At 33.9% G+C, this 69,387-nt stretch overlaps 4 protein-coding genes across 6 annotated transcripts; 1 reads left to right on the top strand and 3 right to left on the bottom strand.

Moving 5' to 3' along the window:
- Window positions 1-4,474: 4,474 nt before the first annotated feature.
- Window positions 4,475-7,544, bottom strand: LOC126768626 (uncharacterized). Its single transcript, XM_050486826.1, has 2 exons — window positions 5,786-7,544; window positions 4,475-5,416 (listed from the first exon to the last, which is right to left on the bottom strand). Exons 1-2 carry the CDS (start codon window positions 7,434-7,436, stop codon window positions 4,488-4,490), a joined length of 2,580 nt encoding a protein of 859 aa, XP_050342783.1. The 5' UTR covers window positions 7,437-7,544; the 3' UTR covers window positions 4,475-4,487.
- A 1,881-nt stretch (window positions 7,545-9,425) lies between these two features.
- Window positions 9,426-40,141, top strand: LOC126768697 (27 kDa hemolymph protein-like). Its single transcript, XM_050486961.1, has 7 exons — window positions 9,426-9,680; window positions 10,157-10,332; window positions 30,093-30,205; window positions 30,673-30,836; window positions 33,274-33,416; window positions 35,747-35,887; window positions 38,626-40,141. The coding sequence occupies exons 1-7, from the start codon at window positions 9,644-9,646 to the stop codon at window positions 38,716-38,718; spliced, it is 867 nt and encodes a 288-aa protein (XP_050342918.1). The 5' UTR covers window positions 9,426-9,643; the 3' UTR covers window positions 38,719-40,141.
- A 529-nt stretch (window positions 40,142-40,670) lies between these two features.
- Window positions 40,671-46,927, bottom strand: LOC126768710 (27 kDa hemolymph protein-like). Its single transcript, XM_050486981.1, has 7 exons — window positions 46,793-46,927; window positions 43,650-43,759; window positions 43,097-43,209; window positions 42,782-42,945; window positions 41,655-41,776; window positions 40,979-41,127; window positions 40,671-40,771 (listed from the first exon to the last, which is right to left on the bottom strand). The coding sequence occupies exons 1-6, from the start codon at window positions 46,830-46,832 to the stop codon at window positions 40,984-40,986; spliced, it is 693 nt and encodes a 230-aa protein (XP_050342938.1). The 5' UTR covers window positions 46,833-46,927; the 3' UTR covers window positions 40,671-40,771; window positions 40,979-40,983.
- A 10,638-nt stretch (window positions 46,928-57,565) lies between these two features.
- LOC126768654 (protein FAM13A-like) lies at window positions 57,566-68,385 on the bottom strand. 3 transcript variants are annotated; one of them, XM_050486882.1, is made up of 10 exons: window positions 67,873-68,385; window positions 67,555-67,653; window positions 66,789-67,055; window positions 66,504-66,687; window positions 63,673-63,803; window positions 62,390-62,671; window positions 61,985-62,212; window positions 61,726-61,842; window positions 61,393-61,578; window positions 57,566-61,261 (listed from the first exon to the last, which is right to left on the bottom strand). In XM_050486882.1, the coding sequence occupies exons 2-10, from the start codon at window positions 67,576-67,578 to the stop codon at window positions 61,082-61,084; spliced, it is 1,599 nt and encodes a 532-aa protein (XP_050342839.1). In that variant the 5' UTR covers window positions 67,579-67,653; window positions 67,873-68,385; the 3' UTR covers window positions 57,566-61,081. The 3 variants fall into 3 exon arrangements, with proteins under 3 accessions (XP_050342839.1, XP_050342840.1, XP_050342841.1); XM_050486883.1 differs by lacking the exon at window positions 67,555-67,653; XM_050486884.1 differs by lacking the exon at window positions 67,555-67,653 and having other exon boundaries at window positions 66,789-66,983.
- Window positions 68,386-69,387: the final 1,002 nt, after the last annotated feature.

Raw genomic sequence — 69,387 nt, 5'->3', positions numbered from 1 at the left:
ATTTTTAAACAATGTTTTTATTATACAAGTTAGGTTTTGCCGATTATGTAAAAAGTACAGACGAGCTCAGCGAAAACTGCTTACGATTTTCGATGACGAAATGGCATATGAGCTAGTGCCTCGTGATATCGTATATCATGAGTATGTAAGAAGAACTTAAGTACCTAATTTCCTTGACCCAGTTTCAAGGGACCATTTATAAATTTGACATAATACAATAAGATAATTAGGTACTAATATACATATAATAATAAAAACGAAGACAGAATGGAATAAGGAATGTCTGTTTTTATTTATTTTTCTGTCTGCAGAATGAAAAATATATTTACTATTTTGTGGCTTTCTCAAAAATACCTTTGCCGTTTTTTTTTTTTAATAAAAGATTGACCATAGTTAAAATTCTTGATGACATTTTATTACTTTTAAAAGTAACTATTGAATATTATTATTTTATAAATAAATTAAGAGTGTCTATCTTTAAGCAGTTATATAAACTGCTAAAAATAATCATTCAAGATGTGTCGAACATTACATGCTGTGCTTCAAACCGCAATATGTGGTGTACAAATGTTAGTAAGAGTGTTTATGACAGTCATTCTTATGATAGAAAACCTTATTCGAATGATACTTCAAACGCTATACAATTTTATATCATTTATGTTACAAATGTTATCATTAATACCGATATGTTTAGTATTTCTATTAACGGCAAGGCTGAAATGCTTTATGTGTGGTGGTGGCGGACCCTGTCCCGTCAACAGAGGAGGGGCCTGTGACTGTATCATGTCTGCTTTAGCTATCATCATATTGTTCTTCATATTCCGAGCAACTGGCGTCCTAGACAAGATCTTCTACAATCTCGGTTACATTAAGGCTAAAGCGCCAACGTACAGATTCGTTCCAACGCCTGGCGATATAACAGAATGTTCTAGAAACGACACGGATTACACAGATATTATATCTACCACTTTTTATGAGACTGAGCGAACAACTCCCATTCGCTCATTTACCGACCAAGGCTCGACTGTGCTACGATTGGTGGACACTTTCAACGAAACCACTTCTGATACAACTACTACTACCAAACAAATTACTACTTCTCCAAACACACAAACTCCTACAGGACCTCCGCAATTATTACGTGACATGCTTTGGAACAATAAAAAATGGTCAACCTTTTTATCTTATTAACAAATTTCTGTTATAAAAAAATCGACTTCTAAAATATTATAATAAACATTTTTGTAACGTTATACATTTTTTTCTGTCTTTTGAATAATTTTACGAGATCACTATGATAAGTTATCTATTCTATTACTGGGGTCCTTTATCAACGCCATAGAACCCAAAATTGTTAGAATTTTTGTTTGTTTGTCTGTGCATTTGTGCGCGCTAATCTTAGAAACGGCTTAACAGATTTGGGTGCGGTTTTCAGTAATGTATTGGGGCTTCACTTAAAATTTAGCGTTTGTTTTACTTCAATCGGTTCGTAAATAAAAAATTTATGTCAATTTAAAGAATCATGTCGAACTTGCAATTTTTAACGAAAATTCGTTAAAAATTGCTATAAAATAACTGTTCAGTTGAATTGGTTTTAGCTACCTATAAATAATAGTTTCTAAAATAATGGTGATTGAAAGTTTATAGAAACAAAAAAAAGTTAAAAATGGACATTTATATAGATATCCAATGTAAGTTGACCCCAGATTTATATAATCAATTATAATAAGTAGGGTTCAGGTTATGCTGGACATAATTCTAAACTACCTATTTATAAATATTGTATTTAAAGCGCTTTTATGTTTGCTTTTGTATAATTATTAACAAATTATAAATATTTCATATTAATAGTATATTTAATTTATGTTTTTTGTTTTCTCATATTTCATTTATTTTGTTTTTATAATTTATGAATAAGTATGTCTTTTTAATACTTTTATGGTTTTTTTATGTTCTGAAGTCTGTGATTTTAAAGTAAAAAGCATGAAATGTCATTCTAGTTAGAAAAAAGTACTTTACGGCGTTTTTTTTTCACCAGTGAACTTACAGTAATGCCTGAAGTTTGACTCAATATATTTTATGGTGACATGGGAAGCGTATCACGAGGTTAAAGTGAAGATGGGCTGGACACTTGGCCAGCCGGGAAGACGGAAGATGGACTAAAGTCGTCACGGAGTTGTAGCTTAAGCGAAAAGGCCAGTGGGCAAACCACCCGCCCAATGGTCAAACGAGTTTGGAAAAATAGCAAGTCAATGGATGCGATTATCATAGGACTGGGAGAATTGGCGTGCCGGTGAGGAGCCCTATGTCCAGAAGTGGATTAATGCGGGCTGAATATGACGATGATGGTGATGTTGACCTAAATGGGTTGAACCAAAATTTATTTTATACAGTTTTTCCGATCTACGATGCTGTAGCTCAGATGCCCCCGACATCCACGTCGTTGTTGACCAAGTGTACAAATATTTTTTTTATTCCAAAATATTAATTAAATAAAACTATTATATTTAAGTCACTGAAAACTTTATTTATCTATAATTAATATTATGAAGCTAAAGTGTTGAAAAAATGTTGGATAGCCCATTTATCGAATAAAGCTATAGAATAAAGCACAGGGAAAGACACTCAAGTATGTCGGAAAAGATTTAAGGGAATGCTGTTTTTATTACGGCCAATTGTATATTGCCCTATCTACTTCAGAGTGCGGTAAAAACCAATAAATACTAATATCCCACGAAAATAAAAGTAAAAATGTTGTATATTCTGAAATATTAGTCTGCTCTTAGTGATTTCTTTCAGTTATACGCAGGTGAGTTATACGGGGGGTCAATCATTAAATCTGATCCTATAGTACTTCGTGTGCAAATAGATCACTAAGGATATGGTGTTACTGCCACCCATTGACAATTAGGATTTTAAGGAAAAAACAACTAGATACTTCTTACACCGTTTATCTTCAGCCATCCTTTAGTTAAATGATACTGTTGGTGTTAGTGGCAAGCGGTAGCGTATTATTTGCGACGGTCCGTGTGGAAAAGCCTTATATCGAAAATAAATAAGCAAAGAGTTATATCTATATCCATTTAAATATTTTTGACATTCAATGTCGGATTAACGTTGTTATTTTAAAATAAAATCAAAATCATAAAAAGAGTAACATTTTATAAAATGAAAATAAAAACAATCAAAATATAAGAAATTATAAATAAAACTAAACCAAAAATGAGTATATGTTATTCATTATATACGCCGATAATATGCACCCTTCAGACAATTTCGAGAGTGATCATCATGATATTACTTGCTATTGAAGATCTCATACGTCTTCTTGTGCAGACAGTACATAACTATATTTCTATAATTTTTCAATGCATCGCTTTGTTGCCAATGTGTTTTGCTTTTTATTGTATAAAACAATGCTATCAGAAGAATATTTGTAGTACTGGCTGTTATCCACAAAGGTGTCATAACACTTGTAGCTGTTCATTCATACTTATAGCAATTATTATTTTGTTCGCGATTCTTTTGTATATTGTTTGGATTGAAGATTTGTTACAAAGTATAGGCATCAAATATCCTTGCAGTATTTATAGTAATTTCAAAAATGCGCTTTATATATTACATAAAAAAATTGAAAACAGCACATGTAATTCAAATTACAACGAAAGTGAAAAAACAGTTACAAATAAAGATATAATTTTGAAAGTTTTGAATCACACGGATGAAAATATTAATTATAACAATAGTGACGAGAAAAGACAAGACGATGATTGCTATTTTTACATCGAAAACATAAAAAGTAAAGCTAATGTCGATGACCATATTAACACTTCAGATCCTCAGGTATTAAATGAAATTATAGAAAGACGAGATGAAAATAAAAAGTTATAATTTTAACATTAACTTTAATTTTATTTATTCGAATAGACAGTTTTTGAAAAAAGATACAATTGTGCTACATATAATATTGTAGTAGAAGTTGTTACGATAGCCGCTGTACGTCTTTTTCGGTATGCGTCAGAAGCTCTTGTGATATTGTAATTAACGCTAATATACTAAATATACCAAAAAACCGTCTCGTTTGTATAGTGACTAGATAAAAGACTGTAGATCCTGAAGTCCAAACCCTAGGTCTGGCCGATAAAAAGTTATTGGGATTTAAAAAAAAATCTGAATAGCATCTAGTCTGGAAGTTGGAAATGTGTGTATCTCCAGTGCCCCGGAAAACACATAAAGCCTTGCGCCTAATCTTTTTCCGGTAGTGGCAGATTTAATTGAAAATGAGGGAATAGAGAGTGCATCTCTGTTTGCGCATTCACTTGTGCACTATTACATGTCCTGCGTAGTTGATTAATCTTTCGTGAGATTAGTCACCGTGGCCGAAATCGGTCAAGAAAATATAGATTAATTAAAAAATAAACCATAAATAACACCATAACTTTATTTAATTATTGGACATTTTCGTTACCTTTGATTACTTACAAAAACTAATTCGTACAAAATAAACAACACAAACATGCTCGACAACCTTCAAAACAAATGATACAAGGAGTCCAACAAATCAACGCAAGAAGATATATAATTAAATGACAGAAATTTGTCATGAAAGTAACTAAGTTAAGGTATTGTGGATATAAATCTGGGCAAATATAATATAACCACAAACAGGGTGTCTTTCGCAAGGTGGTTAAAAGCATGTGGCGGCATCCATACAGAGCTTGATCATGTCGTTTTTGTATTCTTCGTTTTCTTAACTTACGTTTTCTTTCATACAATGACTTTTGAGCTCCAGTCTTGCCTTTATTCGCAAAAAGTGCGTCATAGATAGCTGTGTCTTCTATTTGATCGGCAATTACATTCATAGTATTCGATTGCTTTATAGTTTCTGACATCCTCGAATTTTTGTTTGACCATGTCCTGGTTAACCAACCTTTTATTCTTTTTATTGTGCCAGGGGGATCCTTTGCTCTTTCCCTAACATACACAAAGCTTCCAATGGGATTTAGCAGCATAGAGAAAGTCATTGAAAATATTTTAATTATCAAATTAACTCCAATATTTATAATACCAATTACAAAATTCGTCATGCAATTCCAAGCAAGTTCCTCGTCATTTTTATTTTTTTTTATAATTTTTTCTACTTTTAAGTTTTCCTTGTCGGCCATCTTTTCACTTTCCTTGAACTCTTTTTCCTTTTGTTTTAATTTATTTTCGCAACGTACCCGTTTTCTTTGTAAGCATTTTATAATATGTCGTGACAAATTTTGTAACTTTGTTTGATGAGTAAAAGACGTCTGTGTTTTAAGCGATTTAAATACCTTTAGTCTTTTTCTTTTTTTCCTCTTGACACTTTTAACCTTGTTCTTTATAACTTCAGCTTCTTTTAAATTGCACTCACAAACATTTGCATATGATCCTTGTACATATTATTTCATTGAATTTTCATAATCATGTAATAAAAAAAATCATGTAAGTTAATATTTTAGTATTACTATTAAATTAAAAAAAAAACTGAGATTTTCTATATTTTTGAACTAGGAATTATTGTAAAGCAATATTCGGACCTTATATATAATATCATATTTTAATTTAATATGTTATACCCATGTACATCAGCGAATTTACACATTTTCATACGTTATATTACAACTACTGCTTAAACATCGTTCCTTATCATTTGTCTTACTTGGATATTTGCTCGCTTGTATATGTTAAGAACATGGTAAAAGCTTATTTTTCTTAAACATTATTAATATTTAAAAGAATAAAAACACTTAATTTATACCTATATTTCTCTTGAGCTGTAGTGCTATTGGAACTGAGACACGTCTTGTATTCTTTAATTCACCAGATTTCTTTTGTGGTTTTTCATAATATTGTTGGTTTGCAACATGATATCGTTGTTTATGACCACGAACCTTACTTATTTCGAAACCTGGAGTGATTTCGAAATTCTCGCATTTACTAAACACTCGAGACCATATTTTCGATAATTTACACTTTTTTACTGTTCTAACACACGTTTCATCTGTGCATTCTTTTATCATGGGTGAATTTTTTTTGCCTATACATTTACAAATTAGTTCAATATCTGGATCTTTGCTAGCCTCTTTGCAAATACCGGTAGGGCAAATTTCGTATTGAGGTGCCTTCTTAAACATTTTACCAATTTCTTTTGAATTTAATATTGTCATACTATTACGATTCAGTACGACTTCGACCACCGGTTTTCTTTGTTTTTCTTTATTTTTTATTTTTTTATTTTTATAGTATTTGGAAATTTTTTTAGAATCACAATTTGTATCGTTGCATACGATTAAATTTTTTTTTCTTTTACATTTGCAATCGAAACCAGGTTGTCCTTTAAATAATGCATGTTCGCATATACCTTTCTTACACACATTATGCCCTCCAGTTTTTAACGATTTTTCTCGCGAATCGCAAATACAAGAAGGTCTTCGTTTAATTTTTCCAAGAGTTTTTAATTTGGAATTAATTTCTGAAGAATTTACAACCCGCATATTAACAGAGTCAACCTTCATTTCAAACAATGGTTCTCCCTTTAAATCATGTACTATATTTTGTGATTTACTTGTATGTGGATTGACAAACATTTTAACCAAGTTACACTTACTCCATATTCCCATAATTTTCTCTGAACTGTCTTTTAAGAAAGTATTTTTGTGTCTTGTTTTCCTTTTACCGTTGCTTAAATTTTCCTTTTCATTTGAAATGACCAATTCCTTATCGAGTATATTTTTATCTTCAGCAGCAGGATTTTCTTTTCGCTGCTTATGATAATTTGAATAGAGTCCACCGAAAAAAGCGTCTCCGGTTCCTTTATGATTGATATGGTTCCGAAATAATTCTGATTTGATTATCGGTTTTCGTTTAAAAAAATCGAAACCTATTGGAGATTCAACTTTGTTCTTCTTATCTTTTATGTTAGAATCGAATTCTTGTTGTTTATTTGTTTTGAGATTTTGTCGATTTAAAACGCGTTTGCGTTTATTTCTTTTGCGATATAAACTTATTCGAGATTTCTTGACTAATGTTTTGGGATATTTGGATTTTACATTACTTTTGTCATTTATAAAATCGTTATTTGGTTCAGCTATTTGTTTTGCTTTACGTTTATCCTTGTTTGATTTTTTTGGTTTTAAAATCCGTTCCGGATTTTTACCTTGCCTATTCCAAGCCTCTGTTGTTTCTGCATCACCATACATATTCATAATAGATTGCCATGTTTTTGGTATATATGAGTTCATTTTATTTTCACATCCACAAATTTTTAAATCGTTGATATTTTTTTTATTTCTAATACTATATTTTGTATTAGATTTTTTTGACACAGTTTTATAAACTGGAGTGATATTGCTAGTTTCAATAAATTTTACAACCTTCTGCGTAGTCCTATTTTGCCTTTTCTTTGCCATTATAATTCTTAGTCAAGTGATATTGTTAATTATTTAATTATTATATTTATCGCTATCGCGATATATTTTTAATTACTTACGATTAATTTCTAGCTTATTTCAATTTGGTTCAATAAAAATAATTTTCTCTATTTAATCAGACACTTGTAATTTATAATAATCACTGTCACTATATTATGATACGTAAACCAAAGAGTATAAATTAATTTGGGTGTACTGCATAATATGCATTTATTTATATTATAAATCTTTGAATATAAACGAATATTAAATAAGTTATACAATCAGAAGAATAATGTTTTAATAAAATATATAATCAAATTGCATCCATATTGATTTAGAAATTCATACGAAAATTTTAACAAAAAATATTACAATTTATGTAAGCTGTAATATTTTTCTTACACTAAAACTCATAAAACACTAAATAAATGACGTTTACCTACGTGAAAAGTTTTAGTTTAAAAAATATATAAAATTAGCAAAAATAGTATTGATACTGGTATTACACCTATTTTTTTTAAAGTCAACTTAGCAAACATAAGTTACAATTTTAATCCTGTTTTATTGACATCTAAAAAATATTGTCAGACATCGGACTTGGGAACACCGAATCAACCAAGTCCGATATCTAGTAGAGACACCAACTAACCTCTTTTTATTCCTTTTCTGATATTTTTTTAAAGAAGTTCTCTTTAAAAAAATGACATTTTTAAAACCTGCCATAATTTTGTAATATTGACCGTAGACAGAGAAATATATAGACCAAGGGGCCGTGAAACCGTTAATCGCAAACAGAGATATTTTGTCAATGTGTGCGTATAATGTTGCCATAGTAATTGCATTCCCTATTTTGGGAGATAAATAATATTCAGGATTTAATTAAAATAAAAAGAGGTTATTAAATTTTACTTTTTAATATTTATTATTACTTTTTAATATTTTTTTTAATTAAAATATTTTTTTGCTTATTAATAAAGAATAGTTGCCACATATATGTTTATGTTAACCTCTTGACTCGGAATCTAATAATGTTATAAATTTATAAAGAGTGTTAAATTATATTGTCGTTAGGAAATTATAAATAGGAGAACGAATAAATTAAAATAACATATTTACATATAACGAAGCACTAGGTTATTATTGGACTCCGTATTTATTTGTTTACATTGTCGACGAGTCGATATTTTTTATCGAAAATCGGGACATTTTTTTTTAACTGACGCTGGCAGCGCTTACATGATAAATAATTATAGGTTATGAATGATAAAAACTGGAAAATCCTATTAACTTCAGGATTTTAATGCAATATAAGGTTCCGTCATGCTATGGCATAAATAAACATCACTGAGAAACTATATTTAGGGACAAAATAGTCGTACTTACGCGTTAATACACACGCCGGAAATTTTCTTGCTATCGCTTTAACATGAAATAATACGACAATATACTATTGTATAACCTTCAATATGATATAAGGATTGTGTCTCGGCCTTTTCACTGAATTAGAATCGTTTTCTAACATAAAAATAAGCTAAAATTGAACAAAAAACACAATGGACGCACCAACTGTCAAGTTTGTTTCGCTACTTGAGTAGCGTAGTACAAAAACAGATTAAAAACGGAAACTAAAACCAACATTTTCTGCTTTTTGCCTAAGTTATCACAATTATTTATTTTTAGATTTTTTTTCTCGTATACTCTATATGTATATTTACAAATATACAATAATGTGGATAAAATATATTTTGATAATAATAATTAAGAACATCTGATTTTCAACATTGTATCAACATAATAAAGGTTGATAAAATTAATGTTTTTGCAAATAATATAATATATTATATGTAGATAGTAGTAAGCAATAAAAAAACAGCAGGCTTTAAGAGCTATATTTTTTAATTGCTATTTTAGTCGGCAACATAACGAGTTAACGACTAACGAGAGCCATGAATAGTATGACATAATATCAGAGACTTGAGTGTAGGTAGAGGACAGCGGACCGAGGTACTTTACTTACTGTCTTTGGTCTTTGGATCAGTTTAGTTTAAAGTTCGGAAGGAGTAGTACGTGTGACGTGTTCATTATTTATTATTGTGGTTTACAAAAATTGATTCAACGAAACCGGTTTGATTTCACATTAGATTAACGATATTGGGCTTTTCCGTTTCATTGAATTTTATTTTAAGTAAATTGCAGTTGTTGAAATGGCTTTGAAATATATAATAATCGTACTTTGCATAGGTAAGTTTTTTTATATTAATGAATGTGACTTTACTACCAAATGCTTTTTTTTTTTTGTTATTTGGACAAAATATTCAAACATCGTGTATAAATGAATAGGAAATGGAAATTTTCTATATACGTACTGTGTACTATAGCAATTTTCGATTAAGTTTTATCATAGGTTCATAGTTCATAAAATAACATTATTACTTTATAATAATTAAACAGAAAGGGTAATTAATGTATCGTCTGCTATTTTAAAATTAGTTTGACGTATTAAACCGCACGTATATTGCTTAACCTATTAAAATAAATTAAATCAAAGTGTACCTTCAACATTTTAAACAAAAAGCCTATTACATAGCAAGATTATAGACTCATTTCACTGTTATTTTTAAATTTCGGAATATTGAATTTTTTCCATAGTCCAAATAATGTAAAAATCTACCTATATTCTAATAGTTATGTTACTTTTAAATATTTTTTTATTTAAGGCATGACATGGGCCCAGTCAGAACCATCCATCTCTGATGCTATCAACAACCTACCTCCTGAACTACAAGGAAAGGTAGATGAACAGCAAGTTACCGAACTGAAAAACAAATCTATGCAAGTTTTTAAGAAGAAATGTGAAGAAAATGGCGGAACAGAAGCATATCCACAAAGTGAGGTAAGATTGATTGAAAAAATAAAACCTGTAATTATCAACTTATAAAAAACTTGAAAGTACTCTTAATGTGGTTCGGATGAGAACAAAATAATAATTTATTATAGAGTATTTAAGAGTACAAGTACTCTCTCAAATAATTATAATAATCGCAAGATATTGTATTTCTAACATATTTTTATATGTTTACTATTTACAAATATACATATATTATTAGTAATGGATAAAATTTAATTTTATATATTGTTATTGAAACCTCCATATTTTAAAGTTAAATAAAAATTAAAAAATCAATTGAAATAACTTACATAAATATATATAGTATTGTTAGATATTTTTGAAAGGTCTAAGTTTAAAAACTTGTTTCATTGTACAAGGTTGTGTCAATGATATATTTGTAAAATGATAACAAGTTTATATTCTTCCATATAAATCAATATTATTTAAAAAAAATTGTTATTTTAACAACTATTAACCAAATAATTTGCATTTATTTAATATGTTGTTCATAAGTGCATTGTCTCCAAAAGGTCTCGAACAAAATAAATATGATAAGGTTTTATCTACAAAAGATACATACTCGAAGTAGTATAAGTTTTCTTGGTCTTTAAGTTTGGGTTCGGTGGTAGTTAGACTATGTGTTAAGTCAGGATATAAGCAATCTCTATTCCAATAATCAACATTTAAATCTGTCCATCTGTTTTGAGTAAAAAACATCCAAACAAACAAACTTTTACATTTATAATGGGATATTTCAATCAAAATTCAAATAATATTATCAATGAAATAATATTTTGTTCTTTGTTCTTACTACTGAGGCACAAACAAAATATTACTTAATAAATTTGTGTGTCCTTGCATAAACTACAAACTAGTATTTATTATTCAACAAGGTGATGTGCAAAGGTTGACATATTATTTAAAATAGTACTGAAATTACACAAGTGATATTTGCAAAAGAAGTATAAGATGCCTATATGAATTGTTGTCATTAACTGTGTGGGATATTCACCTTTTTTATATCCATTAATATTATCAAATGAACTGCTAATTAATGTTATCGATAAAATAGATAAAATATACATTCTTATATTAATGATTTATGCTGTTTTGTAATAGGTGTTATTTTTCAGTTATTGAAATATTCATTATATTTTTTTATAATTACATGGGTTATTATAATGAAATGAAATAAAAATGTTACATATTGAATTAAATTATTGAAATCTAAACTGAACTTGCTTTTCTAAAATGATATCACTAATGTTATTTTCCACAGCTATCAGAGAGACAGAGAATTGAAATTATGACTTTAGGATTTGTTTAATTTATTATAGGTTTGCATTGAATTTGACTACCAAAATTTAACTATATTTACTTACCTCTCCAGTCTCTACCATTTCTTTATGCACAATTAATAAAAATTCTACTACTACAACTAATATTTTATAATTGTTAGATGACTATAGAGATTAGAGGTACCAGACTATCAAGCGGTAGAGTAACGCTTGCCAGAAACTCTTTGTTATTTGTTTAATACCAATTATGAGAAAATGTTTTTTAGGTTTCTATATATATATATATGTACATTAATTTATTTCAAAGTCATTTTAACGCGAAAATAAATATTGTTTTTTAATCACAAGTTGCAAATTAACTGCTTCTTATTTAATTAACTAAGCTGCTGCAGATATACATGATTTTTATAGTAATTAAGGTTTTTTTTAATTACTTTTAAATTACTAACTTATAAATTGAAATATCGAGTTTTCTTAATGATTGTAGGTATTTTGGTAACATTTTAGGAATTTTGCTGAAGGGATAAGTACTGAGCCGCGGCTAAGCACCCGGTTACGCCCTATCTTTTAAGCATCGAGCGTCAGGCCTATGTGAGAGCCCCGCCAACGCTGACATCGTCTCCGCCGACCGTGATCAGCTCTTATCTGTTTCCGCTCCGTCGTCTTCTTGACCGTAACGCCCTTCCCCGCCGATTTCTGTTCGCAACATTTCTGTTGGCTATGCTCGTAGGGAATCTGCGTGAAGAGGTCTTATCCGAAGTCTTGTCGCCGACGTCGTCCGACGCTCCACGCGGGGCACGTATCTAACATATTATACTGAGCATGCGCTGGTGGAACATCGTCGTTGCTTCGCTTTCGATCTTACACAGGTATTCATCACCTGCATAAGTCAAAAGTTGACCTATCGCTTTCGTCTCAAACAGGCTTCGAAGGCCGGCGGGATCGCTCCAAAGACGCGTTTGCGCACGTACTGTTCCTCGCGGAGACGGTCGCGCCACGTCACTAAAGCCCTCCAGTGTTTCCGCCGCTTCAATGCTGCATAAAGGGCGATTGATCCTATGACAACGGCATAGAGACCGCGAACTTCCTCCTTCGGTCCCCCGAGATTAGGTAGCAGTCTGTGCATGGCACCCGCTATCTTCTTGATCCTGGAGCGCTTGAAGTGCTTTTCGAAACCCAGGCTTCGAGGCCCAGGTATTTCATGTATCTGGCCACCTGAGCGTTCGAGTTACCAATGCGTACGTGGCGGTTCCCTGCTCCTCAGCAGTTTGTGAAACTATAGCGCCTCCGTGTTATGAGACTATCCGACGGCCCAACTAGCATATCTTACCGATGACGGTATTTACCTCGAGTTCGGCGAGCTCTTTTGTTCACTCGAAATAATCGTTGCCAGCACCAACATGACGTTTAATAGGAATATAGGAATTAATACGAACGTTAATTTAACTGAAGATAAATTAAGCCTAAGGAGTTATTATATTTCATTTAAAAAGTGCCTCTCGAGGTTCGAGGTAAGAAGCTCAAGATGTAACAAGATAATTATAATTGTTTATGAAATAAAAGGGGAGTCCCCGTTTAGTAAAAGTATGTTCCATAACAAAATATTGTTTGAATTTTCAAACAATATATTGTTATTGAAAGAGAGATAATGATCCTGGAGATTACAACATGAATCATTACAATTATTCTCTGACATAATTATATATACTAATTAGCTCAAAGACTAACCGTCTTAGTCTATTCCAATCGGTGGTAATTTATAACCATCATAAGTAAATGTAACGCTTCTATATTGAATAAAGTTTTTTGATATTAACGGAGTAAAACTAAACAAACCTTAGATTGACATATTTCATAGGTTTTCCTAATAGCTCTGTTATAGTATCAACTACAAACAGTTCTTGATTAGCGTATCTTTATTTATTATAGAACACTATTACACGTAAGTACATCACTATCCACTTTAATTTTATTTCAAAACTTCCGATAACAGCTTCGCCAATATTCAAAACGCAATTACGAATACATAATATCATAGACTGTCACAGTTATTTGTCTTTACTTCTCTTGTGGTTAGTTGGCTTTACAACTAATAATTACGAAATTTCTACCATCTTTAACCTACTGTTCCATTTTCTTAACTTTTGACGAATTAAATATTTAATTAAACTGATAATTTGATTCTCTGTATTCATAAATACATATAAAATTATAACTTGTTTTTGAATACAGTTTTAAATAAATTTATTAAAAAGCCAATTTGTTACATATTGGCTAATAATTTATCACCCTTATTTATGCACCTCGAACTTTTTGCCAACGTTGCTCAAAGGCTTTGGTTACAGTCACGTAGGTCGTTGGACTGGTTTCAATGAACCTTTGTATTTTGCGGCCATATGTTCAATGTGCAACAAAAGCAAGCGTGTAATTATACCTAGGGTTTTGATCAGGATATGGTAATTTAATATTTTAAAAGAGCATAAAGCTGTTAACAATATTTTGTCAACTGCAAAATGACTTTTTGCTTGGTTTTTTTATTGCTTTTGATTTTATTAAATAGATTAAAATTATTTTTCGCAATCGAGTTTGTTCCTAAAGCGTGACCTGTGTTACTCTCCAGATTTATTGCTGCCTCAAAAAAGGACAAACCGACCAACACATTTCGCGTGATCGTAATTAGTATGTATTGTCGACATATAACCGGTCATAAAAAACCAAAAAAAAAAACAATTATACATAAACAACACACCGGTAACAAATCTGAAATTTGAAAATATCTCCATATTATAATTCCATAATTATTATAATAATATATTTATTATAAATTTTTTGAATTATCAAGTTAAAATTGTATGTAATTGGATATTTAATTGCTTTGTTTTTAATATGCACATACGTAAGTATCATTTAAACTTGACCTTGTATATGAGACCAAGTTACAGGATTGAACGTGTGTATTTCAAAGACTATCATGTAAATAGTCATTGTACATTAACTTTTTTAATTGTATAAAAATAATTATAAAGTTTTTTTTATACGTATAATACGCGGCTTAAATACATGAAAAGCTAATTGTCTTTTCACTAATTAACAAATTTTATCTCACTATTTTATTAAATAATTTATTAGTTTCATATTTATCATTGATATATATATGTACAAATCTATTTAAAGGGCAACAAAAACAAAAAGTTGGGTCAATCATCGGTCAGCGACCATAATGTTAGTTTAAATAATGAGTTCATTTGTGGATTTTTTTTAATTAATAATATTTTAATTTATAAAAAATATCAAGTGTTAATTAATCGTATTTACACAAATGCAAAATATATTCGTATCAGTATATAGAAATATTTAATATTGTCCAATCTAATCATAGCTTTTCTTTGCGTAACACATGAGTTGCATTTACATAACATATATTTGGTTCGATACATATATTATATATATTATTGAGCCATTGATTCGCAGGTAATTTAAAAATTTGTATACTTCATAGATCGCTGGTAGTAGGACATTGTAAATTGGTTTACGATTCTTGTAGTAGTCATGTCTATTATCGAAGTTTTGCCCGAATTTACTCATTATATATACATATCTTCTTAATAATAATATTGATAAAAAATGTGTAGTCACTTTTCGGAATAATATGCTATAAATAAATAGCAAATTTTTATACCTATATTCATTCAACATTCAACAAGACGAAAATTTATCCTATGCATTAATGATGTACCTACATTTCTGAACTCCTTCGTGTATTCATAATCAAAATTAGTAAACATGTTTTTATGTAAATAAAAAGTTGTTTTTACGGCTTAAAATGGAAATCACAATACATACAAATTTTTCAAGCTTTTTTAATCATTGAATCGTGTTTTTGTAAAATTATTTAACGTACAGCTACCATCGTTTTGGAGTGTGGTTTCTATAGAGGACACTCAATGGATACTCATTTATTGATATTTATTGTTATTATACAATTTAGGGTGAGTGAGCCTAAGTAATTACAGGCACAAGGGACATAAAATCTTAGTTGCCAAGTGCCAGTTGGTGGCTCATTGTCTAAAGGCGTTTGGTGACCACTTACCATCAGGTGGCCCATATGCTCGTCCGCCTTCCTATTCTATAAAAAAAAACTTTTAATTTAGTATATAAGTATAAAATTGTTACCCTGATGAAAATTAATGTATAAAGTTTAAAATGTATTTGTTGATTTGTATATTTCAATTAAGTAACACATATATAATAATTTATTGATTTCATTTAATTAAGAATAATAGCAAAAATATTTTCATCTTATCATGATGGTGATAATTTTGCTAATTAATTCAAAACTCGTATCGGATGACATAATTTCAATTTTAAAAACGAAAAGCTACGTGCAATCTTACATGTGTTCATATTTACATGTGAAGTTAACTATTAATAATTAAAAAATATGTATATATAATTTGTTTAAATTAATTGTTTTTTTTTAAATGACACAAAAAACACGAATTTGTCGAATTTGTGTGGAAATCGTTTGCTCAAATTATTTTTTGCGACCAAATACGTTGACATATTACGTTCTTTCTATGAAAATATATAACGTATGGTAATATGACCTATGTTATTTCTTAAACTGTAAACTATCATAATATCGTAACATATATATCAACGGTAATAGTGGTTTTGACGTGAATATTCGAAATAAATAAACGAGACAAGCAAATATTGAGAATATTATAACTTTTACCTTTATGTCATAAATATCATGATATCAATTTTCTTTGGCTACTGAATTACAAATAATTTTCGTGGCCTCCCCGTCGTCGTCGGATAAAATAGTCCATAGAGCACTTTTATAAAACAAAAACCGTTTTCAGTACTTTTACTACACTATAATTTGTTGTTTTATCTACTACATAAAAAGAAAAGAAAATTAATAAATAAATACAAATTGGAATTCCAACCCAAAACGTTCGTTTATTAACTACTAGTCAGGCTTCCATTTCCGTCTTCCCTTTAAACTTGAAATTTCCAAAATTCCTTTCTTAACGGATGCTTACGTTATAAAAAAAACCTATGTTCTAAATTTTAGCTTTTTAGACTCAATAGAAATGGCTGTGCGTTGATTAATGGTCAGGACAAACGATTTTATAAGTATAGATACCGTGTACACAAAAGATTAGTGCTAAGGTTATTAAAAATTTGATTACATTTTTATCAAACTTATCAATACATATTAGGGAATTGTTTATCAGATTTGACAAAAATATTCCAGAGATTACAATATTCACTTCAAATTACAATGTCATTGATAACTTTAATTAAGTATAAATATGTTTAAGAACGCCTCAATCAATAGCAATTAAGCGTTGTTATATAATATGAAAGGCGTATTTTAGTATAGTAATATAAAATTACATAGTTTATTTGAAATCATAATATATTTGACGAGTCGGTTGGCGTGGTTGGTGGATACTTGCCTTTCACGCCGAAGGTTGTGGGTTCGATTCCCACCCAGGACAGACATTTGTGTGCTTGAACATGTCCGTTTATCCTGAGTCTAGGTGTAATTATCTATATGAGTATGTATTTACAAAAGAAAAGTAGTATATGTAGCATATCAATTGTCTGGTTTCCATAGCACAAGCTTTGTACAAGCTTAATTTGGGATCAGATGGCCGTGTGTAAAAATGTCCCAGGATATTATTATTATTCTCGATGGTTGATTGTGACCAATATCGACACAAATAATTGAATTTGCATTAATCACATTTATTTGGCCCAGAGCGTTGACAGGATTTGGCACTTCTATGGCCACGCTCTTATTAGTAATGCTTTTGCTGGTGGATAGGGTTCCCACTATTCGGCCAGTTTAGGGGTTTTACGTGCTCATTTGATGTATGTGCAGAGCAACAAAACACGTATACCCCTCTTAGGATATCCACATGGGTTAAGATTAATAGTGTGGCTCTAGTTTATTATACACTACCTGAAACAAGAAAAAAACTACCAAGAATGTCTTGTGAAAACAAAGTTTTAAAAGGAAATTAGATGTTCTTTGAATCTAAGACTATATTGTTAGGAAATCCGTTTCAGAAGTTCTTATATCTGTGCCTACCTATACTATATTCATTTATTACACATTAATATTAGGCAAATATCATCGATTATAAAATTAAAAATATATTTTTAAGTGACGTTGAAATTGAGCGTTAATATTTAATTGCTAAAAAAGTAATCGGATATTATCAAGATACCAAATTTATTATATATTTTTTGTACAATTTAAGTATTCATTTGACAGAAATACCTTAGATAGGATCTGCTCCTAAGACTTCGCGTGATAGGAATTATTCTTTGACGCAACATAGTTTCTGAATCATTTGTATAAGTAGTTTATAGTTTTTTGACAATAGATGTCGTCACAATGATTTTTGTTATGAAATAATTTGAAGTAGACATTGTCTTGACTTAAAACATTGATTTTTTTTGTGATAGGATGTTAATAGTTTTTCGATATTAGTTTTTTAATATGCTAAATTTTGTAATCGATAGTAGCAAGACAAGCAAATATGTCACGTCATCAAGTTATGCCTAGCAACTAGTAAGCAACATCAATCATTTAATTTCAAACCGAACAATTCATAAAAACGCTTGTGGTAAATAAAGGTGTTTTGTAAAAGCATTTCACACAATCAAGTATCTATGAAATATTTTTCACTTTTATGCTCCTTATAAGCTCAAGTACTCGCCAACACCCATTCACTTTACTTTTTATAATTATGCCTTTGTTGAAATTATGTTTTTTAGGTACTTTATACAATTTTGATTTATTATTTTAAGTGTTTAAAAGATTTATGGCTTCAAGTGCCACTTAAAACCGCTACAAAATGTATTTGTATGTATGTACTATGTAAATTTGTATATACATAGTTCTTGAGTGTTGACATGTCATGTTTGACATTTTTATTGGACTCGGATATAAGTACGATACAATTCTGTACCCGGGGGCTAGACAAAGTGAATGTCGAAATGAACTTCGCATTCGTCTAAATTATTCTATACTACAATACGAAGTACAATAAGATTGTATTGTATTGTTGATCACGATTCTCATTTCGATATATAATCGCTATCCGACCTAGTTCTCGAAGTATCAAAAATCCACATTTTAAAATACTACGACAGTACTAATTAGTAATCCACACTTTCGGATTTTACTTAGCTCCAAGCCTAATGGTACAGATCTTCCTGGGTTCAATGTCACAGGTCTTCACAATCTTTTAGATGGCGTGTTTTTTCTATAATTTGTAATATAATGTCTGTCTGTATATTTTGTTTTTATTTTCATTATATATTTATATTCTTTAAATAATAATTCTTATGAAAATAACCAAAATTGTAAATATAAATACTTTAAACAATAAATATGATTAAAAATAAATAGTAATTACGTAAGTTAATTTTACAATAATCATTAATACGTAATCGGTCAAATAGTAATAAATTTATAAATATTATAGAATTAATATAAATTAGTATGTAGTTATTTTTGGAATAGTTCCCATATTATTGTTTTTGATTGTACAAACGTTAAAATATAATTATTATTATTCGTTTGAGGGTTTTATTTGAAATACTGTTGTATAATCCATGAATAACTCGAATGATAAATGAGCTACCTAGCGATGTGAAAGTTGCAGTTTCGAATCGTAACAGCCTGTAAATGTTCCACTGCTGGGCTAAGGCTTTCTCTCCCTTTTTGAGGAAAAGGCTTGGAGCTTATTCCACCACGCTGCTCCAATGCGGGTTGGTGGAATACGCATGTGGCAGAATTTAAGTAAAATTAGAGACATGCAGGTTTCCTTACGATGTTTTACGTCACCGTAAAGCACGAGATGAATTATAATCACAAATTAAGCACATGAAAATTCAGTGGTGGCTCGGGTTTGAACCTATGATCATCATACCACTGGGCCATTTCGGGTTAATAAAGTCTGGTCGTTATCCAAATTAAACATGGACATGAATATATTGATAAGTTTTCTGCTTCACATTTCTATGCCATTCTGCATTTCTATTTTAAAGAACTTACTCGAAATTTTGAGACCAATTTACGGTAATTATACGTTATTTCAATGCGATTAACTTAAAGGTTAATCTTTGCATAACACTTCAATTTGTTTTGCGGTGAGTTTCCAATTAGTTCTTACAATTAAGTTCTACTGTCTCGATGTAGCTAAAGTTAAGTTCTATTGTCTCTACGATACAATAATTTGTAATAAGGTAAAAGATTCCATAATAACTAACAGTTTATATTGAAAATTGTTTTCTAGTTTAATTTATACTTCAAGGTGGTGTTGTTGTGTTTAGTTGCACATAATATTAGGTCCTTACATATGAAATTGGCGTTTTGTACGGAAGGAATATAAAGTCATTTTGTTTTTAAATATATATTTAATTAATCAAAGTATGCACCGTTGTTATCTATGCACTTTTGGAATCTCATAGGTTGTTCATTGATCCCTTTATTAAAAAAAAACATGGGGGCGAGAATCAATAAACTCTTTGAAGGCGGTTTGGACTGCCGCGTCGGAGTTGAATTTTTTTTCCTTTTAAGAAGTTGTCCAAATTCCGGAAAAAATGGTAATCTGTTGGAGCAAGGTCCGGGGATGTCGCAAACATTCCAATTGTAGCTCATCTTGCTTAGTTGTTGTTTGTTGTGCAGTGTGTGGTCTTGCGTTGTCGTGAAGCAGCAGTGGCCTAGAGCGATTGACCAATCTCGGTTGTTTAACAGCTAGTTCTTCCTTCATGGTTTGCAGTTGCTGACAATAGATATCTGCCCTAATCGTTTGGTCAGATTTTAGAAAGCTATAGTGAACGACACCGGCGCTAGTCCACCAAACACTCACAAGTAACTTTTTCTGAGTCAATTTTCGTTTTGGGCAGGATTTGGCTGGGTCTCCAGGGTTCAGCCATTGCAACGAGCGCCGATTATCGTACAGTATCCACTTTTCATCACAAGTAATGAATCGATTTAAAAACCTTTCATTATTGTGTCGGCTGAGCAAAGTAACACAGCAGTCGACGCATGTTTGCAAGTTCGATACACTCAATTCATGAGGTACCCATCGTTAAAGTTTTTTTTACTTTCCCGATTTGCTTCAAGTGGATTAATACAGTTTTATCACTTACCCCGAAGCCTGCAGCTATCTCTGAAGTGCTTTGTGATGGATCCGCTTCCACAATAGTCTTTATTTCTTCATTTTCCACTTTGGTCTCCGGCCGTCCACGGGGTTGGTTCTGAAGGTCGAAATTTCCAGAACTAAAACGTTGAAGTCAAAAACGTACCGTGCTTTCTTTTGCGACACCAGCGCCGTAAACATCATTAATCCTTCGAGCTGTTTCTGCAGCACTGGTGACACGGTAGAACTCGTACTCGTAAACATATCGATATTTCATGTTTTCCATTGTGCGGTAATAAGCGACGTCAAAGAAAAAAAATAATGAGGAAAAAACAAATGAATGACTGTTTTCAAAACTCAAATGTACCAGCTAAATGAATTTATAAATTTGAATTTGGAATTCTTAACCAAAGAGGAGATATTTCAGATCAAAGTGGTCAGTACGACAAAACGCTAACTTCATATGTAAGGACCTAATATATGTAAAATTATGTGATTACAACGGCAGTAAATTATAATAATAGATAACGCAGAGATTAATATTAATATTTATATGTTATATATTAATATTGTTAACCATCTTCACGATGATTTTGAACACGATTCGAATAATTTTTATTTTTTATTAATCTTTCTCGAAACACGTCCAAACACTGTAAATGCTTTTAATGTTTTTAAAAATCGTAGATTAGCTTATATGTATTTTTTTAAATACGCAGTCATTTTGTCCTGGGTTCAAATAAGATATTTTCGCTTAAGATTAATGTGTTGTAACCACTTAACCATCTCGTCTCACTCGCGTGTCGCTGCGTAGAGTTATAACACAAATAATTGTTTCTAATTATGATTACTTTTACATATTATAATATATAATACATTTTTTTAAATTTTTTATATGAAGATTACGATATTAAAACTTAACGCATTATTATTTTTATTTTGAGTATATTATTTTATTTGGCCTTTATTTCTACTTTGTTCTTGTTTATTTTAATAATATCAATCAACAGCCAATCGTTGTCCACTGCTGAACATAGGCCTCTCCCAAGGTGCGCCAAAGCTCCCTGTCCTCCGCCTTCCGCATCCAGTTGGTGCCCGCCACCTTCTTAAGGTCGTCGGTCCACCTGGCTGGAGGGCGCCCTACGCTGCGCTTGCCGATTCGCGGTCTCCACTCTAGGACTCGTCTGCTCCAACGGCCATCGGTCCTACGACATACGTGACCAGCCCACTGCCACTTCAGCCTGCTAATTTTGCAAGCTATGTCGGTGACTCCGGTTCTTTTCCGGATAATCTCATTTCTGATCTTATCCTTCAAAGATACTCCGAGCATAGCTCGCTCCATAGCACGCTGAGCGACTTTGAATTTGTGGACTAGTCCCGCAGTTAGTGTCCACGTTTCGGCACCGTATGTCATGGCAGGTAAGACGCATTGGTTGAAGACTTTCGTCTTCAAACATTGCGGTATAGACGACTTGAGGACTTGACGAAGGTTGCCAAATGCTGCCCATCCCAAGCGAATTCTTCGATCGGCTTCCTTCTCGAAGTTGTTCCTACCGATTTGTATAATCTGTCCTAGGTAGGTATATTCACTAACAACTTCGAGAGGTTTGCCCTCGACGTATATCGGTCCCGGCACGACATGCCTATTGAACATGACCTTGGTCTTGTCCAAGTTCATGCCGAGACCGACACACCGGGAAGACTCGCCTAGGCTACGCAGCATTTCGGTGAGTTGTTCCAGCGACTCTGCTATGATGACGATATCGTCGGCAAATCGAAGGTGTGAGATGTACTCGCCGTTTACATTGACTCCATACCTAGTCCAATCCAGCGTTTTGAAAACGTCTTCCAACGCGTTGGTGAACAGTTTCGGGGATATTACATCCCCCTGTCTCACCCCTCTGCGCAATTGGATCGCCTTCGTCTTACAGTCCTGGATGTGGACAGTCATTGTAGCGGCGTTGTACAGACATCTCAGTACCTCGATATATCTCCAATCGATATGACATCTCTGCAATGAGTCGAGCACTGCCCAGGTTTCGATGGAGTCGAAGGCTTTCTCGTAGTCCACAAATGCCATACACAGCGGCTGATTGTACTCTTCGGTCTTCTGCACAATCTGCCGAACAGTATGGATGTGGTCCACGGTGCTGTAGCCTGATCGAAAGCCGGCTTGCTCTGGGGGCTGGAACTCGTCAAGTCGTCTGGCGAGACGGTTCGTGACGACTCTTGAGAACAGCTTATACACGTGACTCAGGAGGGAGATTGGTCTGTAGTTTTTCAAGAGGGTTTTATCACCTTTCTTGAAAAACAGTACCACCTCACTCCCGCTCCACGTTTCCGGGGTCTTGCCATGTTGGATGACGGAATTAAAGAGGCTTGCTAGCTCTTTCAGGACCGGAGTCCCGCCTGCCTTAAGCAACTCTGTTGTGATTCCGTCATCTCCCGGAGATTTGTTGTTTTTAAGCTGTTCTAGAGCCGCCCTAATCTCTCCTTGGTCAACGACCGGGAGCTCCTCGGAGTAATGGCGCATAAGAGGGGCGCGCTGGTCATCAATACTGATTCCCATGGGTTTATCCGATCTTGAAGAGAACAACTGCCCATAAAACCTCTCTACTTCTCCGATAATCTCAGGCCTAGAGGTAACGACCCCACCATTTTCAGTTTTAAGTTTTGTCAGACGCGGCCTCCCAAACTTGCGAGCGAACACTTTCGATCCCCGATTTTGCTCAATCGCAGCCTTGATGGCACGGGTATTGGAGCGTCGGAGATCGCGTCGCGTCAGCGTTTTTATTGTTCGGTTTAAGGCCTTATCTGACAAAAACGATGGTAGTTCTCGTCGTTTTCTCATGAGCTCGAGTGTCTCAGCAGAGAGTTTTGGTGCGTTGTCTCTTCTCTGTGGCGGAAAACACTTGCGGGATGTGTTTTGCAGTATTTTGACCAGCGTGTCGGTTCTCTCATCAATGCTGCTTATGGTTTCCAACGCGGTGAATTGATTTTGAAGTTCCATTTGGAACTTTTCGGAGCCTTGAGCAGCTTGGAGCATGGTAGGTCGGAGAGTAGACCTCATCATTCTCGATCTTTCGGCTTTTAAGTTGATATTTAGAGTGCCTCGAACCAAGCGGTGATCACTTCCGGTATTAAACCTGTTGATCACTGAAACATCTCTAAATATGTGCCTTTTATTCGAGATGATAAAGTCTATCTCGTTCCTTGTCACGTTATCGGGGCTTCGCCAGGTCCACCTCCTCTGAGGCTTCTTTTGAAAGAAAGAATTCATCAAAAAAGCCCCTGCGCTTCGAGGAAGTTTACCAGCATTTGCCCCCTGTGATTTCTGCAGCCCAAGCCGTAAGGTCCGACTTTCGATTCACCGCTATCTTGTACTCCCACTTTAGCATTAAAGTCTCCCATAACAACATTGTAGTGGGCCCTCGAGGTGTCGTTGAGGGCCTTTGCGATGTCCTCGTACATCGCTTCGACCACATCATCAGAGTATGTCGAAGTTGGCGCATATACCTGTACAACCTTCAGGGAGTACCTGTCGGAAAGTTTTAGGACAAGGTACGCTACCCGGTTCGACACACTACTGATTTCCACAATGCTGCTAATGAGATCCTTTTTGACTAGAAAACCGACACCACCCTGGGAGAGGTTATCACCTTCGCGGAAGTAGAGTAAGTTACCGGACTCTAGAGTTATCGTGTCCTCCCCCTGTCTTCGGACTTCAGATAACCCCAGTATATGCCAGTTTATATGACTTAACTCTACTTCTAATTCGGCGAGGTGATGGTCCAGCCTCATCGAGCGTCCATTATACGTTGCCATTTTCAGTCGTTTTATACGGTAGCCTGCCGTGAACCGGTGATTCTTAGCACCCCCTGCCCTGCCGATACCGCGACCGCTACCTTGGTCGGGCCTAGCGGGCTTGCCGGTAACTGGGGGCCTTTTTTTGGGCGCATCTGCCATTTAGGGAGGTGGTTTGCCCATACTCGCCGCGCTGGGCAGGCGTGTTGGCGAGCGCAGTAGGGGGTAAGATGTTTATGGGAGGGGGGACGCTGCTGCCCATCCCCCCTTTTCCCCGTCCCTCAGTCGCCTCTTACGACACCCACGGGATGAGATTGGGGGAGTACTATTCTAAGCCGGTACTCCACGGCGATTTAATAATATATATATTTTAATAATATAATATATATATATATATATATATATATATATATATATATATATATATAAGAGAAACAATCTTTATTTAATATGAAATGATATATAAGTAGGTATATGATTTTATATAATTGAAATAGTTATGAACATCAACGGGAAGGCACGAAGTTTTGTAACATTTCCAGCATTCGGGAAGTAGTTCTTAGATAACCTAGTGCGGTGGAGAACGTTGGCATCATTCCAAATATTCTCATCGGAACTGCCTTTGCATGCCATTGAAATTGGGACGAAAATTTGGTCTTAAAAAAAAAAGGGTTTTTCACAATATTTGCAATATTATGTATATCTGCGGGATTAGATTCAAGTCGAAGCAATTTCTTTCGTATAGCCTTGATCACGTGAAATATACATGGATAAATATACATAAAATACTTACGGAGTTTCTATACGTTTTCGACAAACAATTTCGTCAATCTATCTATTACCAATATACCTATTAGCTTATCTAGGCAAGTGACTATACCTAAAGTAAACTAACAGTCTGTAAATATACCACCGCTGGGCTGAGGCCTCCTCTCCTTTTTTAGGAGAAGGTTTGGCGCTTACTCCACGCTTATTCAATACGGCTTGGTGGATACACATGGTAGATTCATCCGGCACGTACAGCAGGTTTCTTCACGATATTTTCATTCACCGTCGAGCACGAGATGATTTATTATTATTAATTAAGCACATGAAAATCCAGTTTTGTTTTAACTCGGTTAAGATTCACGTCTTTTAACCACTGGACCATCACAGCTCTCTATACAAACCTATGCGCTTCAAATGAGGTGACATTCATAGGGCATGCTTTAACGTTGGGTAAACACAACGCTTTTCATTTAATCGACGTGTTTACAAGTGATTACTTAATGAATAAAACTAATAATAATAAGTGCATGACCTCTCATTGATTTAATATAAGACTGTTGTACGATAAAGTTAACGATTTAATTATATATATAGAATTGTATGTTATGTATGTATGAAATAACGTAACACTTATAATTTCACCGTTGTGTCTGTCTGCCCGTCTGTCAGCTTATTTGTTCAAATACACATAGTCTATGAATTCATTAAAAAAAACTTATAATCCACAAACGTGCTGTTGCTGACTAGAACATAAAACCCTTAACTATATCGCTCACTATATTCCAAGTCAAAGTCAAAATCTTAATTCAATATAGAATTTCACTTATTGATTGCCAAAAAAATCTACCACTGGTTCGGCAGCGTGGTGGAGTAAACTCCAAACCTCCGCAAACGGAGAAGAGGCCTTAGCCCAGTAGAGAGACATTTACAGGCTGTTGCTTTTTAATATCCCTTAAAACAAACGTTCCTTAACATTATTTGTTTAATTTAACAAAAGGAATTTTGAACGCTTGCTGGGTAAAACCTGTTGTAAAACCGTATAGATTGCCTTTTGTGAGTTACTGTCTCTATGATCAATACTCAAGCAATGGAGTAATTCGTTTCTGTATGCCTTGTACCAATGTTATGAACATAACATTTTCTCAGAAAATCATTAATGTTTTTCGTACATACATAACATTATAGAATATGTAATTAAAAGCAAAAGTAAATATTTTATTTTCTGTAAATTTATCTTTATATATTTAAAGCAAAAATGTTATTACATTTTAAATTCCGTGTTGTTTGTTTTGACGAAATGAAATATTAAGCATGCTGTAACTAACTATTTAAAGCGCAATTCATTTATTTTAATGTATTAAAATATTATAATTCGCCCGCGGCAGCGCACGCGTCAGGTTTTAAGAATAAGTAGCCTGTGTCGTTTCTTGGAGTTTAAACTTGCTTCATATATATTGTAACTATTCTAAATAGATTATTACTATATTTACTGGTAGGGCTTTGTGCAAGCTACCCAATCATCAGATATTCTACCTTAAAACAGAAGTACTTGGTATTGTTGTGTTCCGGTTTGTAGGGTACAAGAGTGAGCCAGTGTAATTACAAGCACAAGGGACATAACATCTTAGTTCCCAAGGTTGGTAGCGCATTGGCAATGTAAGCGATGGTTAACATTTCTTACAATGCCAATGTTTATGGGCGTTAGTGACCACTTAACATGAGATGACCCATTTGCTCGTCCGCCTACCAATTATATATATAAAAAACTTTACAAATTTTCTGTAAATAAATCGAAATATAAGAAGCATATAAACGAAGCGTAATCATATATAAACGTCGTATCTAGGATAGGTTAATAATTATTGTTATTACATTATACTAGTAATTTGCAAGATTTATCACGAGTCAAAACAATGTCCCGTTAGCCTTGAGTTCATAAAAAGAACAAATTAGTTTTTAGATATATTTCACACTTGTATAAAGTCATCCGGTACGTTGTATGCTTTTGACTATAACCGTCCATAATGATAATATAGCAAAACACATTGGCATCGTATATATATATATATATATATATATATATATATATATATATATATATATATATATATATATATATATATATATATACGTATTCTGTTGATGTTCTTTATCTAAACGTATACTCATACGGTTTTCAGAAAGATGATGGTTACGTGAAATTAATTACTTACTAAATTATTGTATAAATTGGCTTTTTTTATATAGAATAGGAAGGCGGACGAGCATATGGACCACCTGATGGTAAGTGGTCACCAAACGCCCTTAGACAATGGCATTGTAAGAAATGTCAACCATCGCTTACATAGCCAATGCGCCACCAACCTTAGGAACTAAGATGTTTATCCCTTGTGCCTGTAATTACACTGGCTCACTCACCCTTCAAACCGGAACACAACAATAACAAGTACTGCTGTTTTGCGGTAGAATATCTGATGAGTGGGTGGTACCTACCCAAACGAGCTTGCACAAAACCCTACCACCAGTTTGTCGGTATTCAATGCGTTTATTCGTACGATTGAATTAAAACATTAATTAATTATACATTAATTATACAAGGTGGAAAAATATATGTATAATTCTCTCAGATATTTACCATTTAATTAATTTTATACTAATATAACAATTTTGTTCGATATAGTATTATGTAAATTTAAACGTTGAGTTGGTATTATTTGATTTATTACGCGGGACATATAGATTGAATTGTAAATAAATTAATATATTATGTACTGTAAGATGTCGTTTTATTTTAAATAGATAATATGATAGTCAGAAAAGAAAGACGATTTAAAAAGTGCTTGTAAACCTACTTAACAAAGTACCAATATGTTATATATTTATGTACATTAAGGAGAGTATATATGTCGGTATAATAAAATCTATAAATAGTAAAACGTAAGTGATATTAGAATGATCATGAATAACTGTTCGTCGATGTATTGGGATATGACATTAATTTGTGATTACGGTAATTGAACTTTGACTTTGTTCTATATCCAGCTATATTAAATTATATAACATTAAGTTAATTGTTGGTTGTCACACGTGCCTATTTCGTTTGATCGGGATCTTGAATCAAGTGAGTTACTTGCTGAATTTTTATAGAAGTCATACAAAAAACCTGTTTGTCAACTTGTTGATTAAGGTTATAAATATATAATATATAAATTAATGGATATTATTTTTATGTTAAAAATCTAATTTTATGCAACTTATATTGAGTTTTTTTCTAGATTTTTGAAGTTTAGATATTATTTGTTACGTATTAAGTCGCTTCCCAGGTTTACACGATCTAAATCGAAACAATCGAATGTGTTTTTTTAACTCCGATATATTTTTATTTACACTCAAAATAAATATGAGAATAATGCTATATAGATTTTACAACCTTTTTCGAACGGTATCTATCCATCAAACCTAAACTAAAGTTTACTTTTATTTATATTTTATTTTAAACAAATAAATTATTTTTTGTCTTAAATAATTCGTCTAGTAATAGGCATGATGACAGTATTAAAGAATTAAAAATAAATGATTTTAGAGAAGAAACTATTTTAAAAGGATTCTTAAAAATGATCCCATTTTAATATACACATTGAGATAAATAAGATTTTTAATAAAATAAAAGTATAAAATTCTACAATCGGCCATTTTATTTGAAACACCAATCAGAGCGAATGACGTCACGCCTTTGTATCTATAACCGTTTCTCTTGAACAGTTGTTGTGTTTACGCGTTTCAAAATTCATCTTATTTCAAAAATCATTTAATTAGTTGAGTGAGTAGAGAGAGAAAATAAAACATCCAAGATCTATCAATGATAGAACAAGGTTTTGTTAAGGCAAGTTCCTCTAATTTGCCAAGGATTTGCTGATGTTAGGAGAGTTTATTTCATCAAATAAAGACTTGCTCATCGGAATTTCGAAATTTAAAAACTTCCTTGTAAGTACAGTATTATTTATCATAGGTTTTTTTTTCTGTTAGCTAGTTAGTATTACTCGCATATGAAGTGCCCTAATATTTTTACCAGTAAGAACTTTTAAGACAATATTTCATTTAGCTCCACTAGTACTGAATTTGTGAATTTACATATTTATATATATAATTATATATTATAATAAATCTTTATAAATCTCTGCCTTAATTTGCAATTCCTTCAAAATGTTCTGTAACCATACTTTCTGTTAATTGCTTTTCACATTCTTCAAGAACCATCATCTTTCGGTACTTACTTATATAAGGTCGTTCTGCTTCTGTAGATTTTTCTTCTATCTGGTTGGCATTCGAATGTATTTTTACACATAGGGACCGTACACCACTTGTAAACTTTGGAATTCATTTTTAACCTTAGGAAATACGCAATATTTTCTGCCTTTCTTCGTTGAATATAGACATAATACAACATTTACCGTAGTTTATTGAGGCGTAACGTCACGTGCAGGCGCCATGACACCTGCGGGTGTTTTCGAGCGAAATTCAAAATACGTAAATGAAAATGCAATTATTTGCGTAAGTAGTTAGTTTATTACTGAAATAAAATTATTTGCGGTAATAGTAGACGTGTACACATATTATAGAAGGTTATTTCAAAATCAGTCATCATGCCTATTATTCCTACGCAACACGTTGAACTTTGAGCAGGCAGTAGTGTTTATTGGAATATTCCTTTTTTCAGAAATCTTTTGTACATTTCGTCGAGTGCTTAAAAGAATTGGTCGATCCTGCAAAGCTACAGGAAGAGATTGAAGAGGCAAAGCCAACTGGTCAAGTAGACGAGGTCTTCAAGAAGTAAGCGTTATGAATTATGTTATACACGCACTGACACATTTGGTGACGTATTGCCGATTTAAGAAACAGTGCCAATGTTTACAGGCGTTGGTGGTCACCGCTTAGGAGTCACTTATCATCAAGTGGCCCATTTGCCCGTCAACCAACCTATTACATAAAAAAGCGAGCTAATAAAAAAATTTAAAAAATGTTTGTTGTAATTACAAGTTGTAAGAAATTTGTTATAACATATTTGTTTTCTTTAGCTCAATCAGTTTTAATGTTACTCCTTCAAATTTGCGTGTATCCAGACGAAAGCTTAGCCGAGCAATATTATTTAATAGTAAATAGTATAGTACGTGAATTAAAAAAAAAAAAGTAATCACACGTGATAGTATTAAAAGGTTACACATTGGTTTATTATATTAATAAGAAACATTATCCTTATAAATACTATTACGCAATACAAATAAAATATTTCCTTTCAGATATTGCGACAAAACACCATCTTTCAAAAGTTGCTTCCGAAACATGACCGAGTCAGTAAAGCCTTGTTTCTCGGTTGAAGAACAAAAGAACCTTAAGACCGTTTATAACATATCCGAACAATTAGCGGAGTTCGTATGCTTCAAGGAGGGAGATAGAATTGCACGTGAGTTCCCTTACAAATAATAACAGTTTAATTGGATATTCTCTATGCAACTAGAGACTATTATTAACGTAGGTACTAACTTTTGAGCTGTCTAACGCTTCACTGTAATTTTAGTTCATATCATAATGAATCGTAATACTTTTTATAATTATGCATTATGACGTACTTACGTCTTATACGTAATGATTATTTTCATTTCTAACTTTAATTTTAAGTCCAAATTTTAACAATTTGATTATCGTCAGGTAGATTTCGTTTTTCTAATAATATTTGTCGTTTGCGTGTGTGTGTGTGTTTGTGGCGTGTATGTGTATACTGTTAAATGTTTCTATTAGATTAGATTATGTTTATGTTCTAGCCATCCATAATTTGCTAATATTGGGGAAAATTAAATTACATATAAAAAGCAAAAAGCATAGCCCACATGTATTCCTTTTATACTGCCACATCTTCGACTAGCTATATGTCAACGCTACAAATAAGCCAATTTTGCATAAAAGCTTGTACAATAAACAAATTTAAAAAGTCATAAAAATGCTCGTTATTTGTTTCTTAGTCAACAACAAGTTCCTAGTCTAGTATAACGAACAGAAATATTGTTTTTAAATCAAAATAATCACTTCAAACGTAAAAAAAAACCAATTGCATATCAAATGATCTACTAGGTGACTTTTTTGCGTAATTTAGATTAGATAACATTATGACTGATAAATATTTGTGTTACATTGAAAATATGATATACATAATAATTTAATAGGCGCTTAATTCTAATAAACTTGATATTTACCTAGTGAATGAAATTGTAACTTGCTATTGAAGATATGAATTGGTCATTTCAATTAATATTTTTGCTTAGACCATGAAATTTATGCTGAATTAATTATTTTGACGCTTTTTAAGGTTTTTGTTTGTACATTAGCTTTATAGCTTGTGGTTATATATTCTAGTGTGTGGTTAAATATTACCCTTTTTCCAAAAGTAACAACTATTTGATTCGAGAGGATAGAGTATTTATTACTTCGTAGAAAGCCTTAAAGGTTATCATATATTTTCTTTATAAGACAGATAAACTGAATAAATGACTTCATCGACCGATCTTTGTACACCGAAGCAGAACGGAGCCATTTGGGTAATAGGCCACAATACGGCCATATCTATTCCGGACAACATTCTAACTTATCTCCCTTATTTTATTTGTCATTTTCATGCCAAAAGCAGACGAGGTCGCCTAAATATAAACACTTGAATCGATAAAATATTTAGAAGAAAATAGTACCTTTTAAGGTCAATTAAATGTTGTTATTTTATTACTTTAGTACCGTTTTATTTATCGCTTTAGTTGAAAGTTTCGGTTAATTTAAAATAATATAGTTAAATGTTTTGTAATATTATTTTTGAGTCTTTTTTGTTGATTTGATTAATGTTAGTAATTGATAAATATAAATACTTTCAAGTATTATAGAATTGAAAAATGACGTTTTTTTTAAAGAACTAATTTCCCGACGAGTTTCATTAGCCCGTTTATTTCGTATTTGTTGTTTTCTTTGTTATGTTTCTTTTCTGAAAACTATATAATTACGATATTCTTCCAAGGTCTTGTCGGAAAATACTCTAAGCCATAACTTTTGACATTGACATAAGGTCATGATGACTTGTAATTAGAGAGAGACGTCATCATACTTTACAAATTAATAATACACTTTTCAATTAAGCTTTTTATTTTTTCTTTATCATTATACATACATATATATCGAACGTCGATCAATATTTTCGTTTTTTATTTATCTTTGATATTTTGCAATAAAAGGTTTTGACGGTTCAGACATAAGCTGCTAAAGTCGATACCTTATTAAGTCTCAGTTACTATATTCAAGAAATTATATATATATATAATGCTTGCCTTTGGATTTGATGCCATTGCTTTTGGATTTGGATTTTGCCTACGAGGCGTAATTCACAAACTACCTTTACTTCCTACTTACGGATAAGAAGGTCTACAAATGATAACTAGTAGGATAATTGTATAAAGATGACAAATATTAGTGTTTTAATAAAAAGACAACTACACAATTCCAATACCGCTGGTTTTTAAGAGGGTATTCCGATGTTCGGGGCGCACTCGGCGCCTCGGACACCGGCGGACCCCACATACCCCCCCCACTGTTCCCGTGGGAGAAACGCGTTTTTCTAGCGTGAAAAAAAACCACAATTCTACTATCAGTAATAAATTGTTTTTGAATATAGTTAGTATTATGTAAGTAAACTAATGTCCCAAGTTATATACGTTGTTTAGCGGATGATTAGTTGAATATACTATGACTTCTTCTTTCTAATGTAAAATCAATGATGTCAGAAAGAGAGAGAAATCAGTGTTTAACAAAACAGACACTTAGCAACGTTTATTCATAAACATAACAAAATAATATTATATTTACAGTTTTTATCGCGGAAAACGGTCCAGAATGCTTCAACGAGAAAAAAGCTGAGCTCGAAATGTGCGCGAACCACACATTGGGTTCGGAATTCCACTACGACCAGAACAAGTTCCCCATTGACAACATTCCAGAGATTAAATTCGGGGTAAGATTTCATATATATATATATATTTTAATTTTGTTTAAGAAGACAGAGGAATAAATTAGTCATCACACACCTAGTCGTTAGTGGTCATCTTCGCCCCTGCACGCTGTCTGTATAGAAACAAAAGAAGGAAAACGAACGAAAGAAAAAGTAAGAAGAAACATAAACAAACTTTTACAACTTCAATGCACTGCTAACGGAATATATTAATTTATGTCCCTTGTACCTGTAATTAGGCTCGGGCTCACTCACCTTTCAAATCGTAATGCAGTATAATAATAATAATATCCAGGGACATTTTTCACACACGGCCATCTGATCCCAAATTAAGCTCGTACAGAGCTTGTACTATGAAAACCAGACAACTGATATACTATTTTTCTTTTGTAAATAAATACTTATATAGATAATTACACCCAGACTCAGGACAAACAGACGTGTTCATGCACACAAATATCTGTCCTGGGTGGGAATCGAACCCACAACCTTTGGCGTGAAAGGCAAGCATCCACCAACCACGCCAACCGGCTCGTCAATATCGTATTAACCAAGTATTACTGTTTAATGGTAGAATGAATGGTTAACGTGCGGTACCTCCACCATCGGGACTACACCAAGCCTTACCATCGACTTAGGCTTGTCATGTATTTTCCGGGAATAAAATTTATTTCAGGGCATGTTATTTAATTTACACATACAATAGTCGATTGTAAACATCGTACAATGATTCAACTATGTACAAAAATTTTACGGACTGTAAAGTATTGCTTGGAACTCGTTTAAGAATATAACCGATAATTACTTATAATCCGATAAATTATATGTGTACTTAACTTTACTCGTACTATGTCGCCAACAAGCCACAACATTTTTAAACAAACACTGACGAAGATTTGTAACAAAACAAACAGCCGCAATAAAATGTGCTTTGTATCTACCGTTACGCAGATTAGACCAGGGCCAGATTACAGAGGGTAAACTGTTTTGATTCAACATAATAAATAGGAGGTAAGCTATTTTATTTAAAATCACAGCTACAAACGATGGAATTACAGGACCATATAATAGAAAATAATATTTTAAATACAACTTATAATATCCTCATTGTCAACGGCTAAAGGCTACTTTGATTGACATATGACCACTTGCTCGTTTATTTAGAAAAATATATAAAAGCCGCGATGGCCCAGTGCCTTAACCGAAGGTTGCAAGTTCAAACCCGAATACGCACTGAATTTTATCTACCAACTCGCATTGGAGCAGCGGAGTAAACTTCGTATCAAAAAGAGAATGCGCCCTGCCTTAGGACACTTACAAGCCATTACTTATTACAATGTCGGCTGCTTGTGAAATTGACCGCTGACCACAACTGACTTTCAATTGAACTATCAATAAATAATAATTAATTATCAATAATGCAGTTTAAACACTACTTAAGACCTGATAGTGACGATGACACCGTTAATACCGCTGAGTAATATATCATACGATACTTTTTAAATATATTCAAGGGCGCCTGTTTTGTTTCAAACGACCTTTGCTTTTATAATGTAATAATCGCTTAGGTTTTTTTTTACTCATGACATATCATTTTCTAACGAAACACGCATTACTCAGATGATAAAATCCAACCGTTTTCAATTTATATAATTGGAAATAAAAACTTGAAATGAATGGTGGAATTGGTGGAAAAGTACAAAAACTTAGTTAATTGCCGGTTCTTCTCTGTAGAATCTATATTTCGGTGATCTATATACCGGTGATAATTTTTAATTTAGTTTATATTGTAAAATGTCGCAGCAAAGGTGCATCTATTTCCTTCAGATAATTGTATCACAGGAGTGTTGGCCGTGTCCTTTTTGTATCTTTTTTATAATATTGATTTACGTTACTTATAAAATGATGATGTCGTCCTGAACGATTTCAGCCACGGTGGCCAAACTCAAGAGACTAGCCAGCGGCGCAGGACATATTATAGAGCACAAGAGCGCAAACACCACCTGCGTTCTCACTCTCTATTCTCTTACTTTCATAATCCCATAGGACGGCTGTCCGACACGACCGAGTTCATATACAGGACCAACGGCACACTCCCAACTTCCAGGCTCCGGGCTGCTAATGAGACATCTTCGACAGAAAAACCCAATAACTTTTTATCGGCCCGACCTGCAGTTTGAATCCAGGACCTCGGGATCTGTGCCCATAAGACCGCTAATTAACCACTAGACCAACGAGGCAGTCAATTATATAGGCATCATCACATTCTGTCATCAAAAGTACGGTAAATAAGGGTCCACTTGAATAATGCATATTTGGTTTTTACATTCTAGGAGGAAGAATGCGATAAATTCGCTGAACTGCAAGTCTGCGTCGTGAGCGCTCTAGAGACGTGTTCGACGCCCACGTCAGCGAACATTGTCGAGTCACTCTTCAAATTCGTCAGAAAGTCTACACCATGCAAGGAATTACCTGTAAGTCTTATATTTATGTATTCTTTATTTTATATCAGCGAAGGAAGATATATGGAAACACGTAACACGTACAAGATAGAAAAGTGACGCCTGTCCTTTCCGGCTGTTGTTTTCTCTTAATTGAAGATGTACCCTTAACGCGAAAATAGGAACATTAGTAATAATTCCTTACTGAAAGCATCCCTGAAAATGTTCTTTTTTATTTATTTATTAATAACAAACGGAATATTTATATTTATTTTTATTCTTGGCACCCATATAAGCCTTGTCAGTTTGGGTGTTGATAATACTAAGTTCCTTCAATATTAGTTTCATAATCCAGCCGTATTCAATATAATTAAAACAATGTAAAATGTAAATTACCTTTTTTCGTGACTTCGTAAACCCATTGTTCTTTTTTTAAATGGAAATATATTATTGATAATTAGTAAGTAATTATTTGATATTAAGTTTAGGTATCGTAGGATTTCGTACATGACTTTAATGACAATATTGAATTAATCTTAAATGTTAATAAAGATTTAATAAATAATATGTAATATTTCACATTATTATTATTACAAGTGTTTTGATATATAATTATTTATATATTAGGAAAAAGCGGACGGCAATACGAGCAAAAGAAATGGCGTAAGTCCTTAGTTTTCATGTGCCGTTATTTTGATTTGTTAATGTATATGTTACGTTTTGTTTCTGTTCTGCTTAAGTATTCCACTATGTAACACAAATGTTATTTTATTACGCTTTAATTGTGCTTATAAATATAGCATATTCATTTTTTTTTGTCTTGCGTGTATATCTCATATTTGTTATTAAATGATATTTTCTTAATTCTTTATTTAATGACAGAAAAGTTTCATCTAATTTGTGTTTCAAATTTTAATTCCAATGCGCCCAGCGAAAATTACTTCAAAATTTTATTTACAATAATACTTTCCTTAGCAAACATATCTTGATCGTGTTATTTTATATTTCAGTTTAAGATGGTATAGTACAAAACATATTAAAAATATACTGATATTTTTTAGTTTATTTTATTGTATTGTTACACGAGGAATATCTCTGGTGTGATGTCATGGCTTATTTTATAAAATAAACGCTTTGGTAGTTTAGGATATCGCAAGTATGTACGGAATTACTTTTACACGTTGTTTAGCGTGTGATTTGTTAAACGATGCTGTGTCTTCTTCATTCGAATGTCAAATTAATAGTGGCAGATTTATTAACTAAACAGCTACTAAGCAACGTTTATAACTAAGTTTTTTTTTATACAATAGGAAGGCAAGGATGAGCATATGGGCCACCTGATGGTAAGTGGTCACCAACGCCCATAGACATTGTCATTGTAAGAAATGTTAACAATCGCTTACATCACTAATGCGCCACCAACCTTGGGAACTAAGATGTTATGTCCCTTGTGCCTGTAATTAAACTGGCTCACTCACCCTTTTAACCGGAACACAACAATACCAAGATTGCTTATGTCTGGTAAGGATCGTCATTCCGAATGACATATGCTAGGTATGAATACGCCGAAATAAACGTCATGGGCAAAGCGGGAAAATTAGTATTTTGTTCGTAGCATTCGATTCGCCACACCAGCCATAAAAACACCACTGACATAATTAAACTATAGTTTTCTTAATACGTGTTAATATATGTTTCGTAATTATATTTATATGTCATTGAATAATATTAATGTGACCATTTTGTTTATGCGATACAAATGTAATTGCATTTTTTGTTATAATAAAAAGAATGGGCAAGATGTTGACTATAACATAGGCATGTTATAGTCAATAAGTTATGTAATAATTAGCTAAGTTACAATTAAAAAACATTTTTAAAATAAGATTTTACTTGGCGCCCACTGTAAACAAATAACATTATTTCGTGTTCTAAATTGTATCGTCACAGTACCGTAACCGTAACAGCCTGTGAATGTCCTACTGCTGGGCTAAAGGCGTCCTCTCCTCTTATTGAGGAGAAGGTTTGGAGCTTATTCCACCACGCTGCTCCAATGCGGTTTGGTGGAATACACATGTGGCAGAATTTCAGTGAAATTAGACACATGCAGGTTTCCTCACGATGTTTTCCTTCACCGTAAAGCACGAGATGAATTATAATCACAAGTTAAGCACATGAAAATTCAGTGGTAACTTGCCCGGGCTTGAACCCACGATCATCCGTTAAGATTCACGCGTTCTTACCACTGGGCCATCTCGGCTTCATTGTCACAGTACTGAGGACCAAAACACACACGAAACGACGTCGTATCGTATGTAACCTTACATCGTTTAGTCGTAAAAACTGTTAATGCAATCTTGAATCGGCGCCGCATTTCATTTTCGTTGACGTCATCGTACCACGATATATCGTGTATTGATTTTTTCGAGGCACTTTATTTTTTTTCCATGACACGATACCGCAACGTGATACGATGATGCGATGTCGTATCGTCTGTAAGTGGTATTGTTTTGGCGCGTTAGCTGAAAACTGATTTAAAATTCAATTGCAATATTAGCACTAAAAGCTGTACATTTTTTTATTGACATCATACATAGGATTTATTATGATTCAAAACACAAACACTTCAATAGCTTTTAATTTTATTTGTATAAAATTATCTATCTTATTTTTTTTTTGCTATGTAAACTAGAGCTTAGGTGATGGTAATGAATGATTGCGTAGTTTTATTATATACATGAATTTTATTATATATATTGTTTCTGTTCCAGGATACTACGAAAAATAATAACGCAAATTCGGCCAACAGTCTCACTTTCAAGTCTATAACAATGGGTATGATTGTACTCGCTCTACTTGTTTAAACACACGCAGTCGCCTCGTATGCTATGACGCCCTGGTACCTTACTTTGATTCTTTACGTATCGCCAAAGGTTGAAGGATTTTGCTTAAAATTCACTTGTTTTTCTCATAATGATTATTATTTTCTATAATTTTTTAAAACGGGTTTGTCTTTGAATTTTGAGTATTTACATTTAAATTATAAGAAAGAAGAGAAGACATTTAAATCATAACTTTTCTACGAGCTGTAATTTGGCAAAATTCTTAAGGATCCGTATGAATTGCTAGCTTAATACGAATAATGGTAGGTAAGAACTATATACTATTTTTGTAGCTATTTTCGTTTCAATTGAAACCAAATATCGTAATAGTTATGACGCGTACCTTTAATTATATTAGAATGCTTAAAGCGTTGGAAATTACATATCCATGATAATATAGATAGATATTGTATTTTCATATGCCAATGATCGCCAAATTCTTCGCTTCCATCCGAATTAGATAATTATTGCAGATATATTTTTAATACAAGCTATAAAAAATGGGTGTTTGAAGGGTATTTTCTTCTTGTAGTTTTGTAGGCTGTCTATTTTATGTCACTTTGAATGTATAATAAGCTGGGGTTGCCATTAATTAAATTTTATGTATTTGTCAAATGTTTAAGACTTAATCAATGAACTTCGTTTTAACATTTTTAAATGTAGATTTTAATGCGATTTATATTAATCTATTTAGACTTTTATCAATAATAATAATAAGTAGTAATTATGCATGATGTTATACATACATTTGAGTGGCCGATTACAGTTTATTTTGACTTAACTTTTATAGGTTGTGACATATTACAGAGGGAAGTGCTCTCGAGGTTAAGTTAAAATTTCTGAAAGATTAATCGTTTATATTTATATTATTTTCATTATAATTATGATTGTATATTAAATACTGTAATTTTAGCGTTCAATAGATTTGTTCGACTATAGACTATAATAGACGTAGAAACGTTTAAAACCAGAACAAATAATCATTTATGGCAAACATAAATTATTTAAAGTGTTAGAGCTGGCCTATTAGACAATTTTGCTTTAAGTTTATAGTTTTGTATTGTTTTGTATTTACATTTAAATGAATAGTTTTATATCAACATTCCAAGAATCATTTTAACATGACATTTATTTACATATTTTTTTTATTATTATTTTTAATTCGAAACAGAGAATATATAGTGTTATAAAACATGTCGACGTAAATTGACTTAAAAAAAATAATAATTTTAAAGTCGATTTAAAAAAAAAAGTCTGTACGATATATAATTTAGTTGGCTGTTCTGAGGCACTTCTGTATTCTCTGTTCAATGGTAAAGTAGAGCGCGGAAAGTGATTGTAGTTTTTAGAGCTATGTTTTGATGAATATTGTATGTTGCTTCATTAAAATGGTGGTTTAATGTTATTTTACTCTTATTTCATATGCCCTTTGCCCTTTACATAAGCAGTTGGTATTAAAGTATCGTCAAATAATCTCATATTCTCCACCCAATGTTTCTTTTGTAGACACTTGTCATTTCCGAAGTACTACATCAGACTATATCAATACGTCGAAAATTGTCTTCAAAGTTATAGTATTTATGTTTGTGAATTAATGAAACAGACTGTCATTTCAAAAGTAATGTGCTGTGTAGTTGTACAACAAAAATATAGTCTATTGTGCCTTAAGAAATAATCGCTTATCGACTGGTCCTAGAATAATAGTGGGGAGTTCGATTCTATTGTGTGTTAGAAGAATATCTTTGTTCGTAAACATGTCTCGCCTCGTCCATCGTCCATCTTGAGACCAAACGATTATATTTCACCGACTTTTAATAATTTGACCGAGTTTACTGTTTATCAATCTGTCTTAGATACAATATTTATTGTGTGGAAAAGTTTTACTTGCTATGAGGACAGTGCAAATCGTAAAATTTAAGAAGTAAAAGAAACGCTTGAACACTTAATTTTTTTATTGGTACATGATCTCTAAATGGCACTTTATAATGACAATTCTTGACAATTTTCAACTAAAGATGAGTGGCGCGAATCAGTTCTGGAAAGGAAGTTAGTATATTTATTTAGAAATATTTAAAAAATATCAAATTATTGAATTTAAAAAGGCTTAGATTGTGAATCGTACCTAAGATAATCCAAGACTTATCATGTAACCCAATTAGGGAATAATATTTTTATTTATCGAAATTAATGATTATATTTTTATAAGTTAAATGTAATTGTTACTGTTTATAGTTTTATTTACCATCTTTATGCATCCTTTTTTGCGCAAGGTGAGCCCCTACGGACGAATCGGAACAGCGATTCGGCCATGTTGCCAGGAGTGGGCGTACTGCATCCCTCCAATGCTTTTACAGCACATGAAGAAAAGTCGTCAAATTTGGTGCACTTTTCCTGAAACATGACTTTTTTTATGATACATTTGGGCTATTCTTGGCTATTTGATTGATTTGGTCAAGATTTTCTTTTTAATTTGATATTCCGATGCAAATTAACCACAGTCGTTTTGTTTTCATTTAATTGCTCCTATAATTTCGGTATTTTGTTCGGCCTCAGTTTTATATTACACTATTTTTTTTATTAAATTATATTTTATATTATTAAAATTATTAGAAATTGTAACTAGGTATGGTAGGTATACTATCTAAACAATATTAATATTATAAATGTGAAAGTAACTCTGTTTGATAAGTTTTCACGACAAGAACACTGAATCGATTTTAATGAAATTTGGTATGAAGCATTCTTGAACCCCGAGGAAGAACATAGGATACTTTTTACAACAAACACTCTTCCTAACATCTCCCACCCTTACCTAACATTCGAATTACATAACATTTCGAAGAGCCGAGGGGAAGCTATTACCCAAATATTTGTTTATTTAAAGTATAAAAAATAAAATTTATGAAATAATTATTTACCGCTAAGTTCATCTTCTTAAAGTCTTCGGCGCTTTTAAAGTTTTCCTTCAATTTCATTCCACATTCGCGCACCTCATTGACCTTCTCTTGGATACACTCGGGACCTCCCTCCGCGATGAACACTAAACAATGCATTTTTAACACCATAGTAATATTATTAATAAAATGAAGAAATCTACGTTTAACACTTATGGGAAACAATTTATTATTATTTCAAATAAGTAATCTCCGTTACTTTCACTGCCATCAATTTCATGTGCTTAATTTGTGTTTATATTCATCTCGTGCTTGACGGTGAAATAAAACGACGTGAGGAAACCTGCATGTGTCTAATTTCATTGAAATTCTGCCACATGTGTATTCTACCAAGCCGCATTGGAGCAGTGTGGTGGAATAAGCTCCAAACCTTCTCCTCAAAAGGAAGAGGAGGTCTTAGCCCAGCAGTGGGACATTAACAGACTGTTACTGAACGAATACGAATTATAAGCTTGGTTAACTAACTATAAATAGAATTTTCTCGTTCGCAAAACTGGATACGATTAGGTGATACATACATAAACACATTAAATTAGAATAATATATTATATATATCCTATTTCATTTACATCTAGCATATATAGCTTGCAATGAAACACGAATAGCCTTTTACGCTATTTAATAAATGAATAGTTTGATTGCAAATAATGAAATAATTTGTAGATATTTTTATTTTGTTGTAAGTAATTATTGTTACGAATTTAATTTAATAAGCCAAACATTAAATAACTACCAAACTATGTTATCAATAAATTTATAAATAATAACAGCTCTCCTCAATTCCGCATGACCCCGGTTCTGGGTGCAGTGGCTCAAGCTACCGTTAAACGATCATCGCATAGATAGACTCTAAAATGTGTATTCTTTTTGGCAGTGAAAGTCTTCCTGCTTTACTTATATTGGATTGCATTAGCACTTTTATCGAGGATCATCGTGATTCAAATACAGAATCTTATTAAATATGGAATCATTACCCATGATTATTGATGGTTAAAAATCTACCACCGGTAAAGAACGAGAAATAAACTAAATGGACTTGAATAGATATGGATAATATTTACCATTTTCAACTATGCTAGCTTTATACTTACACGCTATCCTGTCACCATCCTTGTGACACACGAAATCGATCAGCTGGTCGGATCCGTTGTTAGCCATTCCGATATGATCCCGAATCGTTGAGCCCATACAAGGTGCCAAGCCATTAGTCAGTGTGTGAATGCAAGTCTTCAACTGAGGAGACTTCGCGCAATACCTATAAATTAATCATTATAATGTTAGGCTAAAACAACAAAATAATTATGGCGGAGTTTCTACCTTATGTGGCAGCATATCTCTTTTTTGCTAGAACAAACAAACAACTGATGAATTTATACTTAAAAAAATATTTATTATTTTCGACTCACTTTTTAAATACTTCGTCTAGAGCACCGTTTGGTTTAGCTTCTTCAACCTCTTTTTTAATAGTTTCCACATCGATTAAAGATTTGACGCAATCTACAAAGCTCGATATTTTTGCCTGAAATAAATTATATTTGATTACATATGCATCATAAAAAAAAAACGGACATTGGTGGAATATTTTAATAAATTTTAGGAACCCAAAAGTATATTCAGTACGTGCAGGCAATAGGTAGGTACATTTTTAAGTTTATTTTTCTTCTTTAGGATAAAAAATGTTAATTTTTTAATTCAATTATTTAAAATAAATATAGGCAAGAGCCTGAGACCACTCCTGCCTGCTATTTACATTTTTGTCATAAGTAATTTTGTCAGATATAATATGTAGGTATATGTATCTTACTTTATCAAAATATTAGCCATCGTTTTTATGTAAGTATGCAAATATAATAGGCTCATATAAATATTTAAGTAATACATACAAGATTCCAAGTAACAAAGATTACGTGTTTGATTTAGAAAAAAAAAACTGAACGAAGAGCCTGTGATGTGACATACCTCTACTTCGTCTACTTTGTCCTCTGCACCGTTTCCCTTGCAGAATTCGGTCAGAGCTGTCTTAAAATGCTGGCGTTGTTCGTCGGGTATCTTGTATTCAGCCAGAACACCTTTAAAACAAAACAAAAATATTTTATACAAATTATGTTTCTTAATATGTGCCGCGGATAAAATAATCTCGGAATCTTATGTTACTTTTAAGTTTTTACGTCAAAATACGAATCGAAATCATTAATCGATATTTGTATTTTCGTAAACTTATACAAAATAAGACAAACTTAAGAGAAAAACAATGTTATTAAAATTAAATTTAACATTGAATTTGATTTTTTAAAGTAAATTATAATTGAATTAAGTACATAATTTAAAGTATTTATAATAATTTTCCGTGGCGTCATGTATCAGTATTTTTTGTAGTAACAATGGTTTATCTTTATTAGCATACGATATAACCTTATAACCTTAATTATTACTATCTAACACAAACAACAGTCTCTCCTCGATCAATAAAATAAATATCTGTTAATTTCACTAATCACTTTGAGGCAATTTTAACTTTAAGTAAATATATTATTATAAGAAATTCCATTGTTTTCTTTAATAAAATTTGTAAAATATTCAACACTTTTTATTAAAAACTTTTATTTAACTGGAAATGTTAGTGTGTTTGTTTGTTTATGTCAAATCTTATAAGCTAAATAAAACTACTTCCTCTAATACACGGAGGTGACATTTCACATGTGCGTTTCGATGACATTGCATTTTTATGCAAAGCATGACCTGATTCCACCAAGATCGGCTCCAGATGATGGAACTTCTCAACTGTCAACAGCACGGACACGAAGTTTTGTATACGCGTTCAATAATGACAGTTCGTTTAGTTTTTAGCGCGTAAATAAAAGCTTTTTATTGAACCTTGCTTTGCTATTAATATATTGTTATCTTATAATAAATGCTTCTTGTTTGTATTCTGCGTGTTTAACCGATTGAGTTGCAACTTTGTACAGTCGTTGATGGCCAACGTAGATACGTAATATATAATTATAATTTATTATATTTAATTACAAAGCGTTATATTGCAAATGCAAAAATAATTTAATATATACGCGCATGAAGTGTTCTGCGAGCCGTATAGTTTGATAAAATTATTTACAAAGAAATTTAAAGAGGTGTTGCCATGCACGCTGCCCATTGTTATTTATAATAATTATTAAAATACAATTGTGCTATGTATGAGGTTAGCGACATTCTATCGGTGATTTACATAGATTTATCAATATTTTTTAAAATGTATTTATAATTTAATAACTAATATTTACTTCATATTAAGATGCTGACATGTATTACATGATTACTATACAGAAATATAATTTTGCTACATATAACTAAACAATATTTTTATCAATGTAAAGTTTTACGTATACTCAATGACAACTAAAACATATTTTTTTTACAAGACCACAAGAATGCGACTAAGAATATCGGAACTGATTCTTTTCAACATCGAGAAAGGATAAGAAATCACAGAAAGTTATATGCAATATTGACTACAATAATAATAGTATTTTAAGGTTACACGCATCAAAATAGCGTATCGCCGTACATTATAACTTTTTGGGATCGGAATAGCTGTTAATGAAATCAAAAGTATAATGGCCAGTGAATCGAGAATATAGTCGTAAAAGAGCCTGTTCAAAGGCAAGGTGTAAGGCGTAGGCGACGTGGGTCATCGCCTACGGCTTCGCGATCCGGGCCTCGTGAACTGGATTTTTATACCTTACTTAAAAGCGTGAATGCACCGAAAAATTTCGCAAGAGGAGGTGAAGACTCGGTCGGACCACAGATCCATCTAAGATAGGAGGCCCGCATAGGCGGGCCAACCTTCGAGGCGTCACGGTATCACTTGTGCATACACAAGCGAACCAGTGATCCCTCTCGAAGAGACGGTGAGGGTAACATTGTTTTTTTTTAGTCTTTGTATTCCGATGCACTGGAGTCCCAAGCGCCGGCGAGTCCTACCTACCGAACACGTACCTACGTTTTTACATAAAGATAAAAAAAGGCCTCGCAAAATATATTTTGCCCACATAAAATTTAGGTCTTGCCCCGCCACTGATCCTGTTTAACCCATTCGAAGTATATTAGCGGTCCTTTTGACGAGATGAATTGGTAAATAGCATGATGTGTTGCACAGGAAGAGGGGACGCGGGCCACATGCAACGCGTGAATCATTGTGTCGTTTAGGAGATGAAACAAGTGAATATCATGGCCTTTTTTACTCGCCTGGCTCCTGAAATACAGTCTATCTAGTGCTCCTCGTCTCTGTTAATTCGTCGTAAAAGTTAAATTTAATTTTTTATTGACTTTAAAAGAGCTCTATAATAAAAACAATTATCAATTTATTTCTGTTATTATAAATAATATACGTTTTTATTAAAACAAGAGCTACATTAACATCTTATAGTTTGTGTTGTACTTAAATTGAAATTTATAAGAAACAATAACGACATATTATATGACAAATTATTAAGGACTTATTTAGTTTTTACAATTAATACATTTATGTAGAAATTTGTATATTATAAAGTTGAATAGTTTAATTTGCTAATTTCGGAAAGTACAAGTCTGATTTAAATAGGTTATTTTTTCGCCAGATAATCCGCTACTGAAAATAGTTAATAACTTCACGCTACGGGTCTAAAGAAATGTGACCTTAAGCTAATGGCTTAATATAACTTAACCAATATGGAAATATTGTATGAAAAATGTAACATCAGAGTTTAAAGTAAGTGTTATTGAATGAGATTAATCAGACACTTAAAAGTATGATAAGTAATGCTATGCTCATCATCGAATAATAACAAAATGAAATGAGAATTATAAAAATTAACTAAAATAATCTATATTTCTATCAATGTGACAGTAACTCGATCTGTCTGTTACGCTTTCACGGCTAAACCGCTGTACCGATTTTGATAAAATTTGGTATGAAGCAAGCTTGAATCCCTTTCAACCTAACAACCTGATAGCCTCCCCCCGAAACTCTAGCGAAACCTAGTTGTATGTATATATATATACACAAACTACGGAAGAACAGAATAAACCAAGGCAAAGAATAAATAGTACTTATAACTTTAACTTACCTATAGCGAAAATGGCGACCAAAACTGTCTTCCAGATCATTTTTAAATTTATATATTCTTTTATGTATAAGTCCAAACTCCCCTGAAGTCGTACGTCAACTGAAGCTCTATGTGTCCTAAGTCGTTATATATAATAATAACAAGCAGTTGACTCACATAGTACCGCTATTCTTATCGTAAACGAAATTATGTCGAATGAATCCATAATTTTAAATCATTTCAAACTGAGAACCAATTTGAAATGATTTAAATGGATTTATGGATTCTATTTTTTTGTTTATCTCAATCATTTAACGAGTTGTAAGACAACTCTTTATGTATATTTGTTAATATTGGAAAAGTAATAAAGCATTAAAATTAACTTTTTTGCATCAATATTTAGTACTACGTTTATTTCTTAATATAAATACTAAAAAGTTTATTGAGCGCATCATTTTCTATTTAAATATAAATAGTTTCATTAATATAAAACTTCACTGTAGTTTAAAAACTACTCAATAGTAAATAATATTGGTTATTATTGAGTAAAATTAGTAATTTTCATGAAATAATAAAATTGTTAATTAATATATATAATTTTGAAATGTTGAAATACAACAATTTTTTAATCATTTTACTTTATTTTACGTTGTTAGGAAGCCAACTTTATTTTATTTTTGTGGAATTAACATTTGGCTTACAGAATAGGGACCAGCAAATGGCGAATTAACGACTGTATTGTAGAGCGGGTTGACCCCCAGCGTTATGTCTGTACATACGTGCAGTTTATCAGTTATAGTGCGATTTTACACTTAAATAACTGTTAAATAAAAGAAAATTTTAAATTACATATTTAAAAAATAACTAAAATTATAACAAATGATAAAAATTAATTATCTTTCGTCTGTGCAAATGTGATTTATAAATGTGCTCACAATCGTAATTAGTCTAGTTTGGGTCCAGGTTTTCGTATTGTGTCCGAACTTCCCTATCCTATATTATTCAGGGTTATAGCAGAAGTCCAATTTATGGAATTTTATTTATTAATTTCTTAATACTTCTAGTTGCTACTCGACCGCCCCACTGTATATGTATATTATGTATGAAAAAAACTCTAAATACACGTCAGAATACCATAATATCAGAAAATGATATGCAACATTGTGGCAAAAATTATAGAAGCCTATTCAATGTCAAAACGATACCGAGACGGATATTTTTACGTGTTAATAATTAATTGGCATTTCATTGTTTTCGGTGAAATCCGGTAAAAATCAATTGTCAAGATGATCTCACATGGGGAAGAAGAGTTATGCTAATATTATTTATTGGATGGGACTAGCTACTACTATCTCGCAGAAAACGTAGATAAAGCCCAAGGGGTTAAACTATTAATGAACAAAACATATATAAAGATATATAATTCTACACGTACATGACGTACATTATATCATCAAAAAAGTTTCATGTTTTTAGCATTAATTGCATATTTGGCAAGTCAATATAAATAAAAATTAATGTTCTTATGTTTGTCGTCTATGCGTTCCTAAACAAATCATTCAATTGGGATGAAACTATGGTAAGGTCTTCTGCGTACACCTGCGAAGGTTCCTGGGCCAAAATAGCTGTATTTTTTTTTCTAGACTTATACTTCAATATAAAAGTTTGTAGACCTTGATCCTACCGGTGCGAAGCCGGAGTGGGTAGCTGTTAAAATGCATAAATATATTTATTTACGCATTTTTCAACGTGAATCGCACATTAATAGACTTAATAGATGAGTTACGTGCTCAGCTTACGTGAGTATGGGGCTAGCATATTTCATAGGTACATTTTTTCCTGGTAAATTGATTAATTATTATTAAAAATATTTGTATCAATTTCAAAACTTCTACCCGAACATAACAGTTTTTTGTAACAATAAATATGTATAAATATTCTTTAAGACGAACACAAAACATCTTTATTAAAAACAAACAACACTATAATCGTGTTTGTTTTTAAATCTTATGTGTTTTGATTATTTCTCAGAATACGTTATTTATCATAATTACTTTTTATGAATGTAGTAAATATTGTTTACCATAATTAGTATTAATATCTTTTTAACGGGAATACTAAGAAAATACTACTGCCCTTTTCTTGTGTGTGAGATAAATAAAAGGTATAAAGTATTTTCGTAATGCTAAATTAGCTTAGTTTAGAAATCGAGATTATTGAAGGTCAATTATCCTGTCACGGTAGCATGCCTAAATGATCCCGTGGCACTCTTCGTTAAGACGAAAAGGGTACCGGTGGATTTTTAGTGGGTATTCCGATGTTCGAGGCGCACTCGGCACCTTGGAAATTGAAAACGCGTAATGCGTTGTTCCAGCGTTAAAAAAAAGGTCATTTATCCTGTTACACCTATTATATTTATAATTGCAGGGCGTATTCTAAAAAATGGGTCATTGTATGGAAATTTGCTAATTAAAATTTACATTCCATACACGATGTGTATGGAAATTTGAAAATCTAATTAAAAGATTAGTATTTAGTATTAACTTGACTAAAGTAAAGATTTAAGTCGCAATTTAATTGATTTTTAAGAGCGGAAATTAAATACACAATTACCTGATACTAACGGAGCGAGGATATCCTGAGAAAAATAATGATGAGGGAATTCATACTTTAACAACTAGTAAACTTTAATGTAGCAGCGTGAACGATTAAAATTCGAATTCTGCTTTTTGAAATCAATCTTATACACAGCATATTAAATACACTTTGACTAAATATACCAACTTCGACATACTCTGATGATGTGGTCGAAGCGATGTACGAGGACATCGCAAAGGCCCTCAACGACACCTCGAGGGCCCACTACAATGTTGTTATGGGAGACTTTAATGCTAAAGTGGGAGTACAAGATAGCGGTGAATCGAAAGTCGGACCTTACGGCTTGGGCTGCAGAAATCAGGGGGCAAATGCTGGTAAACTTTCTCGAAGCGCAGGGGCTTTTTTTGATGAATTCTTTCTTTCAAAAGAAGCCTCAGAGGAAGTGGACCTGGCGAAGCCCCGATAACGTGACAAGGAACGAGATAGACTTTATCATCTCGAATAAAAGGCACATATTTAGAGATGTTTCAGTGATCAACAGGTTTAATACCGGAAGTGATCACCGCTTGGTTCGAGGCACTCTAAATATCAACTTAAAAGCCGAAAGATCGAGAATGATGAGGTCTACTCTCCGACCTACCATGCTCCAAGCTGCTCAAGGCTCCGAAAAGTTCCAAATGGAACTTCAAAATCAATTCACCGCGTTGGAAACCATAAGCAGCATTGATGAGAGAACCGACACGCTGGTCAAAATACTGCAAAACACATCCCGCAAGTGTTTTCCGCCACAGAGAAGAGACAACGCACCAAAACTCTCTGCTGAGACACTCGAGCTCATGAGAAAACGACGAGAACTACCATCGTTTTTGTCAGATAAGGCCTTAAACCGAACAATAAAAACGCTGACGCGACGCGATCTCCGACGCTCCAATACCCGTGCCATCAAGGCTGCGATTGAGCAAAATCGGGGATCGAAAGTGTTCGCTCGCAAGTTTGGGAGGCCGCGTCTGACAAAACTTAAAACTGAAAATGGTGGGGTCGTTACCTCTAGGCCTGAGATTATCGGAGAAGTAGAGAGGTTTTATGGGCAGTTGTTCTCTTCAAGATCGGATAAACCCATGGGAATCAGTATTGATGACCAGCGCGCCCCTCTTATGCGCCATTACTCCGAGGAGCTCCCGGTCGTTGACCAAGGAGAGATTAGGGCGGCTCTAGAACAGCTTAAAAACAACAAATCTCCGGGAGATGACGGAATCACAACAGAGTTGCTTAAGGCAGGCGGGACTCCGGTCCTGAAAGAGCTAGCAAGCCTCTTTAATTCCGTCATCCAACATGACAAGACCCCGGAAACGTGGAGCGGGAGTGAGGTGGTACTGTTTTTCAAGAAAGGTGATAAAACCCTCTTGAAAAACTACAGACCAATCTCCCTCCTGAGTCACGTGTATAAGCTGTTCTCAAGAGTCGTCACGAACCGTCTCGCCAGACGACTTGACGAGTTCCAGCCCCCAGAGCAAGCCGGCTTTCGATCAGGCTACAGCACCGTGGACCACATCCATACTGTTCGGCAGATTGTGCAGAAGACCGAAGAGTACAATCAGCCGCTGTGTATGGCATTTGTGGACTACGAGAAAGCCTTCGACTCCATCGAAACCTGGACAGTGCTCGACTCATTGCAGAGATGTCATATCGATTGGAGATATATCGAGGTACTGAGATGTCTGTACAACGCCGCTACAATGACTGTCCACATCCAGGACTGTAAGACGAAGGCGATCCAATTGCGCAGAGGGGTGAGACAGGGGGATGTAATATCCCCGAAACTGTTCACCAACGCGTTGGAAGACGTTTTCAAAACGCTGGATTGGACTAGGTATGGAGTCAATGTAAACGGCGAGTACCTTCGATTTGCCGACGATATCGTCATCATAGCAGAGTCGCTGGAACAACTCACCGAAATGCTGCGTAGCCTAGGCGAGTCTTCCCGGTGTGTCGGTCTCGGCATGAACTTGGACAAGACCAAGGTCATGTTCAATAGGCATGTCGTGCCGGGACCGATATACGTCGAGGGGAAACCTCTCGAAGTTGTTAGTGAATATACCTACCTAGGACAGATTATACAAATCGGTAGGAACAACTTCGAGAAGGAAGCCGATCGAAGAATTCGCTTGGGATGGGCAGCATTTGGCAACCTTCGTCAAGTCCTCAAGTCGTCTATACCGCAATGTTTGAAGACGAAAGTCTTCAACCAATGCGTCTTACCTGCCATGACATACGGTGCCGAAACGTGGACACTAACTGCGGGACTAGTCCACAAATTCAAAGTCGCTCAGCGTGCTATGGAGCGAGCTATGCTCGGAGTATCTTTAAAGGATAAGATCAGAAATGAGATTATCCGGAAAAGAACCGGAGTCACCGACATAGCTTGCAAAATTAGCAGGCTGAAGTGGCAGTGGGCTGGTCACGTATGTCGTAGGACCGATGGCCGTTGGAGCAGACGAGTCCTAGAGTGGAGACCGCGAATCGGCAAGCGCAGCGTAGGGCGCCCTCCAGCCAGGTGGACCGACGACCTTAAGAAGGTGGCGGGCACCAACTGAATGCGGAAGGCGGAGGACAGGGAGCTTTGGCGCACCTTGGGAGAGGCCTATGTTCAGCAGTGGACAACGATTGGCTGTTGATTGATTGATTGATTGAAATATACATAACTACTACAAGTAGAATATAAGTTAAGTTTTGGTTTTAAAATAATTTAATTCAGTAATTCAGTTGTTTCAAAGTAATTTTAATTTCGAAGTAATTTTTGCGAGGCTTGAGAAATGCAACCTTAAATTATACAAGATTTTTTTCCAGACAATTATAGGCATTCCCATTCAAATATATGAATCTTAATATGACTTGCGTTCACTGTATTATTTACATTACAAACTAAACTCTATGAATAATATTATTTATTTATTATACAGATCCATATAATATTTTAAAATATGATTCTATGAGGGTTTGTGAATATGTGTAAAAATAAAGAAGCAATGGGATAATTACAAAGTAGTTATAACAAAGAGCTAGCGAATTACTTAAATGTGTAAATAAGTTAGTGTGAGTTGGGAACTACTACTCTAATTCACCTTAATAACAATTACTCTAACTTACCTTAATAACTTGCAGGATAATAATAGATGAGAGAAAATGAAATATTTAATAACTTTATATGCATAAAATTGTTCATAGAAACAAGAGGATGGAAAAGGCTAAAACAACAGGCAATTGGCTTAGTTGAATATGGTATTTCATATTATATGAAGGAATTCCGTAATATATGAAAACAAATCAATCATAAGACAAGACAACTGACATAGCCCAGTAGATAAAACACATGGATTGACCGTTGATCGCCAATTCTTCAACAAAGTGGATGTGTTAACCACTGTGTCATTATCCCATTTTGTACAGTACAGTAACAGCCTGTTAATGTCCCACTGCTGGGCTAAGGCCTCCTCTCCCTTGGTTTGGAGCTTATTCCACCACGCTGCTCCAATGCGGGTTGGTAGAATACACAAGTGGCAGAATTTCAATGAAATTAGACACATGCAGGTTTCCTCACGATGTTTTCCTTCACCGTTAAGCACGAGATGAATTATAAACACAAATTAAGCACATGAAAATTCAGTGGTGCTTGCCCGGGTTTGAACCCACGATCATCGGTTAAGATTCACGCGTTCTTACCACTAGGCCATCTCGGCATCCCATTTTGTAAATAATTATAAATTTAGGGTCACGTCGAGCGCGACGAACCTCATCCCTCCGCCTGTTTGAGTTAGCCGTGTGTTTGACATGGAAGATAGAACACAACGCGTCGCTTGGCACTTACACCCTCCGGTTGCCTTCCCGTCGGGTGCGGCTGCGACTGCGGCTGTGTGACGTCTTCCATATTAACATTTGGTTTAAACATGTCGCAACATTCTAGAAAACAAAGTTTCTAGGTATTCCTTAGTATGTGTATACTAAGAAATTAGTCCATAACATCGAAGACTGTGCTGTTCTGTGTCTATACATGCATGCAATTCGAGGATACTCTTGACTAGAAAACAGTTCTTATTACTTTTTGTGTTAGACGTTAATATTTTATTTAATGAAAATGTATCTGATAATCATTTGAAAAACAAATTGATTATAGATTTAGTAGTTTATATATAGATGTAAAATATGATCCATAATTTTACCAAAACATGTTTGTAAATCAAAATTTGATCTTTATTAAAAAAAAATTATAGTATAGGTAGGCGGATGAGCATATAGGCCACCTAATGGTAAGTGGTCACCAACGCCCATAGACATTGGCATTGTAAAAAATGTTAACCATCGCTTACATCGCCGATGCGCCACCAACCTTGGGAACTAAGATGTTATGTCCCTTGCCTGTAATACACTGGCTCACTTACACCCTTCAAACCGGAACACAAAAATACCCCGTTACTGCTGTTTTCCGGTAGAATATCTAATGAGTGGGTGGTACCTACCCAGACGAGCTTGTACAAAGCCCTACCACCAGTGAATGACAGGACCAGTGAATGTGAATGATAGTGAATGACCATGATAGTGAATGACCATGACCAGTGAATGTGAATAATAGTCATAGTGTTCAAATATAAATGATAATTAATTAATTCATTAAATGTTTAAGCAATATTTAATATATAGTTTGAGTACAAAAGAAATAACAGTTACATATTATGACTACTCCGATGTGACGAAGGTTCCAAACACATAATTATATAATATACCCAGATAATCTTTGACCGTTTGTCACAGAGTCGCAAAGGGGTTTTTTTTTTACTTTGATCCGTAAAATATTATAAACAAAACAAATATCACTGAGACAAAATAAATTCTGACTGTCTGTACTTATAGTTTATCATTTCGAATAAAAGGCACATTATTAGAGATGTTTCAGTGATCAACAGGTTTAATACCGGAAGTGATCACCGCTTGGTTCGAGGCTCTAAATATCAACTTAAAAGCCGAAAGATCGAGAATGATGAGGTCTACTCTCCGACCTACCATGCTCCAAGCTGCTCAAGGCTCCGAAAAGTTCCAAATGGAACTTCAAAATCAATTCACCGCGTTGGAAACCATAAGCAGCATTGATGAGAGAACCGACACGCTGGTCAAAATACTGCAAAACACATCCCGCAAGTGTTTTCCGCCACAGAGAAGAGACAACGCACCAAAACTCTCTGCTGAGACACTCGAGCTCATGAGAAAATGACGAGAACTACCATCGTTTTTGTCAGATAAGGCCTTAAATCGAATAATAAAAACGCTGACGCGACGCGATCTCCGACGCTCCAATACCCGTGCCATCAAGGCTGCGATTGAGCAAAATCGGGGATCGAAAGTGTTCGCTCGCAAGTTTGGGAGGCCGCGTCTGACAAAACTTAAAACTGAAAATGGTGGGGTCGTTACCTCTAGGCCTGAGATTGTCGGAAAAGTAGAGAGTTTTTATGGGCAGTTGTTCTCTTCAAGATCGGATAAACCCGTGGGAATCAGTATTGATGACCAGCGCGCCCCTCTTATGCGCCATTACTCCGTGGAGCTCCCGGTCGTTGACCAAGGAGAGATTAGGGCGGCTCTAGAACAGCTTAAAAACAACAAAGCTCCGGGAGATGACGGAATCACAACAGAGTTGCTTAAGGCAGGCGGGACTCCGGTCCTGAAAGAGCTAGCAAGCCTCTTTAATTCCGTCATCCAACATGGCAAGACCCCGGAAAAGTGGAGCGGGAGTGAGGTGGTACTGTTTTTCAAGAAAGGTGATAAAACCCTCTCGAAAAACTACAGACCAATCTCCCTCCTGAGTCACGTGTATAAGCTGTTCTCAAGAGTCGTCACGAACCGTCTCGCCAGACGACTTGACGAGTTCCAGCCCCCAGAGCAAGCTGGCTTTCGATCAGGCTACAGCACCGTGGACCACATCCATACTGTTCGGCAGATTGTGCAGAAGACCGAAGAGTACAATCAGCCGCTGTGTATGGCATTTGTGGACTACGAGAAAGCCTTCGACTCCATCGAAACCTGGGCAGTGCTCGACTCATTGCAGAGATGTCATATCGATTGGAGATATATCGAGGTACTGAGATGTCTGTACAACGCCGCTACAATGACTGTCCACATCCAGGACTGTAAGACGAAGGCGATCCAACTGCGCAGAGGGGTGAGACAGGGGGATGTAATATCCCCGAAACTGTTCACCAACGCGTTGGAAGACGCTTTCAAAACGCTGGATTGGACTAGGTATGGAGTCAATGTAAACGGCGAGTACATCTCACACCTTCGATTTGCCGACGATATCGTCATCATAGCAGAGTCGCTGGAACAACTCACCGAAATGCTGCGTAGCCTAGGCGAGTCTTCCCGGTGTGTCGGTCTCGGTATGAACTTGGACAAGACCAAGGTCATGTTCAATAAGCATGTCGTGCCGGGACCGATAAACGTCGAGGGGAAAACTCTCGAAGTTATTAGTGAATATACCTACCTAGGACAGATAACACAAGTCGGTAGGAACAACTTCGAGAAGGAAGCCGATCGAAGAATTCGCTTGGGATGGGCAGCATTTGGCAACCTTCGTCAAGTCCTCAAGTCGTCTATACCGCAATGTTTGAAGACGAAAGTCTTCAACCAATGCGTCTTACCTGCCATGACATACGGTGCCGAAACGTGGACACTAACTGCGGGACTAGTCCACAAATTCAAAGTCGCTCAGCGTGCTATGGAGCGAGCTATGCTCGGAGTATCTTTGAAGGATAAGATCAGAAATGAGATTATCCGGAAAAGAACCGGAGTCACCGACATAGCTTGCAAAATTAGCAGGCTAAAGTGGCAGTGGGCTGGTCACGTATGTCGTAGGACCGATGGCCGTTGGAGCAGACGAGTCCTAGAGTGGAGACCGCGAATCGGCAAGCGCAGCGTAGGGCGCCCTCCAGCCAGGTGGACCGACGACCTTAAGAAGGTGGCGGGCACCAACTGGATGCGGAAGGCGGAGGACAGGGAGCTTTGGCGCACCTTGGGAGAGGCCTATGTTCAGCAGTGGACAACGATTGTCTGTTGATTGATTGTACTTATAGTACCGCACAAAACAACCTTTACTGAAATTGGTTTTATTTACTTTTTCAATTATTAAATTAGGCGTGTTATCAATGACTTCCAAATTATTTTCATCCTAGTATTACGATTTAATGACAAAATTAACGAAACAATAGTTTCATTTAAGTCAGTGAATAAGCAGTATGACTAGTTTTATTTAAATTTCTCAAATAATAAGGATAATTTTAATTTAATATATCAATTAATTAGCCGACAGAATGAGATAAGAAATATATTGCAGTACGATTCCACCAATCACCGTCATTAGACTAATTCTGTGAATAATATCAGTATTTTATTGGTTATAATTATATTTACAAATTGGATACAAATATTCATTTGAACTAAACAGCGATAAGTAGAGAAATAATTGACGAGGACGCAGTTACGATGTATTTTGTTATAACTATGTTCTTAAATAATTTTAATTGTTTTAAACCAAACGCAGTGCTGTGCTATTTGACTGTTATCATGTTAGTGCTCGCTTTTGTTGACTGCCGACCTAATTACGACGAATCAAGTGAAGAAGTTATAGAGAATTACATTCCTACGAGTAATAATGACACGAACAAAGACAATTTAAAGAGAGTCACAACTAGTGGTATTTTACGAGAAAGATATCTCATGAAGTCTTCGCTGGGTGCTCACAAGTCTTTCGAACAGTTCTTTTTACCCTCGGAATACTTAATAGATAAATTTAAGTCATCGCCACCCCCGCCTCCACCAGAGTACTAAACTAATCGACGTGAATTTGAATAAACTTTTATTGATATAAAGCGTTTTATTTAGTTTTCCGAATTAAACAAAACTCAATTTAAACATATAATTTTGTATGACATTGACAATATAATCTGTGACAAAAGTCACGATGAGCGGTATAGAAATTACCACAGTGACCATCCTTACAAAATGCCTTTAAGTATAAAAAAAATATGAATAAATTGTTTTTTTTTTATTATAGCTATATAGTAAACTTTTTTTTACAGATTATCATTGATATTTTTATATATATGAGTTAATAAAAAGGTAGGTAAGTTAACAAAAGTAAAAATACAATATCACTGTAATGTTTTATTTTGAACATCCAATAATAAAATTGATGGAACGCTACATGCCATTGTATATACTATATTGCAATAAATATTAAGTACATAATTTTACAATAATTATGTTCAACTTTACAACGATCATTACCCGAACAGTTGATTTTTCTTTGTCTTATAATATAAAATGTCTGGACCAAATTGGAAGATGCGTATACGAAACGATTATTATCACCACCCGCTAGTTAAGTTGTTGATTTCCTTAGTCTAAATGTTAATAATAAAGTGTAAAAATAATATGCTCAGAAGATTTTTTTACTCTAAGACATATATCTACGCAAATTAAGCAAGCTAATACGTTGTTTTGCTTTACACTATTGTTATTCTTAATACAATAATTGCTTATGTTCAGTTAATACCAGCGAGCGGAATAAAAATCGAGACGTTACAAAACGTTTTTCTCGAAATTCACTTTCATGGTAAGTACCTACCTTTATCCTTTTCGTCGATTTCACAATTCCAGGCGATGAAAAAAATTATTTATATCTTTATTTATTACTAGTAAATAGATCGTATTCTACATAAAAGTATTTTTATATAAATGTAACAAAAATATTTTAAGCAAATTATTCAAATGGAGATCAACCTAACACGAGAATAGACTAATTATCATTTTGACCAACCACAAACATGATGTTAAGACAAAAAGTCTTTTTAGTTAAATAGTTTATTCAATGAAAATATATTTAATAATCAAACAAATTAATATTTTAAAGTAAGTAAATCTCACTACAACATCAATAAAAAACAAAGTCTTGTCGCACAAGATTCATTACGATAATATAAATCACAGGTAATCACTTATTACTAGAAATATTTAAAATTTACTTTCTCTTTCAGAGAAAAATAAAAGTTTTATTAAATATAAATAAAATTAGAAACATTAGAAATAACATAATGAGTACTACGAATAAGAAATCTTAATTTAGAAAGGTACACGACGTTTTCGGGACAGATCCTTATAAGTATGTGTATGAAATACAACATGGGTGTCCACACCAATTAGATTTGATAACTAAGATCTAAACAAACATTTAAATAATATTAATGAGCCAAAATGATTCAAACATAATATGAAAGTTCCAATATGTTGAACTCATTATGATGTGAATTGTTAAAGTTAATGATGATTTTGAAAAATATGAAAAGTAAGTCTGAAAGATATTCGAAGTGTATAAATTTCTTAGAATATTTTATTTAAAAGTAAAGCCATTAAATTACCATTTAGCCTTACAATTAAACATCATCTGCATTCATTGCATTTAGTGCTTATTTGATTATTAGAAAACATTGTAACACTTTTAATGGTTAGCAAATTGATTTGAAACGACTCAATGTTCTTATAACAATAATAAATATCTCTTACATGAATCCGAATAATTTCACAAATTTATTCGTATGTGACGAATAATATATAATATGAATTCATTCGTATTATCGAGCAAGAGAACATGTAATTTCTTGTACATGTATATTATTATACCACAAATTGTGCTCACCGCACATTGAACATTTTATCGTACATTTAGTTTTTGTCTGTATACATTTTCATTTGTTAAATTTTACATAAATGTGCGCACTCTCAACGATAATTAATATGAATTTTCTTCGGCAGACTTACGCCAATATTAGATCATAATTAGTCTACAATATGTGGTTAAGATTACGATTTCTCAAAAGCTTCTTTATAGAATTTTGTCTGTATATTAATTAATCCACCCAACGAACTAACAATATACAAGACAAACATTTTACGAGTACCTACAAGTCTGTAAGTCGGCGACGGATTTTCGCTTTAAGTGACAAGCGATTCTTAAACACTAATATAAAAATCTTTTTTTAGATAAAAGTGACGTGATAACAGTTTATATTCAAACATTTTAGTTTTTCTCTTGAGGTTACCAAAAATTAGGTACAAAGTTATTAATAAATTGCCTTATGATGTATAATGGTTAAATATACACTTTGCAATTGTTATCGTATCGTTAAAAAATCGACTATTGGAGATTTTTTTTTTATTTAAATTAATTTGTTAGCAGTAATTAGGCATAACTTTATACATACAAGGCTTCGATCACTAATAAGAACAGTTCTCATTAGTGATCGAAGATCCAAGGATATTTTACTATATGTATATACAATTGTAAGTTGTACAATAAATAATAATGTATACCGCTTTTAATACGTAAATTATTATATACACTCTGTAAAAAGCTAACATTGCAATACAAGGATTCATGAAAATACGTACAAGATCTATCATCAAGACGTTCTTATTGACAGCAGGAAGGCAAATGGACCACCTGGCTGTAAGGGGTCATAACCCGCGAGAAACTTTTGTCTTACGTAGTGCTTTTAAATACGACGCGCTTATTTACATTACCCCTGTAAAGTAATATTCAGCGTTAGAATAATATTATTAGCGTGTGACGAACATAGGATCACACACTGGACCTCACTATTAATAAAACTTGTATCAATATATTCAAATTCATTTTAAATGGAATCTATATGAATTATTTACAATGTTTGATAACTATTTAATTCGTCACGTCAATCAATTTAGCGATTTTTACTATTAGTATATAAAAAATTCAAGCCGAAATAGATTAATTCATAGACAAAGCTGATTACAGCAACTTTAAAAGAAAATAATATCACCAGTTACGCTAATTCTAAATTTTGTTTATTCGTTATACTTTAGTAGGCTACACCTGTTTTGTCTGTAATCTTTGAATTATCTGATGAATGTATGATTAATTCACATACGATTAATAAGATTTTACAAAGTATTTTAAAACTTAGAACATTTAACTGTTTCATTTTTTTAGATATTATAATGTCTCAAATTTTATTTATGTACATGAAGATGTTGTTTTCTGTAACGAACATGTTTCTATTTTATAAATTAGACTAATAAATTATTAATTGATTGTTGAACTTTTGGCACTGGGAAAAACTTCCAACGTGATTAGTACAATCTATTACAAAAAAACAACGAAAGCACAATATTTATTCTCAAACATTCAGAGTTGAACTGTTTGTTCGCAATCCATCAATCAGAAGCATCCATTCTTACTAAGAATAAATTTCTAATTACACGAACTGTTAATAATATTACACAAAAAGTCATGTATCGCATAAATTGAAAAGTTAAGATGTACCATAATATATATACCTGTAACCATAATGTACCTCCTACGTGTACCTACAATGTAAATTATTTTTACAAGAGTTAAAGCGTAAGAACTGGCATCCTCTTTAACTTGAGGTTTAAATAGATGCTGAAATTATTACTTTTTTTGTCACGAGTGTTCATGCGAGTATATACAACTTTTTAACCTTGTACCTTAGAAAAAGTGACTCGATCATTAACTTTTAACAGGATGACACAATACTCCAATATATCCGAAACTGTTGTAAAACATATTTAAAAAAAGGTATAAAGCGTTTTTACGTACTAGTGAAATAGTAATTAAGATTTATTCAATGTTTTCTGTTTATTTATAAGCGCGTTGATAAGCTTTATTCTTGCTTTAACAGCTTTGTACCGTTGGTATTCCTCTTCGCGTATTTTCTTGTCATCCGTTTGAACTTTCCTGCTGTTTTGAAGTTCAAAATTAACTTCATATTCTTTGATGCTGCGACGAAGTACCTGTTAAATAATATTTTTATCGGTCTATCACATAGATTATTTTAACTAAGGTGAATGGTCCTAGAATTCGAACGTGGATTCAACGCAAGATTTTCGGAAGTAGTCGGTATAGCAATAGACTTAACACTTACTAGCTTTTGTAGTTTAGCTTCACCAAGCGCTCTAACTAGATCTTCTAATCCAAGGCAATGTAAGCCTTCATTGGATGGAGGCGCCTCTTCACTAGTGGTGGCAGATTTGGCCGACGATGTCGAGGACGGCATCTCCTCGGCACCCTCACGAGTCGGTGGAGATTGGAGAGGCGTCTCTACAGTTTCCTGAAAGTATAAATTGAAACAAATAAAATTCCTTCCGTTCCCGAGTCGTCTATCTTTTATCAAAGTTCATATTTTTTATTTTACAAACGATAAGAAAACGTACGTATCGCCAGCTACACACACATACACAGAAAACGTTTAACGGACCTGCGAAGGATCGGACTGCTTCTCCTGGGAGTCGCTCGAACTATCGACGCTCGTGTTGAAGAGCATGGTCTCGTGTTCGTGTATGGTGGCCAACTCGCCGTTCGTTCCGCAGATTATCTACATATTTTTAAACATTTATTACACAAAAGTAGTAAATTCGATTACATTAACATTAACAACGATGTCGTGGAATGTCGAATGTTCAAGTCCAGAACGGTCACTTAAAAACTCGATCGCCGAGATAAGTCGACCAACTCACAGCATCGGGGCGGAAGGTGGCCAGCGCCCGCTTGACGGCGCGGTACCGCTCGTACAGGTGTCGCGCGGCGCCGCGCTCGGCCGAGTGCGCGGGCGGGCGGCCGCGCGCCGCCTCGAGCCGCAGCAGCGCGCGCTGCACGCACGCCTTCTCCGCCGCCAGCTGCGCCGCCGACCAGCTCGCCTCCGGCACGCTCGCTCGCCCGCCGGCCTTGCGACAGAACTCCACCCACTGGAATTGACGAGTGTGACTCATTTTACATAATCCATTCCAAATTGTATAGATTGACGTAGATCAGTTTGTCTCATATTGTTGAAAATATTACCGGCGGTGTGGCACTAGTGATAGATAATGTCATCATTAATAAAAAATAAAGATTCACTCGACACGAGTAAGACGTGACCCGACCTCTTCGATATCTCGAACGACTTCGGCCATCGGCTTATCGCTATTGAGCGCGGCATCCAGCTTGTCGTCTCTTTCTTTCTGTAATTTTGCAGCTTGAACTTTCAGCTCGTACTCCACTGGATCCGCTTTAATACAGCGCTTTTCTGATTGCAAGTGTCGTAACGTTTCGTACATACGAGTTAGTTGGACATCAGTCATACGATCGCTTTGGGTAATTGTGTGACCGTTTTGAGTTTCAAAGTCATTTTCATATTTAGCGATGTTTTTCTTCAGACTATTGATCTGAAAATTAATTAAATATTTTATATGTCAGTCACATTGAATTAACAATGGCACGAATGATAGGTTTTATGTACCAGTTTTGGCATGCACTCAAACTTTTATTTTATTATTATTACTTAAGTCTATTGAAGAATTAAATAAGATTATACAGTTATTTTAAGATATGTTCCGATCATAAGCTTTTCATACTTTTTATATTTTTTTCTCTTAAATTTAAGCAGTGTAGTCTTGATAACTTAGTCAATTTATTATTTTAAATGAAAATTTACCTACATACCAAATTTTACAGAAATGTAATCGTGTTTCAGAAACCAAAAACAATTAAATCAAATATCGTATTTGTTCATCGAATAAACTAATCATTGCTAAGCAAAACGTGAATATAGCGCAGTGTGTCATTTGTCACATGTGTATAAATATCGTAGTAATCCTACCACGTTATATAACCAAAAACAAAACAGATTAATGAAATTCATAGCGGATGAAATTGTATTATACTGAACGCCTTATAAGTAACATAATTAACAGCTCCGAGGCAATTACTTTTGATTTTAATTTCTTAGCTTAAAACACTTTCCATTAACTAGCTTAAATTATAGTTTACACAAAATATGTAACCGATATTTCGTAATTTCTAAAAATCTATCTAATGGCTAAAATGTAAAGCTATAATAATTCTTTTTTTTTTATAGAATAGGAAGGTGGACGAGCATATGGGCCACCTGATAGTAAGTGGTCACCAAACGCCCTTAGACATTGGCATTGTAAGAAATGTCAACCATCGCTTATAGCCAATGCACCACCAACCTTGGGAACTAAGATTTTATGTCCCTTGTGCCTGTAAAATTATACTGGCTCACTCACCCTTCAAACCGAAACACAACAATATCAAGTATTGCTGTTTTGTGGTAGAATATCTGATGAGTGGGTGGTGCCTACCCAGACGAGCTTGCACAAAGCCCCACCACCAGTAATATTTACTATTTATAAATTCTATTTACCTTCTTGCTGATCTTTTCGACCCGTCGATCAGGGCTAGGCGGAGCGCGACGCGGCGGTTCACTCCGCTCGTCACGTCGCGTATGTTCCACTACGTCTCCTGCCACCACGTAGGAATGCTCGCTGTCACACACTGTACATTACATCGACTAACGTAAATTCACTTCTTTTTAATTATTAACATCATTCGTCAAAATATATAGTTTTTTTTTTGTTTTATTTAACATATGTAGGCAGACAGCAGACAATTTCACTGTAAGAAATATTATGTGTTCCGGTCGACGTCCGAAGTCCATTATGAGAGTCCATCGTCTGATGCTGCAGGTCGCTAAATTCGCTACTTCCGTTTCTTAACTCTCGCCTACAGCGCCCCCTATACTCCTTACTGGAACTAAACTGACAAGCAACTACGAGCCACTAAATTTGTCATTGTTGCGTCGTCTTTCCACAAGAGTAGTCGTTAATAGTTTAAAATAAAAATAGTTTTAATTATTATAATCAACTTTCGAGATTAAAAGTGGATAGTTAATTTTAAAAAAGTGTTGTTTATCTTCCGTTCTTGAAACCTCAAACACTCCACAATGAGTGAAGTGGTTATCGCGCCTCATGCTTTAAGTGAGGGTAGTTCGAGTTCTTCGGATATTTCATCGGATTCGTTTGGAAATAAATACGAAGGAAATCCAAGGAAATGCCAAGGACGTGAATGGTTGCGGGATCTGGATAAGGTTTGACTTATTGTCACAACAATTGGTAAGTCATGTTAATAATATTTTAACTTCTTCTTCTTTTATTCAGATGATCTAAGAGTCAATGAGGAGCTTCGACATCTGGAGGACCCCTTCAGTCCATTACGTTGGTTCTAGATGGAATGTAGTTATGCTGCGTTATCTAATGCCTTTTTATCACAGAACGATATCGTTAATACTGCCGTTTTTAATTTATCGGACGTTCAGCTTAATGCTTCTTCTATCTATGAAAAGTTAAAACAGACATTTGGTAAAGATTCTGGCTATAAGACAGTTTCTCACGATATCTTTCAGATAATTTACAGTAAGATATATATATATATACATACATTGGGGTATTCTGTCAGAAAATTCTTAGTAGCAGCCCGGAGTCTGTAAGTAGGAAGTGTGTACACTCCCGTGCCATCGGAAAGCACGTAAAGCCGTTGGTCCTGCGCGTAAACTCTTTCCGGTCGTATCGGATTGCCATCCCATCGGATTATGAGAGTTAGAGAATAGAGAGTGCACAATAGGGGCCTATTTGGAATAAGTGGGTAAGGTTTTGTCAGGAAAATCGTGTACCTGAACCAGCAAATTTATCTCATGTTCTCTCCAATCGAAGCATGCTTGTTCATAAATCGGTTATAGCATTCGTTTGCGAAACTATCGGATATAAAAATAGAGTCGAGCCCAATAGTAAAACATATACTCAAAGCTATTTCCTTGGCAAAGTCTGCACCTCCTAAATTACCCATATGGGTTGCAAGAATTTTTATTTGTCTTTTAAAGAATTATAATATAGATTTAAATAGTGTATATCAAATATCCAGACACACTGCAGCTATTTTGCTGTTATCTTCGGGTCGCAGAGTACATGACCTTACTATTTTGCATGTTGACAGTGGCCATTTTATTAATAATGTAAATTCCATTAACTATCCCATATTTGGGTCGAAAAATGATTCATCTTCGTATCAATAATCAAGTTGGACCTTTGTGGCTGCTCCTGACCGAAACATCGATGCAGTATACTGGCAACGCACTCTTAGTGAATATGACACAGCAAATGAGAGGGAATATTAGTAATCTATTTTTAGCAACTAAATGCCCTACTAAACCGGCTACTGCAGCGATGATCGATGGTTGGATAAAAGGACTTTTAGCAAATTCTGGTATTCAGGCCTCAGCTGGAAGTTGTAGAGCAGCGGTTTTATCTTTAAATTAGATAGAAAATTACCACATTAATGATATTTTAGCTAAAGGAAACTAGCAACATGAGCTTACCTTTAGAAAGTTCTATATAAAACATATTATTAATACATCAAATTAGAGATAACTTCTGAGAAATCTCTCTTAGTATTTTTGTCCCAAATCTTAATATTTCATTGGAAAATATTTGATTTGTGTCGATTTAAATCCAGTAGTTAATATTATATGCTTACATTCAATTAATTCAAATTAGGTACTTAATACCTTGTTTCAATTAAATATACTGAATCACATTGTTGCGTCTTAAATAGATATTATTTTATTACAAATACAAAGCCACCAGGAGATAACAAACACGTCTCTCATAATGGACTTCGAATGTCGACCGGAACACATAATATAAAAATTTTACCTTCCAATAAAATTTGTATTAAGTTTCCTAAGATGTCCGAAGTCCAGATAATGTCTTCCTGGGGCTACATCCATCATTATGAGCCGAACAATGACAAATTTGGTGGCTCGTATTTGCTTGTCAGTTTAGTTCCAGTAAGGAGTATAGGGGGCGCTGTAGGCGCGAGTTAGGAAACGGAAGTATGCGAAATTAGCGACCTGCAGCGAAAATCAGACGATGTACTCTCATAATGGACTTCGGACGTCTTAGGAAACATAATACAAATTTTATTGGAAGGTAAAATTTTTATATTAACCATTCCTTACATTACCACCTTTACAATATGGAGGTGTACCCTTGGGAAAAAATGTTATGTCCCTGGGCCCTTCAAACCGAACCACAATTAATATTTGGCGGTAGATGTGATAAGTGTGGGGTACTTTACCCATTCGGATTGTAAAAGTCCTTACCATCATAATAGCTTTTAAAATATATGTAGATTACTAACGTTCTGGTTTCTGCTGCACCACGTATTCGAAATTTGGTGGTGTGCCACTTCTTATTTCTTCTGTGTGTGACACGACGTAGTCGTTTTCTTTGGGTTGTCGTGGCAAGCGTGTTGGTGCTCGGCGCCGCTTACCGCCATGCTGAGGACGACGAGCGCGGGAGAGGCGTTCCGCTCGACGTTCCGACTGCAAACAGTTGTTACCATAATATTCATATCTCTAAATATCAGTTAATTCAACCAATTAAAGATCATTGTATCCAATAACCAGACCTCTAAAAATCTCACCTCAAGCCGATTATGATCATGTAGTGGAGGAGGTGGTGGAGGTGGTGGCGTCCGCTCCTCACTGTGTGGTCTGCGCTCTTTTCGCTCGTGTGCGCAACCGGAGTCTCGACGCTCACGTCGCTTGCGCGCCTCTCGTTCGCACTCCGGTGCCGCCATATCTTTCTTCTCCTTCTCACCCTCGTTACGCTCGCAGCACTGCGCACGCCACCCGAGCCCAGATATTACAACCCGATGTTCGCTCGAGCACTCGGAATCGTGCCCGTAACCCTAACGTGTAGATGTGAATGTATTAGTGTGTCAAAATAGGTAACCGTCAGATGTCCACGTGTATAGTAAAGCCTCTTGCGATAAATGGAATGTCCAGATTGTGAATGTGGTTTGATGGTCGTGTATATAGCTCTAACAATTAAATGTACAAGTGTACATATTCAATAAAAATTTTGTCTAAAGCGAAACCTCTAAGTGTGACCAATCTATTTCATGTAAATTTAAGCGTTCTCACATATTTTACAAAGTCGACCTACAACACATTAAGCAAGGCTACTGAAAGATCAACTCTGAACTGAGACCTTATCACTTCAGAACCTCTACCTTTTTTCAGTAAACTCATAATATTTTAACAATGCGAAGCGAATATAAAGCTATAAACATATTGTACAGTTAATTTTATTTTGGCAAACTTTATTTTGGCAATAAATTGTAATGTTACTACGTTTTATAAAAATCTAAGAATGGAAATTCCACTGCCTTTGATTTTTACAAGTACCTGATGAATTTCCAATAGAACCATGTTCGCTTCAGATTTTAAACCTTAACTCGAAATTAAATTCCCAAATTTCCAAAAGCGATCGGCCGTAACGTGTTTCTGAAATTAAATTATTTCTGACACTGAAGTACTACAATATACAGCGTGTTTATGCACGGATACAAGTTACCTTTGTCTATTAGTTGGTTGGCTGTGTTCCAAATTAATTATATGAAACGATGTCAAGAATTTAACATTAAACAATAACATGTAGGTCAAGACATGGCTCCGTAGAGTCTGATATGTTGTAGGGTAGAATTAATTTTAAGCCACACTTACAATGCAATATCTCGCAGCGCCCACAATAGAGTCGAATATCCTGGAAATGTTGTGCCGGCTCCGACTGGCCAGGGTAGCGTTGGGTCCCGAGTCCGGCCGAGACCCTTTCAGATTATCCACAAAAAAACAACAAATAACAGGGCTATTGCTTATCCTTTGATGTAAAACAAAATGAAAGAAACAAAACGAAACGGTACGTCTAATTCGCGCGCCGTTTTGCCGGAAAACTGTACACTACACTAGGCTCCTCGACGATGCGTATAAATATTTATTTGATGATGTCGCTCCTTTGCACCGGCATATCTCGATCCCGGCACATATTGGTACGACACAAACAGTCTATAAATATTTTATCGTCAGAAGAAAAGTTACGGCTGTTTCAGAAAATGCGTTGACACTAGTCTGTAATTTAGCATTGAAATTTGAGGATTAAAGTTCAGAGCCTTTTAGCTCCTAGCAATAATTATATGCTATCTTCATGTCTTCGTTGTTATACATTTTGTCTTATTTAGTTAACGGTTTTTGAATTAATTTCAAATATCGTCCGCCATTTTGATTTGTTTATTTTTACACTTTTCACTAAAATGCCGTCGGTGAAGTTTGACGTCGAAGTCGTTGTTATTGTATCACGTCTGCAACAAGGAAAAATATTTTATATGATAAAAGTTTACTTTAACTATATATTTATACATATTATACTATTTATTTATTTATTTATTTATTATATTTAACTATATTTACACAAGCTATATTATAGATTTATTTGATTTTCATAACAATAAATAATTCTATGAAATCTCAATGATAAGCGAAAATCTTCATTTATTTTTTGAACAAATTTCGGAGTTCAATCTAACGATTCCAATGCAAGTTTATGGATATAAAACTTATTTTAATATAAATAAATAAATAACCATAAATAAGATATTTAAAAACATAACTTTTTACATTCTAGGAGCTTCACTGAGCCCTTCGACTTAAATTAAACCTTAGTCTAAGAGAAAATCATAACAGATTACTATAGCAAACCTGATATCGTATCCAATGTACTCGTAGCTCATGATATGCAAATTGAAAAGACGTATTGCGTAGGCGTACTTATCGTAGATTGCATTTTTGTTTTATTAGTAGGCTTTTATCCATATTCCAATACATCGATTTTAAATTAAAATCCTTAAATACATTTACAGAGAAAAACACTTTGATACGTATCACATGTATAATTATACATGATGTCATTAATAGTATACTTAGTAGTATCTACATCGCCAATGCGCCACCAACCTTGGAAATAAGTTGTTATGCCCCTTGTGCCTGTAGTAACATTGGCTCGCTATGCGCTAACCCTTCAAACCAGAATACTGCAATCTTAATTATTGTTGATTGGCGGTAGAATATGTGATAAGTGTGTGGTATCTATTCAGACTGAATCGAACAAAGCCTACCAACCACCAAGCGTTCGTTATAATTAAAGATTCAATAAATAATATAATACATTATAAGTATCATTTATAC

The sequence above is a fragment of the Nymphalis io genome, chromosome 5 (assembly GCF_905147045.1).
Source record: "Nymphalis io chromosome 5, ilAglIoxx1.1, whole genome shotgun sequence".
NCBI classification, from domain to species: Eukaryota; Metazoa; Arthropoda; class Insecta; order Lepidoptera; family Nymphalidae; genus Nymphalis; species Nymphalis io.
The sequence above is the reverse complement of the archived record's forward strand: the minus strand, read 5'-3'. Positions and strand labels throughout refer to the sequence as shown.

Coding starts and splice junctions, on each gene's coding strand:
- LOC126768626 (XM_050486826.1), bottom strand. CDS start 7,436: ATGGCAAAGAAAAGGCAAAATAGGACTACGCAGAAGGTTGTAAAATTT. Junction 5,417..5,785: donor ACAGCTCAAGAGAAATATAG/GTATAAATTAAG, acceptor AATATGTACAAG/GATCATATGCAAATGTTTGT.
- LOC126768697 (XM_050486961.1), top strand. CDS start 9,644: ATGGCTTTGAAATATATAATAATCGTACTTTGCATAG. Junction 30,206..30,672: donor GTAGACGAGGTCTTCAAGAA/GTAAGCGTTATG, acceptor ATTTCCTTTCAG/ATATTGCGACAAAACACCAT. Junction 35,888..38,625: donor CACCATGCAAGGAATTACCT/GTAAGTCTTATA, acceptor TTTCTGTTCCAG/GATACTACGAAAAATAATAA.
- LOC126768654 (XM_050486882.1), bottom strand. CDS start 67,578: ATGGTTCTATTGGAAATTCATCAG. Junction 61,579..61,725: donor AGCAGTCCGATCCTTCGCAG/GTCCGTTAAACG, acceptor TTATACTTTCAG/GAAACTGTAGAGACGCCTCT. Junction 61,262..61,392: donor AAGCTAAACTACAAAAGCTA/GTAAGTGTTAAG, acceptor ATTATTTAACAG/GTACTTCGTCGCAGCATCAA.
- LOC126768710 (XM_050486981.1), bottom strand. CDS start 46,832: ATGATCTGGAAGACAGTTTTGGTCGCCATTTTCGCTATAG. Junction 42,946..43,096: donor CTAGACGAAGTATTTAAAAA/GTGAGTCGAAAA, acceptor ATTAATTTATAG/GTATTGCGCGAAGTCTCCTC. Junction 41,128..41,654: donor TTAAGAAGATGAACTTAGCG/GTAAATAATTAT, acceptor GTCATGTTTCAG/GAAAAGTGCACCAAATTTGA.